Source organism: Miscanthus floridulus, chromosome 8 (genome assembly GCF_019320115.1).
Source record: "Miscanthus floridulus cultivar M001 chromosome 8, ASM1932011v1, whole genome shotgun sequence".
In the NCBI taxonomy this organism is placed as follows: Eukaryota; Viridiplantae; Streptophyta; class Magnoliopsida; order Poales; family Poaceae; genus Miscanthus; species Miscanthus floridulus.
The window spans coordinates 186,774,839-186,846,927 of NC_089587.1; the positions used below are offsets into that span (position 1 = coordinate 186,774,839).

The 72,089-nt window shown below is 44.0% G+C and overlaps 2 protein-coding genes across 2 annotated transcripts; one reads left to right on the top strand and one right to left on the bottom strand.

Annotated features, from left to right (window-relative positions):
* Positions 1-23,837: 23,837 nt before the first annotated feature.
* LOC136474293 (E3 ubiquitin-protein ligase RHF2A-like) lies at positions 23,838-26,200 on the bottom strand. Its single transcript, XM_066471884.1, has 4 exons — positions 26,041-26,200; positions 24,460-24,618; positions 24,329-24,375; positions 23,838-24,068 (listed from the first exon to the last, which is right to left on the bottom strand). Exons 2-4 carry the CDS (start codon positions 24,598-24,600, stop codon positions 23,918-23,920), a joined length of 339 nt encoding a protein of 112 aa, XP_066327981.1. The 5' UTR covers positions 24,601-24,618; positions 26,041-26,200; the 3' UTR covers positions 23,838-23,917.
* Positions 26,201-37,977: 11,777 nt separating this feature from the next.
* On the top strand, positions 37,978-41,903 carry LOC136474295 (phytosulfokine receptor 1-like). The gene is given in 4 exon segments (XM_066471885.1): positions 37,978-39,317; positions 39,320-39,978; positions 39,980-40,366; positions 40,368-41,903. Coding segments are annotated over 4 exon segments (3,165 nt in total). The 5' UTR covers positions 37,978-38,428; the 3' UTR covers positions 41,598-41,903.
* The last annotated feature ends 30,186 nt before the right edge of the window (positions 41,904-72,089 follow it).

The following is a 72,089-nucleotide window of genomic DNA, read 5'->3' on the forward strand; positions in this document are numbered from 1 at the left end:
TGAATAGGGGCACGACGTGAAGCCATCCCTGTCGCCATCTACAACATCGGCGGGACCCACATAAAGGAGATGAAGGACGCGGAAGCCCCGGAGGACTTTTTCTCCTTGATTTTCTCTCTCTATCCTCTTTCTCTAATGTAACATGTGCCTTCCCCTTCTTCTATAAAAGGGGAAGCAGGACACCCCACAAGGGAGAGAGCCACGAGCACACGGCTGAGCAGCTGAACAAACTCTCGGCACTTTTCAATCCTTCTACCAGAGACCTGGGATCCACTCCTTCTCTTGCCCAACTGTAACCCCTACTACAGACAATGTCGGTAACACGAGCAACAGTAGACTGGACGTAGGGATGTTCTGCCCGAACCATTCTAATCCTTGTGTCCTCCAAGCATACCATCCGGGCTAGATGCGTAAACTAGAAATTTACTAGCCGATGATTCGAAACACCGACACAAGCCTTGAAGGGTACATAGATCTCCTTTAGGTGATGGCTGTTTGATGGTCTTAGAACTGCATGGAATGTTATTTGGCAGGATGCTTTGAAATTTTAATTAACAACTAATGATGATTTTGTTATCTGGTTGATAGGAAAAGTGGCAAGTTCTCTGTAAAGTCAGTTTACAATGCTCTTACTAAATCTTCATCTAGGGCTTGTCATAAGAGAATTTGGAAAGGTAAAATTCCTTAAAAAAATCAAAATTTTCCTTTGGCTAATCACTAAAAATGCAATTTTAACCAGAGATAACTTAAAGAAAAGAAAGTGGCAAGGTGAGCCGAATTGTGTTTTTTGTGACTGTAAGGAAACCATTTCACATCTGTTTTTCCAGTGTCTTGTAGCCAAAGTGATCTAGGGTATTGTAGCTAAATGCTTGGGCACACATAACATTCCCATGAACTTGCAACAGTGTGGGTTATGGTGTGAGAAATGGTTGCCTTTTGGAAAGAAATACCACCCATGGGGGGTTGCAGCCATTTGTTGGGAAATTTGGAAATGTAGAAATAGAGCAGTTTTTTTATAGGAAACTAATCAAAAATCCTATTGAGATTATCTGCCATGCTTGTGCACTCATGTCATATTGTTCAGGTCTTTATGCAAAACTAGACCAAGAACAGCTGGTGGAGGGGGCAAACACAATGCTCCAGGTGGCTAAGGAGGTCCTAGCTGCTATGACTACAAGAGTGGTGAATCATTTGCTACTCCAAGATGGTGAATGCTTAGAGCATGGAGATTATCCTATGTGAGAAGTTGGTGCCTTATCTGGTGGTGTTCAAGATAGTCCAAGCAAGGATGCTTTTGCTGCATGTGCAAGTTCTAGCTGGGATCATGGATTAGCCTTTTTAGTTTCTCCCTTATCGTTTTGTTGGTCTTTTTCTTAGGGGTAATCACTATGAGGTTTGAGGTTCCCTTTTGCTGAATAGGTCATGGTTTCTGTGAGGTCCTTGATCATGCTTCAATGCTTAGATACCCTGCGTGGTTTTCTACATCGTCAAACCCTTGGATCTGGTACTATCTATAATCTCTCTAAACGCTTTTGTATTTTCGTTCATTGTAATGGAAATGGGTGATTCTCATGTGGAAAAAAAATTCTTGCTATTTCAGTCTCAATTCCACTCAGTCATCTAGGTTCATAACAAATTGAATCAGGAGCCTTCGGTTCTGATAGATCAAAAAAAAATTTTGCTCAATCCGGGTTCTGCTCATGCTGGTGCCTTCACAGAAGCTGACCAAACATGAGAAGGTGAGGACTACATTGGAGTAGTTGTCTAGGCAGTTCGAGGGCTTTCAGGACATGATGAAGCAATCCCTAGACAAGCTCTATGGGTTGGAGTTGTGGCGCGGGGGGAAGAACCAAAATATATGGAGTAAACTTTAGTTTAGTCCATCCAAACACCCCTTGATCATCATGATCCCTTGCTAGCTAGCACCAAAGCAAATTTGGAAGAACCAATGATAGTTGCATTACATCCAATTTGAAACCATGAGCTTACACATGACATGCAGCAGCATCGTCTTGACTATCCATGGATGTAGATTAACTCCAGTGAGAATTGAGATAGATGTCATTCCACACGCGCAGGCATCATCATATCTTGAGACATGCATGGCCTAGAGTTTTATTCATGTGAATAGAAAGGAAGCAACAAGAAGCGATGCGCTACAACGTAATAGCATAGCCAGCACCCAATAGAGAAATGGTAGTAAACACAAGAAGCAACGTAGGAGAGGACGAATAACTAACAACCTTGGTTGTCTAGCTTGAATTGCATGCTGATGACCTGCCTGTCCGCCACCATACCGCCAAGGCCCAAAGGCTAGCATATCTTGTTGTAGAAGCACTTGCGTGTGGCGCCCTCTGCCTTGCACTCACCGCTAGGGAAGTTCTTGGTCTGGCACACGTTAGCACAGTTGTTGCTACTCATGCACAAGCCTTTGAACCAGTGGTTCTGTGATAGGTAGTACCTCACCTCAGCCTCAAGTTCTCCCAGATCATTACTATTGATATAGATGGAAATACATGGACAAAAATACAGAAGCCACGTGGTGATGTGATATCCATCCATGAAGCCCAGGATCAGTTGTGTTTATGTACTGCTGATATTTACAATATGACTTAGCTTTCAATCTGGATCCTTGAAGACTATGGTAGTAATATATGGACATTGAAGCATACGGTGACCACGCTGGAGTTATTTGGATAGAATAATATTGAATTTGGTTACGAGGTTTGTGATGCGGAGTATAGAGTGATTGTAGTTCACCTCAAATGAAATTTGATTTTCCTTGTTGCGGAGGACATAACACTGCTTGCATATGACATGAACCATAGAAAAGTTCATGTTCTCCCTACACAGGTCATCCGCTGTCCTAGACCTACTTGGAGTCTATGTATCAATGGACCTCACTATATTCCTTATGTTTCCTTGTTCATGGAGTCGTTAGCAGAGCAGTAAAGGTGCATATGCAGTATTTTGTTGTTAGGACATGTCTTTGCTCAGGTAGGGAGTTCTTTTGAGTCTATATATAGTTGAATTTTGGCTTGGTAACTAAACCAATGGTATATTGAATATTATTAATTCTGCTATTTTGCATTGTGTAGGTTTTGGAGTCTCAGTGCCTTTAAATGATTTTCCTGCAATGGCTATGGACGGAAGAAGAGGGGTCCCATCATGCTTTGGCTGCCAAACTGATCAAAGAGTGCCAATCTGAAGGAGCAGAGTGTAACACCCTAGGTGTTAAGCATGCATTTAGCCTTGGCATTGCATGAGCACAAGCATCATTGATCATTCATGAGCATGAGCATCTCAAATATTATCTCTATGTTTGCTTATATTGCATGTGTTGTCACTAAAATGCCTTACATATGCTAGGTTTACATGTAACCAATGTATAAAATGTTTGTGGAACCCTAGGAGTACCTTAAACATGTTTAGAATATCACATGGAACAACTTTGGTATCCATGACTAAGGCTAGTTTAGAATATCACAATGGCCGGCGTCGGGCCCTGCCGTGGTAGGGTGGCGTGCATTACAGGAGAAGTCGCACTGCTCATTTCACTTCCTCAGTCGCGCTCTCTCCCTCTCTGCTTCTCTCTCACGCATGCACAACGGGAGCACCAAACTCACCATGCCACTGCGCTACTCCGCCGTTGCCTAGCTCCCTCACCACCGCACCATTGCTGCCTCTAGCTAACCTATAGCTACGCCATCTTCCTCCACGCACATGGACGAGTCCACCGAGCGCCGCTGTGCTCTCGCCGCCGCACCACCGCGCACGTGGATGGACCCCATCGGTGTTTCCCCCCTAGCCTAGGTAGCCTCGATAGGTTCATGTATTCACCATGGACCCCATGCGCTTCTCGTCGAGCCTTGCCATGGCCAGTAATAGCCGGCGCACCTCAGCGTAGCATCACCGTGCCACCATGGCTAGTGACAAGCAAGCTCTGGTGCGTCCACGCTTGAAAGGGTCAAGATGACGACTAGAGGGGGGTGAATAGTCTTTTCTAAAACTTAATTGCATCGACTAATCGAAACAAGTGCAGAATTATAACTATCGGTCCAGCCAAGACTACACCCCTCTATCTATATTCACTAGCACCTTTCAAAGATACTAATTAAGCAACAAAGGTGCCGGGCTAGCTAGAGCTCTCCTAACCAATTCTAGAAGCAAGGTCACACAAACCTATGCCACTAGTACTTTAAGCGACAAGGGAGCTCCTACACATGCTAGTAAGCAAAAGCACAAAGCCAACTAAGCTCACTAGCAATGCTCAATAACAAGGCAACCAATGCCAAATTAGAGAGCACAATTACTTAGCTACACAAACTAAGCAATGTGACTAACAAGGTTACGCAAACCAAATTAGCCACGCAAGGGAGCTACTTCTATGCCACACAAGCAAGATGGTAACTAGTAAGCTACACAAGCTAACTAATTACAAGAGCAACTACACAAGCTTAATATGTATAAAAGTAATTGCAAGCTTGTGTAATGGGGATGCAAACCAACGGGAAGAACAAGGTTGACACGATGATTTTTCTCCCGAGGTTCACATGTTTGCCAACACGCTAGTCCCCGTTGTGTCGACCGCTCACTTGGTGGTTCGGTGGCTAATTAGCATCACCCGCTAAGCCCGCACGTCGGGCGCCGCAAGAACCTACCCCGAAGATGAGGGTAGCTTAATGACATGCTTTACTAAAGTTGCTCTTCGCGGCTCCCACGGGGCGAGCACAATTCCCCTCACAAAGCACTTCTCTGGAGCGCCGCACAAGCTTCTTGTGGGCTTCCACGGAGACCACCACCAAGCCATCTAGGAGGTGGCAACCTCCAAGAGTAACAAGCACCACCGGCTTGCAACTCGATCACCTAGTGCCACTCGATGCAACCTCATGATGCAATCGCACTAGAATCGCTCTCTCACACAATCGAATGATCACTATCAAGTATATGTGAGATGGAGAGCTCCTAAGCACTCTCAAGCATGGACACTAAGTCCCCCAAGGTGCTTAGCTCTAGCCATGGCCAAAGGCCACTTCTATTTATAGCTCCAAGGGCTAAACTAGCCGTTACCCCTTCACTGGGCAACAGTCGGGTCGACTGGACGCTCCAGTCACCCGATGACAGCCACGTGTCACCTACGTTCAATGGCATTCTTCTGATCTCAACGGTCATCTTTAGACCGGACGCAGCAGCTTCAACTGACCGGACGCTGGACCCTCAGCGTCCGGTCGTTTACAGTAAGGTACTAACCCCGACCGGACGCATCCGGTCAGTCGTGATCGGACACAGCCCTAGCGTCCGATCACTCTCCAGCGACACTACTTCGTCCGATAATAGGACCGGACGCTGCCTCCAGCGTCTGGTCACTTTCAGAGCCAGCGTTCGGTCGACTGACCGATGCTACACGCTGACTGCTACCATTGACCGGACGCTGAGCCTCAGCGTCCTGTCACTATGTGACCAGAGTCCGGTCCACTCTGTGGGACCCTATCTTTTCTGTAGGGCGCCAGTGGCACCGTCGGACTATCTGCACTCTATGGGCGGACACTCCGCCAGTGGAGTTTCTAACCCTTCTCGCCTCCATTTCATCGCCGAGTTGATCCACATCAACTCCAACTTTATCTCCTTTGTAAATGTGCCAACACCACCAAGTGTACACCATCATGTGTATGTGTGTTAGCATTTTCACAATCATTTTCCAAAGATTAGCCACTTAACTTGCCACGCCACTCAATTCTAGCGATGATGCAAAGATAGATCACTCGAGTGGCACTAGATGACTGATATGCAAACAAGTTTGCCCCTCTTGATAGTACGGCCATCTATCCTAAACCCGGTCATCAACTTCTCTACACACCTATGACCGGTGAAATGAAATGCCCTAGGTTATACCTTTGCCTTGTGCATTCCATTCCATCTCCTCTAATGTCGATGCAACACATGCACCAACACGATCAACAATGATATGATCCACTTCATATCACCACGTGATCATATTGGTTCATCGATCTTGACTTCACTTGCTTTTCACCGTTGCCTTCGTCCATCGGCGCCAAGTCTTGCTCAAGCTTCACCGCCACGTGGTCCATCGCTCCAAAGCCTCCGACTTGCCCTTCACGCTTGCAACCAATCCATCAAGCCAAGTCTTGTCTTGATCTTCTCCACCTTGATCACATGACTCAATGTCATGTCTCATGTGCAATGAGCTCCTTCATCATCACATGTGTGAGCTTTGCAACATCTCCAAGCCATTTTCACCTTCATGGCATATGTTGCTCACACACATGTATCTGTGGACTAATCACCTGTGTATCTCACATAAACATAATTAGTCCACCTAGGTTGTCACTTAATTACCAAAACCACACAAGGACCTTTCAATCTTCCCCTTTTTGGTAATTGATGACAACTCTACAAAGATATGGAAATTAAGCTCTTTCAGATTCATGTTGCTTGCCCAAGCAATTTTACCATGTGTAAATGATTTTGGACAAGTACCACAAACCCGAAATGGTAGTATTAGCTCCCCCTACATATGTGCTAGAGTGTTTGATTTGAAGGTCGCACATATGCATAGATTTAAATTGTGGAAGAGTAATTACTACCAAATGATGCTAAGGTGTATAGAATAAACCTTTGAAGCATGTACCAATCGGAGTTGCACCTTTAAGTTCATCCTTAGCACCATGGTTAGCTAGATATCACTTAGAAATAAAAGCACTAGATACCTTTGTGAGATCAACATTAAAAGCAAGGTTCTAGCATTACTTGAAAAACATACCAAGTGTCTAGCTATCATCCTATGCATGCTAGTTATCAAACCATCGTTCAAGTTCTACAACTAGCATACACCACACAAGCATGCATATTGAATTTGAAAGCTTATGCAATGCAAGAAAGCACATGAATATGCACATATCAAATGCAATCAATCGAAGTTCATGAGCTTGCTCCCCCTACTTGTGTGCTTCTCTTGTCCAAGAATTTTGATCCATCTCTTTTCTTCAATGTTGCTCCCTCTTTGTCTATGTCCATGTCCAACCTCTACTTCTTTGAGCTTTTATATCTTATCTCTCCCCCTTGTACAATCTCAATCCCAAAGCTTTCATATCTTTGTACAATCTCTCCCCCTTTGTCATCAATTTCCATAAAAGGTGTGCTTCTCATTAATGCAAAGGTATGTATTTGGGGTAGATGGTTGAGGCTTGAATCTTGCATTTTTATGGACATCACTTGATTGTTGGAATGACACCATTTATAGATACCACTTGTAACTTGTACCACTTGTATCTTGTGTAGGGCTTCTTGAGATACCATACATAAGATTTTTGATCTTGATATCAATTTGTGGGACACCTCCCCCTATGTGACAGCATGGGTCATCCATCTGATACACTTGAGCTCTTGTAGGTGAAGGATGCATTCTTCATTTGATGATCACTTAAAGTTGAGGATCACTTGTGGAACCATCATCTTTCATGGTTGATATCATATATAGATGTAATACCACTTGTATGAAATAGATACCACTTGAAAGAATCTTCTAGTTTGGAACCACTTGTTGGATTTATCAATAAAGACCATTTCTTGAACATTTGCTATCTTTATGAGTACCACTTATAGGATATCACTTATGAGTTGATCTAGACATCACTTATGAAATCTTGATGGAATACTTGAGTCTAGATACCACTTGAAACAAACAAACTAGATATCCATTTGCATTGTTGTCGTGTGCTTGTACTCTTATCACTATCATGAGCTTCTATGATTGACTTGAACTAAATTGATTTGCCTAAGCTTCCAAGTCCAGTTTGAACCAATGACAAGCTTCTTCACACCTCTTGCAAGGGTTATCTTGCCAATGTTGTACTTGTCACTTGTTAGCAATCCATATTAAATCAAGTACTTGGGTTCACTAGCTCATGAACAAATTCATATACTAACCACTAGATCAAGTAATCATTCAAGCAATAGTGGTAGGCTATGAATTTAAACATTTCATTTGTTATGCATGATCCTATGAAGCATGTACTATATGCAGTAACTGCATACTAGTAAGGGATGAAATGATCATGCATATTACAATGATACCTTTGCTATGTTGGAGTAGAGGATAGTCACATAGATTCCAATTCATTACTACAATAGCAATGTGAAGTCCAATTATAAGCTTGGTGAAGACCAATAGATACTATTTTGAATTCCATTCTCCACCCATATGAAATAAATACCACTTATGATCAAGTGCACTTTCTTGTTGTGGTTGACTTGCTTTATCTTTTGATCTATGCTTGCATGAGAGCATCAACGTGAGAATACCACTTGAAATACCATGACTAGCTCTCTTTTGTTTGTTGCTTGCTTTTCTTGATCAACCCTTTTGATTGCTTCAACTAAGCATCTCAAATGTTTCTCGGATCACCACTTCCATGTTAGCCTTCCAAGTACCACACTTGATTTACCTACTCATAGGCAGCAAGCCCCTACACTAGGGAGAAGTGACCTTTCTCCAAGAACCATTCTTGATAATCACTTGAAATGATTTGATTGATTGATCCAAGTGATGGACTTAACTTGATGAGTAACCATGATTCCTTCTTTAAGTCCTTTTCTTTCTACTTGTTTAAGTCCTTTTCTTTCTACCAAAAGATTTCCAATCATATCTAGAACTTAAACTTCAATTTCAACTTGAGTTTGATCTTGATCTTCATCTTGAGTACCAAATGTGTGCAAAGTACACTCCTTAATCAAATAGCCTTGTACTCTTTTCTTGTCATGCTTCTAGATCATCTCAAAACCAAACTTAGGTACCTCAAACACTTGTAAACATGTTTCTAACTTGAGGACCTTTCAATCAAAGTGACTCTAGATTCTGTACCTTTCAAAGAAAAAAGCATATTTCCCAAAGTACAAATACAAATACCACTAAATTTGGTGGAGGTGTGCAATACTAAGTTACCTAACAGCTGTAAAAATTTTAGCTTCATTTGACTTCTAAATTGCTACTAGATTTCAATTCTTCCGCCACTGCTATATGCTGAAAACTGCTGCACTATAGCTGACAAGAACCACTCCAAAACCGAAGCATTTCTTATCCAATGCTCATAAAAATTGTACAGCATCTTATACCATAAGTCTAGAGCATGTACACTAATTTTTTATGCCAATCCAATAAGTGTTGATTACTCAAACATGGCTATGATCACAGCTAGCTCAAATTCTCAATTATAGGACAGATTTCAACAATTGAGCTATACTTCATCATGTATGAATCAAACTTAAAACTAACTTGTTTGAATACTTCCATAAGACATATATCCATTCAAATCACTTACTAAAAGTCATCTCATGAATTAATCCAACACAAATCAATTCAAACTTGACTACTAATCAATTATCCATTCAATCATCTCATAGCAAGCAACATTGCAAATTTATTCAATTCAATCAACTCATATGCACCCAAATGAAATGATCAACAAGAGATATACCTTGGTTAGCTCATGATCATTCAACTAGCAAGCTTCAACTCAATTATTTGCATGTCATCAAATATATCCAATGAATCACCAACAACTTGAATTATAGCACTTGTATGTTGATAGCGCTTGGACTTCACTCAATTTTCTCTTGGCATTGGGTTTGGATGTGCACTAAGCTTCATAACTTGATTCAACATATGATGAACAATGTGAGATCAATTGAATGAAGTCTCTAATGCCGATGGTACCTATAAACAATCATCCACTTTTTGATGGTACCCAAATAATTTTGGGTCCTCTCAAGTTAGGTGCAACATACTTAGGCATAGCCTTAGTATGAATAGCGGGATGTTTTGCAATAGCAACTATAGAGGTACCATTACCATCCTTTCTAAGCACATTATTATCAACAATTGAAATAGGCTTAGAAATGTCACCTAGGGGACATGAATGTGCCATGTGTCCCCTTTCCCGGCATGAGTAGCACTTTCTCTTTGCTTGAGCCTTCTCTTCTTTGCTCATGTGGTGCTTCTCATTGCCTTGCCTCTCATGGATTGCTTGAGCCTTCTTCTCAAGCATGGTAGGACACTTATAGCCAAAGTGTCCCACACTTCCATACTTGAAGCACTTGATGTGAGCATGATCTTTCTTCTCATCTTCATTCTTGCTCATCATCTTGGCATCTTGAGTTTGCATTGGATGCCTTGCCTTTCCACCCCTTCTAGTTTTCTTCTTCTTTATCATCAAATCACCACCATCTTCATGGTTGATCTTGATTTGAACTTGGGGTGTCTTCTCTTGCTCAACTTGTGACTTTGGTTGAGGCTTCACTTGTTGCTTCACCAATTGCTTGGTTGGGCACATTGAGGTAAGATGACCCCAAGTGTGGCACTTGAAGCACTTCACATGCCTTAGCCTCTCTTCTTCTTTCTTCAACTTGAGCTTTTCTTCATTGGGGCAACTATTTGTAAGATGTCCCACTTCATGGCACATGAAGCACATGAAATGAGATAGCTTCTCTTGTTCTTGCTTCTTCATCTCTCTTTCATATCTTCTCTTGCCCCATCTTTTGCCCTTGATCTTGCTCTTGTTGAAGCCAATGCCACTTATGTCATTGCGGCTTTCTTGATGATTGACTTTGCTAGTCTGGAAGCCAACGCCACTCTTGTCACCAAAGTTTCTTTGAGTCTTCAACATATGCTCAAAGGTGACTTGAGAGTTGTAGCACCTCTCTAACTTGTTGCTCAATTTCTTCACTTGTTCATTAAGCTCATTGTTCTCCTTCAAAAGGTTAGTCTCACAAGACATAGAAGTAGAACAAGCATCTATATGTGAAGAGCATGGCATATCTAATAAATCATCACAAGAGGTGGATACATGCTTCTTGCCTACATCACAAGGGTTAGCAATAATATGTGATTGATCAATTGACCCATGTGATGAACTCTCATTATTTTTATGTTTCTTGGTAAACATTTTAATGAGAGAAGCATGTTGTTCTAATAATTCATCATGAGATGCAAGTAGTGTCTCATGATTCAATTTAAGCTCATCATGTGAAGATTTATAAGCATAAAGTAATTTCTTATGTTCTTCACAAGAGTTCTTTAGAAATGAGTTTTCATTTTCTAATTTCAATGTTTTAGCTTTCTCATTTTCTAAAGACATGGTCATGCTAGCAAGTCTACTAACAAGCTCATCATATGAATCAACATGATCAACCACATTATCATTTGTTACCTTGGTGTCACCTTGTGACATGAAGCAATGTGGTGATGTAGTTGGAGAGCTTGTAGTAGCATCTTCATCAAGGCTTGAGCATGAACCATCATCACCATCAAGTGTGCATGGGATAGCATCATCACTTGCAACACTTGTGGCATCATCATCAACCTTGTCAAGTGAACTTGTGGTAGATCGATCATCATCATCATCACTTGACCATGAGGTGGAGCAATCTTCCATAATCACCAAATTGTGATCATTCTTGACACACTCATGCACCTCCTTCTTAGGCTCATCCTCCTTCTTGAATTTACCATCATCCCATGTGGAGGAATCACCGAAGGTTTCCTTGATGGACTCCCATATCTCATGAGCGGTTCCCTTGATGTTTACTTGTTTCATCAAATCAAAGCTCAAAGCATTCATTAGATAACAACAAGCATGTGCATCAAATTCATAGAGAACTCTTTGAGCTTTGGTGAGATTTCTATGATCCAAGACATGGGTGAGACCACTAGTGACAATCCACAAAAACTTAGGTCCCTTTGCACGAAAATGATCAAGCATGTGATTTTTCCAAAGTGCAAAGTTTGTGCCATCAAAAATATGTGTTTCACAAACATCTAGCCCACTAGACATCATCCTCTCAGGTCGGTGAAGACCACAAATGAGAGACCTAGCTCTGATACAACTTGAAAGGGTTGAGATGACGACTAGAGGGGGGTGAATAGTCTTTTCTAAAACTTAACCGTGTCGGCTAACCGAAACAAGTGCGGAATTATAACTATCGGTCTAGCCAAGACTACACCCTTCTATCTATATTTACTAGCACCTTTCAAAGATACTAATTAAGCAACAAAGGTGCCAGGCTAGCTAGAGCTCTCCTAACCAATTCTAGAAGCAAGGTCACATAAACCTATGCCACTAGTACTTTAAGCGACAAGGGAGCTCCTACACATGCTAGTAAGCAAAAGCACAAAGCCAACTAAGCTCACTAGCAATGCTCAATAACAAGGCAACCAATGCCAAATTAGAGAGCACAATTACTTAGCTACACAAACTAAGCAATATGACTAACAAGGTTACGCAAACCAAATTAGCCACGCAAGGGAGCTACTTCTATGCTACACAAGCAAGATGGTAACTAGTAAGCTACACAAGCTAACTAATTACAAGAGCAACTACACAAGCTTAATATGTATAAAAGTAATTGCAAGCTTGTGTAATGGGGATGCAAACCAACAGGAAGAACAAGGTTGACACGATGATTTTTCTCCCGAGGTTCACGTGTTTGCCAACATGCTAGTCCCCGTTGTGTCGACCGCTCACTTGGTGGTTCGGCGGCTAATTAGCATCACCCGCTAAGCCCGCACGTCAGGCGTCACAAGAACTTACCCCGAAGGTGAGGGTAGCTCAATGACACACTTTACTAAAGTTGCTCTTCGTGGCTCCCGCGGGACGAGCACAATTCCCCTCACAAAGCACTTCTCTGGAGCGCCGCACAAGCTTCTTGTGGACTTCCACGGAGACCACCACCAAACCATCTAGGAGGTGGCAACCTCCAAGAGTAACAAGCACCACTGGCTTGCAACTCGATCACCTAGTTCCACTCGATGCAACCTCATGATGCAATCGCACTAGAATCGCTCTCTCACACAATCGAATGATCACTATCATGTATAGGTGAGATGGAGGGCTCCTAAGCACTCTCAAGCATGGACACTAAGTCCCCCAAGGTGCTCAGCTCCAACCATGGCCGAAGGCCACTTCTATTTATAGCCCCAAGGGCTAAACTAGCCGTTACCCCTTTACTGGGCAACAGTCGGGTCGACCGGACGCTCCGGTCGTGTTGACCGGATGTTGGACCTTAGCGTCCGGTCGCCCGATGACAGCCACGTGTCACCTGTGTTCAACGGCATTCTTCTAATCTCAACGGTCATCTTCAAATCGGATGCAGCAGCTTCAACTGACCGGATGCTGGACCCTCAGCGTCCGGTCATTTACAGTAAGGTACCGACCCCGACTGGACGCGTCCGGTCAGTCGTGATCGAACGCAGCCCTAGCGTCCAGTCACTCTCTAGCAACACTACTTCATTCGACAATAGGACCAAACACTGCCTCTAGCGTCCGATCACTTTCAGAGCCAGCGTCCGGTCGACTGACCGACGCTACACGCTGACTGCTACCATTGACCGAACGCTGAGCCTCAGCGTCCGGTCACTGCGTGACCAGAGTCTGGTCCACTCCATGGGACCCTATCTTTTCTGTAGGGCACCGGTGGAGTTTCTAACCCTTCTCGCCTCTGTTTCATTGCTGAGTTGATCCACATCAACTCCAACTTCATCTCCTTTATAAATGTGCCAACACCACCAAGTGTACACCATCATGTGTATGTGTGTTAGCATTTTCACAATCATTTTCCAAAGGATTAGCCACTCAACTTGCCATGCCACTCAATCCTAGCGACGATGCAAAGTTAGATCACTTGAGTGGCACTAGATGACCGATATACAAACAAGTTTGCCCCTCTTGATAGTACGGTCATCTATCCTAAACCCGGTCATCAACTTCTCTACACACCTATGACCGGTGAAATGAAATACCCTAGGTTATACCTTTGCCTTGCGCATTCCATTCCATCTCCTCTAATGTCGATGCAACACATGCACCAACACGATCAACAATGATATGATCCACTTCATATCACCATGTGATCATATTGGTTCATCGATCTTGACTTCACTAGCTTTTCACCGTTGCCTTCGTCCATCGGTGCCAAGTCTTGCTCAAGCTTCACCGCCATGTGGTCCATCGCTCCAAAGCCTCCGACTTGCCCTTCACGCTTGCAACCGATCCATCAAGCCAAGTCTTGTCTTGATCTTCTCCACCTTGATCACATGACTCAATGTCATGTCTCATGTGCAATGAGCTCCTTCATCATCACATGTGTGAGCTTTGCAGCATCTCCAAGCCATTTTCACCTTCATGGCATATGTTGCTCACACATATGTACCTGTGGACTAATCACCTGTGTATCTCACATAAACACAATTAGTCCACCTAGGTTGTCACTCAATTACCAAAACCACACAAGGACCTTTCAATGCTGCCACCACCTATACCAGTTGACGTGGGTGATTGAGTTGAACACGATGGTGGGGTTGGTTTCACTGGAAAGCTCGCTATCGGCGAGCTAGCGCCGATCAAACTCACTCCCCTATTTCAGTTCACTGACAAGTGGGGTCCGCTAACCCATGGGTCCCATGTGTGAGTGACTGCAGTTAGGGTTTTAGTTTTATTCTTTTCTAGAATTTTGTGCTAATTTTGGAAAATCATATCTAGAGCTAGGAGTGTCCAATTTTGGTGAACCAAATTTTGTTGGATTCCACATGAAGTGTAGTATTTTATAAAAATTTGAAATGTACTATTTCTGGTATTTTTTCAAGGTGAATAAAATGTAGCTAGACAAGTGCTTTTTGAATGTTTACAATTTTGTAAAATATATAACTTGAGCTAGGAAAGTGATAAAATTGTGATTCCAATTTTGCTGGTCTTTTGTTGACATGCTCTAGCGAGAAAAAATACTAAATTTGTAGTAAACTTGATTAGAGTAGGGTCTTTCTATTTATCTATTAATAAATGGTGTTTTTTGAGGAAATTTGTAGGGATAAAAATAAGTAACATATTGAAATGCAAATTTTAGTACAGTATTATGGCACTAGGATGAAGCTAAGAAAAATTGTTACCGGATACAGCACCTATTTCCCAAAGACCATATAGAATGCCACCTAATAAGTTAGCAGAATTGAAGATCCAATTGCAAGAGCTCTTAGAGAAGGGTCTCATTCGTCCCAGTTCTTACCATGGGGTTGTCTGGCTATATTTGTGAAAAAGAAGGACAAGCCTTTGTGGATGTGTGTGGACTATCGACCACTCAATTATGTTACTATCATGAACAAATATCCTTTACCTCGCATTGATATCTTATTTGATCAATTGGCGAAAGCAAAAGTGTTCTCTAAGATTGATTTGAGGTCAGGTTATCACCAAATCAAGATTAGGCTGAAAGACATACCTAAGACAGCTTTTTCCACTAGGTATGGCCTTTATGAGTATTTAGTCATGTCCTTTGGATTGACTAATGCTCCTGCCTATTTCATGTATTTGATGAACTCGGTGTTCATGCCCAAACTTGACAAGTTTATGGTTGTGTTCATCGATGATATCTTGATTTATTCAGAGACAATAGAAGAGCATGAGGAGCACTTGAGAATGGTGTTGTTGAGACTAAGAGAGCATAAGTTGTATGCAAAATTTAGTAAATATGAGTTTTGGTTGAAGAAGGTACCTTTCCTAGGTCACATATTATCTAAAGATGGAATTTTTGTAGACCCATCCAAAGTGCAAGAAGTGATGAATTGGAAAGCCCCAACCTCTGTGCATGAAGTTTGAAGTTTTCTTGGTCTATCTAGATATTATTGTTGGTTTATCCCAGATTTCTCCAAGATATCCAAGCATATGATGAGGCTACTTCAGAAGGATGAAAAGTTTGTATGGACACTAGAGTGTGAAGTAGCTTTTCACACTTTGTGGACTTTGCTAACTACTGCTCCTGTATTAGCATAGCCTGGCATTGAGAAACCATTTGATGTATTTTGTGATGCCTCAGGTACTGGTTTAGGGTGTGTTTTAATGCAGGAAGGCTGAGTCATTGCTTATGCCTCGCGCCAATTGAGAAAGCATGAAGTCAACTATCCAACGCATGATTTAGAGCTAGTAGCAGTTGTCCATGCTCTAAAAATTTAGAGATATTACCTGCTTGGTAATGTTTGCCACATCTACACTGATCACAAAATCCTTAAGTACATTTTCACTCAACCTAAGTTGAACATGAGGCAGCGCAGATGATTAGAATTGATCAAGGATTACAACCTAGTAGTGCATTATCATCCAGGAAAGGCCAATGTGGCTGCCGATGCCATAAGTCGAAAGTATCATGGTAATTCTTTGTTGGAAGATGGTTTTAACTTATTGCATCTGGCAGTCCTACACAATATCACTGTTAGTTGCTCTCTAGAGTCAAAAATCATTGAGCTCCAAAAGACTGATGTTGCTATATTCCATATCAAAAGAAAGATGAAAGAAGAAGAAAGTAAGCATTTTTGATTGGATGAGAATGGTGTCCTATGGTTTAAAGATCGACTTGTAGTGTCGAAAGATAGGGAGTTGAGAGACCAAATCCTAGAGGAAGCTCATTCTTCCAAGCTATCCATTCACCCAGGTAGTAGCAAGATGTACCAAGACTTGAAGACTCGATTTTGGTGGACAAAAATGAAGAAAGAATTGTGGCATACGTTGCTAGATGTGATAACTATTGTCAAGTTAAGGCCATTCATATGAAACCAGCAGGGTTACTTCAGCCACTGTCTATTCCAAGTTGGAAATGGGAGGATATTAGTATGGATTTTGTTGTCGAACTTCCAAACACCCAAAAGGGTCATGATTCTATATGGGTAATTGTTGACCGTCTCACCAAGTCTGCACATTTTATTCCTGTCAATATCAAGTATCAACCTCATCAATATGCAAAGTTATACATTGAACAAATTGTAAGATTGCATGGAGTACCTAAGAGTATTGTATCAGATCGAGGGCCCTAGTTTGTTAATCATTTTTGGGAACACCTGCACAAGTACTTTGGTACCACATTGATTTGCAGCTCTGCTTATCACCCCCAGACAGCAGGTCAAACTAAACATGTGAATTAGATCTTGGAAGATATGTTGAGAGCATGTGTGATTTCTTCCAAGGGTTCATGGGAGGATTGGTTACCTTTGGCTGAATTCTCCTACAATAATAGCTATCAATAGAGCATTAAGATGGCTCTGTTTGAAGCTTTATATGGTTGCAAGTGTAGGACCCCTCTGAATTGGATTGAGCCTAGTGAAACAAGGTATTATGGAATTGACTTTGTCAAGGAAGCCGAAGAGCAAGTTCAAATCATTCAACAACATATAGAAGCTGCTCAATCAAGACAAAAGAATTATGAAGATAAAAGGAGAAGTCCTATTGTGTTCTAAATTGGAGATTATGTGTATCTGAAGGTATCCCCAATGAAGAAAGTACAAAGGTTTGGAGTGAGACAAAAACTTGATCCTAGGTATATCGGTCCATACCAGATCATTGCACAAAAAGGACCAGTAGCCTACACACTCTAGTTACCTCTAGAAACGAAAGCTATATTCAATGTTTTCCATGTCTCCCAACTCAAGAAATGTCTTCATGTGCCCAAAGAAGTTATTGAACCCGCTAGTGTCAAGATTCAGTCGGATTTGATCTATGAAGAAAGACCTATTCGAGTGCTTGAGGAAATGGAAAGAGTGACCCGTAGCAAAGTTATTAAGTTCTACAAGGTGATTTGGAATAATCTTCGTGAGGTTTATCCGGGTTTCTATGAGGAATGGTAGGTTGTACTAATCTCGGGACGAGATTTCTTTAAGGGGGAAGGGCTGGAACACCCTAGGTGTTAAGCATGCATTTAGCCTTGGCATTGCATGAGCACAAGCATCATTGATCATTCATGAGCATGAGCATCTCAAATAATATCTCTATGTTTGCTTATATTGCATGTATTGTCACTAAAATGCCTTACATATGCTAGGGTTTACATGCAACCAATGTATAAAATGTTTATGGAACCCTAGGAGTACCTTAAACATGTTTAGAATATCACATTGAACAACTTTGGTATTCATGACTAAGGCTAGTTTGGTCTCTAAATCATAGTTATAGTGTAAGTTACCATTTTCAAGTTGTATGTTTGACCTAAGTTGAACTATAGCCTAGAGTGTTTACATGGCAGTGCACCCTTAAGCAAAGTTGTAGTACTTGATTAGAGTAACAACTTTTATTTTTTGGTCATGAGCTAATTCAGTGCCTAACATGGTCAATTAGAGCTCACAAGAATCAACAATGTACTATTTTTGGAACTTAGAAATCAACAATGTACTATTTTTGGAACTTAGAAATTTGTCTAAGTCAAATTGGTTTTATAGTTTCATCATGTGATGTACTTTGACGCATTGCAATTTGAAAACCAGTGCGAATTAGACCTAGATCACTTAAGCAAAGTTGGAGCTGGTATGTAGATCTACAACTTTTATTAATAAAGTTTTTGTTAACTCACCGTGGTTTAGGAGTTTGGAAGGGTCGAATTGGCGCTGTTAGATGAACGAATGGTGCTCTGATGGCCAACTCGGTCTAGCCATCGTGGCCGATCGAGGCCAGAGCTTGGCCGTTGCATGGCCGCCGCTGGCCGGCATCGGGCCCCTATCGCGGCAGGGTGGCGTGCATTATAGGAGAAGCCGTGCTGCTCATTTCACTTCCTCAGTCATGCTCTCTCTCACGCGCACAGCAGGAGCACCGAGCTCACCACACCACCGCGCTGCTCCGTCGTCGCCTAGCTCCCTCACCACTGCACCATTACCGCCTCTAGCTAACCTACAGCTATGCCATCTTCCTCTCTACCTCCTCAACATAGCTGCAAGGCCAAACAAGCCATGGTGAGGGCGAATTCGCCGTTCTTGCCCTCGTCGGAATCACGGCTTCCATGGCCCCCTTCACGGCGAGCTCGCCGCTGCTTGGCTCCCTTGCTTCTTCTTCCATCTTCTTCATGTTAGCGCTAGTTAAGGGTGTGGCCTAGCTTCTGGTGCGACCCTACGATGAACCGTAGCCTCGCCGGCGTGGAACATGATGGTCAGCTTCGTTGCGCTCTCGCTGCCACACCACCACGCACGTGGATGGACCCCGTCGGCGTTTCTCACCTAGCCTAGGTAGCTTCAGTAGGTTCGCGTAGTCACCGCGGAGCCCATGCGTTTCTCACCGTGCCTTGCCGTGCATAGTAATGGCCGGCGCACCTCCATAGCACGCTCCGGTGCATCCGCGCTGCCACCACCTATACTAGTCGACGTGGGTGATTGAGTAGAACACGATGGTTAGGTTGGTTTTGCCGGAAAGCTCATTGTCGGTGACCTAGCACCGGTCAAACTCGCTCCCCTATTTTAGTTCACTGACAAGTGGGGTCTGCTGACCCGTGGGTCCCATGCATCAGCGACTGCAATTAGGGTTTTGGTTTTATTCTTTTCTAGAATTTTGTTCTAATTTTGGGAAATCGTATCTAGAGCTAGGAGTGTCCAATTTTGGTGAATCAAATTTTGTTGGATTCCCCATGAAGTGTAGTATTTTATAAAAATATGAAATGTATTGTTTCTTGTATATTTTCTAGGTGAATAAAATGTAGCTTGACAAGTGCTTTTTGAATGTTTACAATTTTGTAAAATATGTAACTTGAGCTAGGAAAGTGATAAAATTGTGATTCTAATTTTGCTGGCCTTTTGTTGACATGCTCTAGCGAGGAAAAATACTAAATTTGCAGTAAACTTGATTAGAGTAGGGTATTTCTATTTATCTATTAATAAATGGTGTTTTCTGAGGAAATTTGTAGGGATAAAAATAAGTAACATATTGAAATGCAAATTTTTGTACACTATTATGGCACTAGGATGAAGCTAAGAAAAATATGAAACATGTTGTTTGACACTTTTCTATAGGGTTAACTATTTTCACTAAAATAAACATTGCTAGCTTGTCATTTTTGTAGAGAATGTTATACATGTTCAAATGGTATGAAATTTTTACAGTAGTCTATTGGGAGTACTTGGACGCTACCGTAATTTTCTGAGAATTTATTGTGCATATTTCGCATATGTTTGTTATTTCACCTAGTTATCTAATTAAATTAACAAAGGCATTTAAATAAATAAATTGGGCTTGACCATTATTTTTTCTTGAGTGTATTTGATATTCCTAAATTGTTGGTATACTTGGTGATGTCCAATTTTGAATACTTATATGCAGTAAAAATATTATTGCTCTATAATTCAATTTAGAGTGTTTTTGGATAGATTTTGTTGTTGGGTATTTTCATAGTCAAAATGAAGTTTACTGTAAAAATGGTTAATAACAAAGTTGTAGAAAACTTCTTCATATATCTTGTGTTAAAATTTCAGGTCAATAGGCCAAATGGTTTAGGAGTTATAGCTGTTTAAATTTGGTTTCCTAAAATACTTGTTCTTTGGAATTTTTGGACAGACCTGGAAAGATTGCCAATTTTGGTTAGGATACAGTTTGAATTAGCTTTTGGTGATTAAATAAGAGTTGTAGAAAATTTTATAATATTTCCATAAAGTCCAAGATCACTTGATTTGGATAGGTAGAACTTTAGTTATGATTTAAACTTGTAACTGCTATGTGTGGCTCAGAAATTATCTTGTGAAGAATATTGGAAGTGGATAGAGAAGAGATATGCTCCTACGCAGTAAACAAGGAGTTAGCATTGTTATCATTGTGTGACTTAACCTCATTGTCGTAGCATGTACCTTCCCATGTCACAGCATCCATGATCCTCATTATGCATTCATGGAACTTGCTTATGCATATGCATGCAATAGGTGCAGCCGAGGGGATCACGTTGGTGGAACTCGATGCTAATCCACAAGAGGAGAGCCAAGAGGTGCAGCACCATGAGATTCTAGGAGAAGGAGAGCCTAAAGTTGATCATCTTCCCAAGTGCCCGGATCATCAACCTGCCATGTTCGTGAAAGGTAAGCCCCGGAGCATTATAAGTCTCCCTATTTTATTAATGTCACCTAAGTTACTCGTATTGCTGCATTGCGTGATAGGAGTTGCTTGGAAACACTTACTGCATATTACATTTTCTTGTCCATAAATATCTACCATGAATCCTATTTAAGTCCAAGAATGCTCCTTATGCTTAGCTATGCTTAGACCGGTAGAAGTCGGGTGATTTCTTGTCACCTGCGAGCTATAGGTGATAACTTGATCACGGTTGGCTATATTGTGCTATTGTGGAACATAACCTAGTGATGTTGAACAATTGGAGACCGGGCGGAGTCTTATATTGTGGTAATCATAGCGATTCTGTCTGTGTCATTTAAGGACCGGTCGTTGGAGGTCATCTTATCATGTTGAATGCATGCCTCTCACATAGTTGGCTAGATAAGTCGTTCTGACCGTGGAGCCGAGTAGCTCAACTCAGGCTAGGGACATGAGCAATTAAAGTGCGCACCCCAGAGGCAGTAAGGATATGCGGAGAGCTAACGGCATAAGTCCAAGGGCAGGTTAGAGTCCCGAGCTTCCTAGCAGATTGGTAGTATCTTTGAGGGTGCGGTGCTGGTCTTACCCACGATTGAACTTGAGTTGTACCAAAGGTGACCTAATGTGACCCTGACGGGGGAAGTATGGGTGTGTGTTAGGAATAATTCCCCAGCTGGGTAGGAATCGATTCGAATCGTCATATTTTCCAGATAGTGAGAACTTGACAGGAGTACACTTTATCGTAGTAATTGGTGGAAGTGTTGGTTATGAGATTATGAAAGAACTCAACCGGATATGGTTATTATTGTGTTGACTTAATAGTACCAACATGTTTGGCATAGGATAGTTGCTAATTTAGTATGAGATAGGATTAATAACTGGTGGTTCATAATTTAAGAGATATTGGACAACTAATGCTTTTTATGCAAATAATGTCTACCAGCTCTACTTATAAAGCCTTGCATACTCCTTGGTGTCTTAGTAATTTAGTTGATGATGGGTAAGTCTAGCTGAGTACCTTCTCGTACTTAGGGTTTTATTCCTATTGTTGCAGATAATGTTATGTACCACGGCTACTACAAGAACTACTTTGCTACTGCAGTGGATGAGGAATAGGACCATGGGCATGGTCATTCTGTATATCATCTCACCCTTATGCTTTTGGTTGGAGATGACTATGAAACTGGCTCTGTATCTGAACTACTATTGATGTCATTCTAAACTATATTGCTTCTGCTACTTTTAAACTTGGTTTGTAATAACTATGTGAACTCCGATGTATGAGAATTATTTATGAACTATGATGTAACATGTGACTGGTTATGTTGAATCATGTACGATCTTGGCTTGTATGTTGGTTGAATCAAGATCCTTTATGATACTCGACAGACTACCGGATTTATATGGGCTCAAGTGTGATGGTTTGACTACCTTGGTGGTTGCTATTGTACTTGTGCTCTTATAAATTGGACGGTTCTGTGACACGGAGCACATCTACCTCATTTTAGTTACATAAATCTGTAGGGAGCAGAACCTTTATTATGCTATCTATGTGCCGCTTGTGTTAATTTATCAGTTGACACAATTGTTATGTTAGTGTCGAGCATTGTTATTATAACAAGTACTCTTCATTGATGAATGATGTGTAATGATTGTATCTGTATGGTGTGTGTTAAGTAAGTTATTAAGGCCCAACTGAATTAGTAAATACATTATGAAAATCGAAAGCAATTCTGTCACCGTCGGATGTACGGGCCATTGGTTATTTTGTAATCACCACCGTACCACTCGCCATTGGTGAAGCAGACGGCCATCACTGCTACTATTCGTCTAAAGCGGCAGGGGGCAATAGTGTATCACCACCAAATCGTTCAGTAACCCGATACTGACTAAAGGATCATCACGGGCGGATCGTACTGCAACACGACGGTGGCGATTCCTTATGACCAGGCGGTTCATACACTGAAGCGACGATGATGTTCACCTCGACACAGGCGGGTCGTGCTCCAATGCGACGGAAACAAGGACCTGGTCACGGATGGATCATAAGCCCATATGACGGTGTTAGTGTATACCCACACAAGCGGGTCGGGCCTCAATGCGACGGAATAAGGATCTGATCACGGACGGATCATAAGCTATGCGGCGGTGTTAGTGCATACCCACACAGGCGAGCCATGCTCCAATGCGACGGAAGTAAGGACTTTATAACGGATAGATGATAAGCCAAAACGGTGGTGTAGTGAACATCCCAGTCGGTCTCAGATGCCGACGGTAATAGCTATGACTATCACTGTTGACAGCTTACTACTGAGGCCAAAATCGGACTGTGATAGGGGTTACGATGTGGTTGTGAAAGGTACGAGTGTAGTAGTGATCGCAATCAGGATCCTTCAGTTTCGAGAGATCCAAAAATTTTGTTTGCTCAATCGGGGTTCTACTCATGCTGGCGCCTTCACCGAAGCCGACCAAACACGAGAAGGTGATGGCGACGTTGGAGGAGTTGTCCAAGCAGTTCAAGGGCTTTCACACTACTACAGAATGTTACTGTAGGGGCGGCTCTAAAGCCTCTGTAGGGGCGGCTGCGCCAGCCGCCCTTCCTAGGGTGCTCCTACAGAGGGTGCCTCTGTAGGGGCGGTTTCCTGACCGCCCCTGCAGTGCCCTCTGTAGGGGCGGCTGGTGTTTTCAGCCGCCCCTACAGTGCCCTCTATAGGGGTGGCTGGTAACATCAGCCGCCCCTGTAGTAGACTTCTGTAAGGGCGGCTGTATCACCAGCCGCTCCTGCTGTGTGTATTTGTAAGGGCGGTTCAATCAAGAACCGCCCCTACAGTGGATTTTCCAGCAAAAAAAATAAATAACTCAAATTCAAATCTGACCACATATATATATATATATATATATAATTTAAATTCGAATCTGACCACCACAAATATACATATATACATCCACAAACACAAGACCATTATTTAGAACATCATCACAAGTCATAATTCATAAAAATCTATCATTACAACATTACCAACAAGTAGCTCTTACAGAAGAAATGTATCATGAAGTGGTTTTGTACCACATACATGCTGCAGCTCAAAATCCCCAAGAGCAGGATGATGAAATATAGTTGTGTTTCGAGTTTGATTGGTTCTTATATTCCTCTCACGCTCTACTGCCTTGAGCAGCTCCTGACTGAGATATCAGTAAAACTAGAATTAGCCAGGAAGTAGCTACTTACTAGTCTAAGAGGATAAAAATGGTAAGCATAGTATTTGCACAGCCAAGAACTTGCCTGGTAGGATCCTTCATACTAATAGGTGCCCTTAGTGATAACCACTAACTTATGCACCAAGATGAATTACTGATGGAACTAGGTACTGTTCACGTGCAAGGTGGGAATAATATAAAAAACTGTAACATGTAGGATGCATATATTAGAGCTAGTAACATACCATTCAAGAATGCATTGGAGATGGAACTCATGTTTGCAGCCAGTCAACTAGAAAACAAAGCAAGAGAAAGATTTGGTTACAGAAATAACCCCTATATGCAAAATAGCTCAACTAACAAACTGGCAACTTACCGCAGAAGGGTCACTCTCACAGAAAGCCTCAAGGCAAATGCTGCATGCATCATCACATGCGTCCTGAATGCCACCCACCACAGAGGCTACAGCAGATGTCAAACTCGCCATCTTAGCTTTCTCATCAGTTTCAGATGCCATTGCAATGGAATCACAGCCCTGAAACCAAACAGGAAAAAAAGGAGTTCAGAATCAAGAATTTGATTCTCCATAGCAAAAATATTGAGCTGCTGAATTGAGAGGAAAGACAAATATGTTCAGCTATGTATTAGTATTTATTACAAGATCACATTCCTAACAGTATTCAGAAAGTTTTGACATATGGAAGTTATCTTAGACATCTTTTATTGAACAGTCCAGCCGAGACACTAATCACACTAGACGAGGGAACACGATACTAAGAAAATTATCAATATAAAACAACACTCGGTAGGAAAACAACAAGATCCACTTTGCAGGATAGGAGCATCTTATATTTCATTTTACATTCTAATCCAACAAGTTCTACATAATAACATCAACAAAGCCTTGACATATTTATGCAAGCTCTAGAAAAGCATTAGCAACCTCTCAAAAATGCACAACTTTTTAGTAAATCACAATCTAATCATTGGAGCAGCACAAAAACAGAAGGAAAAGTTAATGGCACACAGAATTATCTGTCTCAGCCAAGACATGGGCTCAGCATAAGTACTCCATAAAACTAGCAGACACATGAAAACTAATTTCAGAAATCAAAACTTTAGGTGCAAAACAAAAGATCACTGATTGTCACTGGTACTAATATCTCCCTTGCTATCAAATCATTAGACCTTCCACAAATTGGAACAAATGCATCTCAAGTTTCAAGGTGTAACAGGCAATAGAAGAATAGCGACACCAACTTCAATTTCCCGGTATGCATATTTGTGAATTTTGCCGAACACATCAGGGCTCTATTCCATACATCACACTCTCCTTAAAACAGCCCCAAGCATAGAGTCACACTCCTAACCACACGTATCACTTAAAAGTGAGTCCATTTCTGATCATGTAGCAATACCCAGTTATAGCGGTACAGCCACGGCACACTCTAGTGCCAAGGCCCATTTCTGGATCAGCAACGGGCTAAGTGAGCCAGACTTGACACAGCGGAATACTCCACATTCTCTCACCTCGGTCAAACTGGACTCAAAACCCCAAGACATCAACTGTCAAATTTCTTCAGCACAAAACATCCTCAATCCCACAGAGGTCCTCACACAAATCCCCGTCTTAAGTATGGCCAAATGGCAAAACCAATGAATCCCCTATAAAAAAGGTTTTCCCCAAAGCAGAAGAGGAACACCAAAAAAAAAAGGCTACCGTATGGAGCTAATCTCTGAAATCACACTGAATTCCCACGTCTAGAACCCCAAATTCCCACCACACAACCCCCCAACCAGCTCACCGCGACGACGACGACCGCCCCCCAAATCGCCCAAGACGAGCAGGCACAGGCACCTACCACACGGATCCGAATTCTTCGCGAAGCAAACCCGACCAGCCACGCCGCGGTCAGAGAGGTGAGGAGGGAGGCACGCAGGGGGGATCTGGCCTTACCAGGCACCGTCGGGCCTCCGGCGACTCGGCGCACCCCCCGATCCGGCTCGGATTCAATGCGTGTGGCGTGGGGGAGCACGAAACCCTAGCCCTCTCTCTTCCCCCTCACTCTCTCTCTCCTCCTCTCGCTCTTCTATTGTGATGCGGTGTAGACGGGGGACGGCCGATGGGGAAAGGCAGATGGAGAGACGAAAAGGGGTGAGATGAGCCACTCGGCCCCCACCGCCCGCTCGTGGGCCCCGCCGCCCCCCACTCTCACTTTGTCCACCACCACCGCAAAGGTTATAAACTTTCTAGATATATTTTATAAATAATACAGTATAAAATTTTATAATTATTTTTTTATAGATATATTTACATATACAATAACTAAAACAACTACAACAGTTTAAAATGCAAAATTGAACCTTTAAAAATGGGAAAAAATTTAAATTTAAAAAAATAAAATCAAAACTACTAAAATAATTTTGAGACACCAAATGATCTCAAATAAAAATTTGATAAACATAAAAGTTGTAGAGGTCATGAAGATCTACAACTTTTATTTTGGTCATCTTGTCATTTGACAAATTTTAAACCTTTCAAATTTGAAATTTTAAAAAATGGCAAGTTCGAACCAAAATTTGAGACCCAAAATGTTTTCAACATAAAAAGTGATGAATACCAAAGTTGTTCAACTCATTAATATCTACAACTTTTATTTTAGTCATCTTGTCATTTGACAAAATTTGAACCTTTTAAATTTGAAATTTTGAAAAACGACAAGTTCGAACCAAAATTTGAGACCCAAATTGATTTCAACATAAAAAGCGATGAATACCAAAGTTGTTCAACTCATGAATATCTACAACTTTTATTTTGGTCATTTCTTCATTTGACAAATTCTTAGTACACATTGTTCACTAATCTTACACATATCTCATATAGTTTATAAAACCTTATGAGAGATGTGTCATATTTATGAACAATGTCGTTACCACTTTGTCATATGAAGAAATGATCAATACAAAAGTTGTAGATCTTGATGAGTTATTCAATTTTGGTATTTATCACTTTTTCAGCTGAAATCATTTGGGGAACCAAAATCTTGTCTGAAGTTGTATTTTTTTAAAATTCAAAATTTAAATTGCTCAAACTTTTCATATATATATATATATATATATATATATATATTGACAAAACCAACAAAATAAATTGATAGAGAATGATTTTAGAAAATTTTAGGAAAAAAATCATCAGATGTGGAGTTAGTATGAGGAAGAAAAACTAGTTACAAAGTTGACCCACAAATTAAAAAAAGAAATCACACTGTTCATTATGATCATGTAAGGATCCTCTAGAATAGTGTGATTTCTCTTTTTAATCTGTGGGTAAACTTTGTAACTAGTTGTTCTCCCTCATACTAACTCCAAATGTGATGGTTTTTTCCTAAAAAATTCTAAAATCATGCTTCAACATTTAAGTTTGATCAAACTTGGATGTGACAATGTTTTACACATTTTAAAATTTAAAATTTGACAAGTTCAAACCAAATTTTCAAACCCTAAATGATTTCATATGTAAAAGTGATGAATACAAAAGTTGTTCAACTCATCCAGATTTATAACTTTTATTTTGGTTATCTTATCATTTGACTAAATTTGAACCTTTCAAATTTTGAAATTTAAAAACAGACAAGTGGACACTGCAGGGGCGGCTGGTGATTAAGCCGCCCCTACAGATCAGCCCCAACTGTAGGGGCGACTCAGGTTACCAGCCGTCCCTACAGTGTTATCTGTAGGGGCGGCTGGGCTGCTGGGGCCCGAGGACGCCCACTGTAGGGGCGCCCCCAACCCCAGCCGTCCCTACAGTAAAAATGCCCTCGTTCCTGCTATAAGAATCTGGCGTAGTGTCAGGACATGATGAAGAAATCCCTGGACAAGCTTTGCGCGTTGGAGTGAGTCATGGTGCGGGGGAAGAACCAAAATATGGAGTAAACTTCAGTTTAGTCCATCCAAACACCCGTTGATCATCAAGATACCTAGCTAGCACTAGAGCAGATTTGGAAGAAAACCAACAGTTGCATACATCCATTTTGAAACCATGAGCTTACACGCGACATGCAGCAGCATCGTCTTGACTACCTACGGATGCAGATTAACTACAGTGAGAATTGATATAGATGTCATTCTGCACGCGCAGGCATCATATGCCGTGACATGCATGCATGGCCCGGAGTTTATTCGCGGGAACAGAAAGAAAACAACAGGAAACAGCGACGCGCTACAACGTAATAGCGCAGGCATCACATATGCCGGGAGACATGCATGCATGGCCCGGAGTTTATTCGCGGGAACAGAAAGAAAGCAACAGGAAACAGCGACGCGCTGCAACGTAATAGCGCAGGCATCCAGCAGAGAAACGGTAGTAAATAGAAACAGCAACGCAGGAGAACCAATAACTAACAACAGTGGTCGGCTTGAATTGAACGCCGACGACCTGCCGTCCCGCCACCCCCAGCAGACGGAGGCTAGACGCCGTCCGCCTTGCACTCGCCGCCGGGGAAGTTCTCGGTCTGGCACACGTTGGCGCAGTTGCTGCTGCTCATGCACAAGCCTTTGAACCGGTGGCTCTGCGACAGGCAGTACCTCGCCTCCGCCACCGTCGTCGTCCCCAGCTCTGCACCGCACAAACCACAAAGCATCCATCACACCGCGTCGCGTTACTGTTAATGTTAATTTGCACGGCCAAGGGCCAATGCAAGCAACCACTGGGCGACGAGGAGGAGAAGAAGGACGAGGACGGGAGCGGCGGCCATACCGCGAGACAGCGCCATCCCCTTGATCCGAAGCTGAACCACGCCCGCTCGCTTGCTCTGAGCTTCGCTACGGCTATTCTCAGTACTCAGTTACTCACTCTCACTGACTCCGGCTGGTGGACACAGGAGCCAAGGGATGGAATAGAGGCACGGTTTATATCGAGCGCTGGCAGTGAGCTGATGTTTAATGTGCGGGCTGATTAGCGGGAACCAAAGCTGCTTCCTCAACGCGTTCGAGAGGAGCACTGATCAAGGTTACGTTGTGCAGGAACAGGACACGGCCGGGTGCAATCGTCCCATGCGCTACACTAGAGTTCTGTAGCTTCTTCACGGGCCGCCGGATTCAGAATTCACCCACTGGATTCTAGCCATTGATAGCTAGCATGCAATGCACGCTGCTCTGCCTGCGTGGTGCCGCTCAGAAGTGGGGCCCCGGTTCAGGCAGGCTATGGCCGGATTTCAACACTGGTGGCCAATGGCCAATGCATTGGGCTATGGTTGCCCGTTGCAGCATGCGGCTCCCCTTACGGAAATGCGTACGCGACTACACGGCCGCATGGCTTGTGCCACGCTTTTCTTGGCTCCTTGTGGGTGGATGCATCATGCTTGCATGACTCATCAGTGGTAGGGTAGGGCTAGGGTCAGATCAGATCCATCGGCAAGCAGATATGTGCGCGCGCGCGTCCGAGTCTGAATTCTGTGCGCGCGGTGCCCATATATTTCCATGGGTCGTTGGGCTACTCGGACAGTACATCGCACTGCATGCCGAACGCATCCCGATCGAGGGGATCAATTCGTCTCATAAGCAGTAATTCAGTGTGTTCGTGATATCGTGTGTCCCATTCAGTCCGCACATTCCTGAGGGTGCTCACCGCGAGTCCAAGGCACTCACGTCACGTACGAGGGAAAACAAGAAATGGGCTATGCTATGCGTGCCCCTCCCTGCTGGCTAACAAGACGAGGGAATTGAAACGGCGAAGTACTAGTACTGGGCCATCGGAGAAACCAAGACTCTCATGGCCCGTCTTCTCGATTTGGTAGGTACCAGTACTGGTGGGCCGATCTAAATGGTACACAACCAAAGGGCCCAAATAATCTGCTGGCCATGGAGGGCTCCCTAAATAATCTGAAACCCTAATCTCCGCCGCCATCGCTTCTACTACCCCGGCCCGCGGCGACCTCGCCACTGGCCGTCCTGCCCGCCGCCCTCCCCTTCCCCATTCGGATTTTGCCGGTGTCCTCGCGCGTGCACGCGAGCCAAATAAGAATTTGGCCAAGAAGCTCCATAAGTGGTCGTAGCTATTAGCAAGTTAGTGGCGCCGGCTTCTTTAATTTACCAGTTACCGCCACCACTGAAGAAATAATGCATGCAGCATTAGTGTAGTGTAATTCAACTACGCAAATTAAAAGAGAGCTCATGAGAGGCCGGCCGGGCTTTGTTTCACTTTGGTCGTCAGTAGATTATTGTCCACAAGTTGCCATGTTGGACTGCACTTTAACTCTTTAAGTAGGTCGATCCCCGCTTCACCCGGCCGTCGTCCGGCCGGCCACCTCTTCTTGAGACAATGCAAGTGTCTAGAAGGGTAGTAGTAACTAAGCTAGGAGTACTTGACCAACAGTTTACTAATTAGTAATTACTACTCATGACTGCTAGCTATTCATCGTCTCTCGGCGTTCACGTACCGGCCGGATCCCTTTGGTTTTAGCGAGCTAGTTTTTCCATGTTCTTCATCGTTCAAGGTCATGGTATGTACTCGATCTGCGCGCACACGGAATTGTAACGGTAACTTGTCATATCCAAGCATGATGAGTCGAAGTCCACCGAATGAAACGAGGAGTCACGCAACGGCAAATCAGATCGTCCGTCCACAGCCCCGGGCCAAAGCGATGCATGCAAGCCTTTTTCTCCACGCGTAGCTTAGCTATAGCTTGGCTTGGCTACACCCGATCTAGTGCGTCCCTGACTGACGCTAGCTTGCACCGGCCGGGCAAAAGGCACGACGCACCCACCACTCTTTCTACGCTGCCTTGGATGTGCTCCTTTGACGGGCCTGGCCTCGTGGTGGTTACTGGTTAGGTAGTGACAGCGAAATAAAGCCATCAGCACGGCCTCCCCTAGGCCCTAGCTAGCCCCAACGGGCCACGGACAGTCGGGCACGAAAGGAAAAATCTCTCTGGACGACCGGAGGGGGCCCGCGTCGCGCTCTCGACGCCTGGCTCCTCTCCTAACGGCACGCCGGTGGTCAAGCGACGCCCGCCGAGTGACCGACCGTGCGCGCGCGCGGGTGCGGCGAACGGCCGGCCCTGGGCTTTCTGAGCTCTGATGAGATCCGGCGGTGCGGTGGTCGCGCCACGCAGACCCGCACGCACGAGTGGCCGAGTGGGTGGGTGTGGCTTTCTCGTCCCGCGCAGGCGCCGCAGATCACGGACGTGCTTGGGGTGATGTCAGGTGTTGCCCGGCCGCGCGCCGGATGGGATGCACGGTCGAGGGAATACCCCTCGGTGCGCACTGCTGGGGCAAAGGGGAAAAATAGCAATATCCTTGCTGCAGGGCGCAGGGGGGCTATTGGTTACCGATCAGATCATCGTGCTGGTGCTGCTTGTTAGTGCGTTGTGCTGCAGAGGGATAAGGCGCATCATTAGGCACGGGAATCCGGTGCTGCAGCTCGGTTTAGTGTGTCTGGCGGTGATCGTGTGTAATGATTGTTAGCTGATCGTGAGGATATGTTCTCCTTCCTTCGGCTCTCTTATGGAACGGAGCGGAGGCCCTTTTGTGTGTGGGAGAGAGAGATTCGCACTCGAGCGGAACTAGCAAAGTCAGATCGATCAGGGTCCTCCCAAGGGATGCTTACTTAATTAGCAATGAGTTCAAAAGGCAAAATGGTGGTCTATTGCATTAGTTAGGTTCTGTTTGCCATGGTATATCTTATTCGGTGGCTTCACGAGCTATTTAAAGTTGTTTTGTGTCAAATGATTATTTTCTGAAGAGCTTGACATGTCGCTTCTAATGATCGTGGGTCCAACATGAAGGTTTTAGTAACATTGATCTAGGGAAGGAATATTGTTCCGGTGGCTGACATTATTACAACAACATCAACAATATAATGGCTTGTGGTATCTTAAGCGCAATTATTTTATCTAGGGACGGATCCAACGTCGCGACAGGTAGGGCTATAAAACCCTCCTACCACAGCTCAGATCATAGAGCCTCTTCTACAAATCGATGATCATGGAAGCTTGAAAGAAGTGGCTAGAAACGAATGATTAAAGGAAGGAGACCCTCCTAGCAATGTTTATCACAAGCTAAAACAAATGTGATCATATATAGCATGGCCGATAGTGCGGTAGAGTGACATAGGTAGCAGATCTAAGATTAACATCTCACTAGCAACAGTGAGTGTTACACATTCTTTTAGAAGGCTTAAGGACCCAAGAATGTTGGCATAATGATAGCTGATAGGGCTGGGCAGTGGCTGCTTGAGGAGGCAGTATTCCAAGGGGCAAGAGACATAAGCAGCATTGTGATGAAGCTAGTGATATTTTGATCACAAAGGCAACAACAAATCCACAGGAGAAGATACAATATGCTTATATAAAAAGAATAAGGGTTTGTTTGGATCACAGCTAGATTATAGATAGGATTATAATAATTAGGATTATGGATAATAATAATAGAATGTTTGGATATTTGGATTATTGTTGGTTAAAATGAGAAATTCCTATCTTATCTTTTATAATTTGGTAAGTTGGACAAATGATTGGGTTAAATTGGACATTCAATATCCATAATCCTCTATAACCTGGTCTCACCTGGATTTATGGTAATCAAGAGTTTTGATTATAATAATCTATCATATAATTAGACCTGAGCAAATTAGGCCCCGCCTGGCATGTGGGCCGACGCGAGCCTGCCGGGTTTTGGCCCGCCCGCAGACCTTAGTGGACAGGGCCTGGGCACAGATCTCGCTGCCCATAATTTTTTTTCTCGGTCCGAGCCCAATCCAAAACGAAAAAATAGGCTCGACTCGCCTAGTGGGACGGTCATGTGAGGGATTATTTTAGCCCGAAATAACCGAGTTTTTCCGTCCCGGGCACAAAATGCTCAGGTCTAGATGAATTAATCATGTTTGGATTAAAATTTGATTATAAAATCTGATTAATATAATCACTAGCTATCCAAACAAGGCCTAATGCACTAAATATTTTATGAGAGATTTAGACTGTGATTTCACCAAGATATAGAGCTCATGTGAAAAACTCTAGGCTACCATCTCAGTAGAAATTGCAAGTCCACGATTGGAAAGGAAAAAGGAAGATAAAAAAGGTAATGATAGGGTGCGGGCGTCTGTCCCTCCGGACGCCCCGCACCTGCACACCGTTCGCTACTTCAGAGCGCCTCCGCCCTTCGTCTTCCGTATCTTAAAAAAAAGACAGCTTCGCTCATCTTCTCCAGCGCAGCTATGCAGGGTTGCTCGCCGCAGGCAATGCACCCGCCCATCACGGCCTTTTCCAGCACAGCGGCGCCGCACCCGCGCCCCATCGCAAGCTACTGCACGTTCTGCGCCACCATCCCGTGCCACGCCTCCATCCACCTCGCTCATCACGGAAGGGGAGGCATGCGCCTACGCCTGCGCCCCCATCAACCTCGCACGTCGGCAGGAAGGGGAGGCCTGTGCCTGCGTCTGAGTATATGCTGGGCCGTTGACGTCCCCCTAAGTAGCGCATGTTGCAAGAGTATGTTTCAAGTGTTTCAGATATTTCAGAGGTACGTTGTAAGTGTTGTATATCGATGTTGTAAAATTAGATTTGGATGCTGTACATATTGTAATGGCTAACACGTATATTTAAAGCTAAGTGTATGTTCCAAATGTTTTATCTGTTTTAGACGTATGTTGCAAGTGTTTTATTTGAATGTTGCAAAAGTAGATCTGGATATTGCATATACATGCATGTTGCAAGCATATATTTTTAAGTATTTTCATGTGTTTTATACGTATGTTTGTAAGTGTTTCATCTGGATGTTGCATATGTTTGCAATGGTTTTCATATGTTTTTCAGGCATTTTCGCAAGTATTTCAGACATTTTGTTTCAAGTGTTTTATCTGTCTTTTTTTATATGTTGCGACTATTGTATCTGAATATTATAAAAGTAGATCGGGTGTTGCACACTGGATACGCGTAGAAAGTGGCTAGCAGTGTGGCCGACATTCAGGGTGGCGTGAGCCCACTACTGGTGTGCTCGCTCACGAGGCCGGCGCGCTAAGCACTCGCTCGCTCTCTGTGCGGACACCATCCGGACGCTAGCGCCCGAATCAGACGTTCGGGCGCTAACAAGTCCAATAAAAAACAACAATAACTTTTAAGCCAAATAATTGACCGACGATAACTATAGGAATATGTGTATTTGTGCTAATGAACTATACCTGCTCAGCTGCTCTGTTTACGCAGGCCTGGCCAGCTCGGCACCTTGCTATTGATGTTTAGGAGTAAAATGCATGAATGGTTGCTGGACTTCGTATCAGGTGCAAACCAACTAACTTGTGTAAACTTGAAAAATAACAATCAGAACCATGTCATGTAGGTCCAAACGAGCCCTAACCAACCCACGTATTGATCCATACTAGCACTCCATCTACATGCTCTCTCTCTCTCTCTCTCTCTCTCTCTCTATTCTAGCTGCATCCCCATGCTCCCTCACTGTCTTGGCATTCCATTCTAGTTTGGCGTCTTATCGCCGTCGCCAACTAGCCATTCTCACCTTATGCCTTCATCATCCTCCATATCAATTAAGGGTCACGATGTCATCAGTAATGGTGGTGGCAAGGCCAAAGTGAGTGCTCCTTTGACAGAGGAATCAGGCGAACGATTGCTTTGCCATTAAGTTCATTCCTTGGTCAAGAATGAGGTGTGCATCAACCATTCGTGGTATGTGGCATTGTGATACGGAGTAGATTAGGTCTATTTGGACCTAAATGACACACTATGACAAGTTTAGAAAACTAGATGATACACAGATATAAATCATGGGACCTAAAAATAGCATTTTTTAAAGTTTGAGGCCTCGATTACACACAAAGACAAGTTCTAAGACCTAAAAAATGTATTTTGGAATTTGGGGATCTAGATGACACGATGAGACAAGTTCAAAAAAAAAAACCACCCGTGTATTATGCTCGATATAATTTTTATAGGTCAATTACTAGTACATACTCTGTTATGGGAAAATTTCAAATGCAGTGACTTAGTGATTTTTAGTCAACGAAGAGAAAGCCCGGATATCGATCGCGGATGGCAGATACGGCCGGCGATCGAATTCCAGTACAAATGATCATGGTGGGATCATTCCTCAACGCCGGTGGTCCAATCTAGCGGCCGGTTGACGGTGATCTTGCTCGTACTTACGCTGGCAACCATGTCCTCATAGTCATAGACCTCCGGGTTCAAACGCTCTACACGCCTGTACGTGCAAAAACAGTACCAATATATACTCCCAGCACAACTCCGGTCATTCGTGGGTACCAAAAAGGTGAAAAAAAAAGAGAGTTGAAAAGCTGCGCTTGTATGTGGCGTTGCACTTACGATAGGTAACTGGCAACAATGTCTGAGTGCCCATAAAGAGAAGCGCACTTCAGGGGTAAATCACGGAGTAACTCGTTAGTTATCGGCTCCTTTACTTGGTTTATGTCTCTATCATATCACAAGCACGTATACAAGCTCCAATTGAGTTACTGAGGCCGGTCAAATAAGCAATCGGCAAGAAAGCTATGTGGTAGACCGAGAAGTCCTTTGAATCTGAGCTTGCTTAACTTGGTGCATAATCGCGTATTTGCTCACGCAGTGTGCGAAAGAGGCGGTGCGTGTGCATCTGCCAGAACAATTTGTAAAGTTGCATAGTTTATTGGATGAACGCTTGCATAATTGTGCCTTCTAATTTTGTCCTTTTGGTTAAAATTTAGCACTCTAGTGTGCCTACAATTTCCATCAAAACAACACAAATAACAAGAGAAAGGTCAATTAACAATTTATAAAATCCCTCAACTATGGATCTAGTCCAGCTTTTATATAACCTTCAACCACGAAACGTTCAATTTTGACTAATCAATTAGCGAAACAATTCATTTTTCAGCATTGGCCCAAATTTTATTTGTTGCTCGCACTATGCGTATCTCCAACTTAAATACATTTATATATTTGAAAAGGAGGATAATTTGTGTACTGCTAGAAAAACTAAAAAAAAAATAGACCTAAATCCACTCTAAATTCGAGTAAAGATTAAAATCGGTTTATATACAAGTGTTGAAAGTTGAATGATTCTGTTGTTAAAGATTGAAAATTAGACTCGTCAAGGGTTGTAAAGTAGACCTTTTTCTCGTTTAACACGGTAGTAGACCTAATTTTTTCGATGAAGTGAGGTAATCCAAAAGGGCTAACTGAAACAACAACATAAAATAGCATTATCTCGAAATGAAAATAAGGGTCTCTTTCGTAGACCTTTAGCTTCTCAAAAAATGGTGAAGCCACGTATTGGTGGCTTTGGTTTCTTGCAAAAAATAAATTGGCTTCAGCTTCATCATTTTTACCTTGGTTTCAGCTTTAGAAGCCAATCTCGTATCGTATGTCCTCATTTGATAGGGCTGTTTGATTAGGACGGTGAAGAATATACACAACAAAAGTTCTGCAAAAGAGGGCCTAAGAAAACTATTACCGTCTTACCGACATCGGATGTGATTTAGTCCAATCTCCTTGCTGCCAAGACGTTCAACAGAGAATTCAATAGAATCACGTGTTGTATGACTGATGTGTATCTATCAAAATCCCGTCTCATTCATTTCCCTGTAATAATAGTGTATGGCGCCGTATTATTTCCCTGTAGCCGGGTAGGCATATATAGCACAACTGGAAGAAGACATCAAACCAAAGCCGATAAAAGGTGAGAGCCGGCTCTGCAGTTCCCGCCACCAACAGATCATCCAGCATACCCGCCAATTGGATCGTCACATCCGCGAGACCACGACGCAGCCGCCGCCGGGTACGTCGTCGGGGCTCTTTCTCCGGGCCTGGTGCAGTGCAGCAGACGCGGCAGTGTTTTCTCCACCGGTCCTTCGCGCCCGGCAAGGGACGCCCAGTTTTTGGGGGCCGCTGACTGACGCGCGGTGTGCAAATGTGCAATGCATGCATCGCACGCGCCCTGGGGCGCGGGGCGTTGGCCCGGCCGAAAGCGGCGGCGGCACACGTGCCACCTGCCGCTACCGGTTGACTTCGCCGCCAACCTTCCATCGCCGTCCCCCACCCAGCTCCCAGCGGAATGTGCAGTCCTGCACATAAAAACCCCGCGGGTCAGTCAGCATGCCCAGGACAAGTAGTAATAGCGTAGCAACCGCAAGCAACAAGCCAGGGGTGTTTAATCCCGTCACTAAAATGTAGAAGATATCACATAAGGGTGTCACAAGAGGTGTTCAAATATTAATAAAAAAAAACAAATTACAGAACCCATCAGTAATCCGCGAGACGAATTTATTAAGTCTAATTAATCCATCATTAGCACATGTTTACTGTAGCACCGCATCGTCAAATCATGAACTAATTAGGCTTAAAAGATTCGTCTCGTAAATTAGTCGCAAACTGTACAATTAGTTTCGTAATTAGTCTATATTTAATACTCCATATATGTGTCAAACATCCGATGGAACAGCGACTAAAGTTTAGGAGGAGGAACCAAACACCCCCATAGACTTTGCAGTCTTCGTACTACTTTTTGCTATAGACAAACTTAAATTTCTTTGAATATAAGGGATCCAATATTTGCTATATAAATCGACACATACAACTTGTACACGATTCCAAACTAAACAAAGTAATAGTTTTTTTTTTATGTTTGTATATAGTTTTAAGATCTGATCAAATACTGTCCTTGAGGATATGTTTTTATGACCGACGGCAGTAGTTCATAGCAAATCTTTTAGCATTTCCACCACTAAACACGCTTCATATAATGGCATAGCTCTTCATGTCTTTTCACTGTTCTGCAACGTTTCGCGAATATTATCATCCATAATCACGGTTATATTTTATTTCTGATAATACGGGCACAAAGGCAGCACTAATCGGCTGGGGCAATATTCATTAATATCTATCTGGTATGCAGGTTCTATCCTCAGAATGGTCTGCTTTCGTGATAGTTACAATAGTCATGTTCATCAGGGAAGCCAAATGGAGAGAAAGGGAGACTGAGACCGACGGTTAGGCCAATTTTGAACAGAGGTCAAAAGATGTCCGACCATGGATTCTCTCAGCAAGTTGAAGAAGACAATCAATTCGCCGAAGAAAACTCGGGCCACCCACGGCTGGAGTGCCTGCACAATCACAAGTCAAAACCGACGCACGCCACGCCGTCCCAGGCAACACTACCGTCCCATCGTCTCCCTCCCACACGTCACTTCCCTTCTTCCCTCCACCATTGTTGCTGCCGGTGCAAGCTCCCAGGCTAGTCCAGCTTCACGCGCCATATGGCCTAGGTCCTGAAAAGACGGAGCAAGAAGCCTTCTTCCCCGCCCAGCGTCGTCACTGTGCTGCTGCTGCTTCGTTGCTTCTATGGAGCATTCCTTGATGCAACGCACAGCCACATGGCCGTGCAGTTTCTTCCTGTGCTTGTCTGTCTTGTTACTGCTGCTCTTCCTGTCTCCAGTCGACTCCCTGAACCAGAGCTCCAGCTCCTGCGACCCGGGTGATCTTAAAGCCCTGGAGGACTTCTCCAAAGGTCTTGAAGGGGGTGGCGTCGCTGGCTGGACGTTCCCAAACGCAACCACCGGCGCGGCCAGCTGCTGTGCATGGACCGGTGTCATGTGCAATGGCAGCGGGAGGGTCATCGGGTTGGACCTCCATGGCCGGAAGCTGAGGGGCGAGCTGCCGCTCTCGCTCGCGCAGCTGGACCAGCTCCAGTGGCTCAACCTCTCCGACAACTACTTCCATGGTGCCGTCCCCACGCCTGTGTTCCAGCTCCAGAGGCTGCAGCAGCTCAACCTCAGCTACAACGAGCTCACGGGCACACTGCCAGACAACATTTCTCTCCCACTGATCGAGCTCTTCAACATATCCTACAACAACTTCAATGGTTCCCACCCCACGCTCCGTGGTTCAGAGCGTCTCACCGTGTTCGATGCAGGGTACAACTCCTTTGCCGGGCAGATTGATACAAGCATCTGTGAGTCGTCTGGTGAAATCAGTGTGCTGCGATTCACATCCAATCTCTTTACTGGGGACTTCCCAGCAGGCTTCGGGAACTGCACAAAGCTCGAGGAGCTGCATGTCGAACTCAACATCATCTCCGGGAGATTGCCAGATGACCTATTCAGGCTGCCATCTCTGAAGATCCTGTCTCTGCAAGAGAATCAACTCTCTGGGGGGATGAGCCCAAGGTTCGGTAACCTGTCCAGCCTTGATAGGCTGGACATATCTTTCAATTCATTCTCTGGGCACCTTCCAATGTTTTTGGTAGCCTCCGCAAGTTGGAGTTCTTCTCTGCACAGTCCAACCTCTTCAGGGGTCCATTGCCTCCCTCGCTGTGCTATTCTCTGTCACTGAAGATGCTGTACCTGAGGAACAATTCATTGAATGGAGAGATCAACCTCAATTGCTCAGCAATGACACAACTTAGCTCACTCGACCTTGGCACAAATAAGTTCATTGGCACAATTGACAGTTTGTCGGATTGCCATAATCTGAGGAGCCTGAACCTTGCCACAAACAACCTCAGTGGTGAAATCCCTGCTGGTTTCAGGAAGCTTCAGTCGCTAACCTACCTCTCACTTTCAAACAATAGCTTCACAGATGTGCCTTCAGCATTATCTGTCCTTCAGGACTGTCCAAGTCTAACAAGCCTCGTGCTCACAAAGAACTTCCATGATGAGAAGGCCTTGCCGATGACTGGGATACAAGGTTTTCACAACATCCAAGTGTTTGTCATTGCAAATAGCCATCTTTCAGGATCGGTACCACCATGGCTAGCTAATTTCACACAATTGAAGGTGCTAGATCTGTCATGGAATCAATTGATCGGGAATATTCCTGCATGGATTGGTGATCTTGAGTTTCTGTTCTATTTGGATCTATCCAATAATTCACTTAGTGGAGGAATTCCAGGAAAACTTGTCTAACATGAAGGCCCTTGTAACAAGAAAGATCTCACAGGAATCTACAGAGACTGATTATTTTCCTTTCTTCATCAAAAGAAACAAGACAGGCAAAGGGTTGCAGTACAATCAAGTTAGCAGCTTCCCACCCTCCCTAGTTCTCAGCCATAACAAGCTCACAGGCCCCATATTATCGGGCTTTGGGATCCTCAAGCACCTACATGTATTGGACCTCAGCAACAACAATATTTCTGGTACCATTCCTGATGATCTATCAGGGATGTCAAGCTTGGAATCCTTGGATTTGTCACATAATAATCTTACCGGAGGCATCCCATCTTCATTAACGAAGCTGAATTTTCTATCAAGCTTCAGTGTGGCATACAACAATCTGAATGGTATCCATTCCATCAGGAGGTCAATTCTGGACATTCAGTAGTTCTGCTTATGAGGGTAACCCCAAACTCTGTGGCATTCGCCTAGGCCTACCCCGGTGTCATTCAACTCCTGCTCCTACAATTGCTGCAACAAATAAGAGAAAGAACAAGGGCATCATATTTGGAATAGCTATGGGTATTGCAGTTGGGGCAGCATTTGTTTTGTCTATTGCTGTTGTATTTGTACTGAAGAGTAGCTTCAGAAGGCAGGATCATACAGTAAAAGCTGTCGCAGATACTAATCGAGCCCTTGAGTTGGCACCAGCCTCACTGGTACTACTGTTTCAGGACAAGGCTGATAAGGCATTGACCATCACTGACATTTTGAAATCGACAAACAACTTTGATCAGGCTAACATCATTGGTTGTGGTGGCTTTGGTCTAGTGTACAAGGCAACATTGCAAGATGGAGCAGCAATCGCTATCAAACGACTATCAGGTGATTTTGGTCAGATGGAACGGGAGTTCAAAGCAGAGGTGGAGACGTTATCAAAAGCTCAGCATCCCAATCTTGTGCTTCTGCAAGGTTACTGCAGGATTGGCAGTGACAGACTCCTGATCTACTCTTTCATGGAAAATGGCAGCCTAGACCATTGGCTTCATGAAAAGCCAGATGGTCCCTCCAGATTAATCTGGCCAAGAAGGCTTCAGATAGCAAAAGGAGCAGCAAGAGGTTTGGCATACCTGCATTTGTCATGCCAACCTCATATTCTCCATCGTGACATCAAGTCCAGCAACATCCTTCTAGATGAGAATTTTGAAGCCCATTTGGCTGATTTTGGGCTTGCTCGGCTTATTTGTCCCTACGCCACACATGTGACCACTGACCTAGTTGGCACGCTGGGTTACATTCCCCCTGAGTACGGCCAGTCTTCAGTAGCCACTTTCAAGGGTGATGTTTATAGTTTTGGCATTGTCCTTCTGGAGTTATTAACTGGAAAGAGGCCTGTAGACATGTGCAAGCCGAAGGGAGCTCGGGAGTTAGTCTCATGGGTTACACATATGAAAAAGGAAAACCGTGAAGCTGATGTCTTGGACCGTGCAATGTATGATAAGAAATTTGAGACGCAAATGATGCAGATGATTGATGTTGCTTGTCTGTGCATAAGTGATTCACCAAAACTGCGGCCATTAACACATCAGTTAGTGCTATGGCTTGACAACATTGGTGTGACCAGTGATGCACCAAAGTGAGGCAATTTCAAGGACAGCGTCCATTGGGGAAATCCTTGTGTTTAATTGATCTCTCTCAGATGAATTTTCTTCTCTAGTGAGAAATGTAAGATAATGCATGATGATTGTATATTCAATAATGCATGCTTCATGAGAGTCTAACTTGCTGATTCAATAGTAGAAAAAAAACTCTCTTATTTTGCACGCAGTAGATACAATTTTCGGGTGGTTTATGGAAGTTTTGCTTCTTTTTTGACTTTGGTATGAATATCTTGTATATAGTTAAAGGGGATTTTCTAAATAAAGGAATAATTAAGTATCTCTGAGTTTCTCTTATAAGTTTGTGCACATATTGCAGTACATTACTAAGTTGACACACTTTTCTTGCATCAGTTCATTGTCATGTTGCTTTATAACTTAAGAATGATGCTACTGATTTCACATTAGTAAGTAGTCCCTTGTTTCTAAATTATAGGTCATCTTGGCTGTTCTTGATATCAATTTATCAGGACGTCCGATTAATCGCGATTAGTCGTGACTAATCGTCCTGGACGGTCTTAGCTACTCGACCAGGGCCTCCGACTCGGCCAAACCGTCCAGAAACCTGGTCGTCTGATTAGTCATCGTCCAGTCGCGATTAATCGTCTATCCAGGCTGTGCGGTCGTCCAGCCAAAGAGTGGGCTGCCTCTCAGAGTTAGGCCTAGCTAGCTGTCCTATGTTTTGGCCCAAGCCCATTAGGGTTTCTCTTCTTTCCTACCCCTCAGCCTCTCACTCACTCAGAAGTCAGCAGAACACACGCACTCTTCTCACCTCTCCTGTCCAGCTGCAGCAGCAGCCTCAATTGCTACAGTTCTGCAGCTCCCTCTCCTCCTCTCCTCCCTTCCGGTTCCCAGTTGCTCCTCCCTCCCTTCCAGCTGTCTTCCCTCTCTTCCTTGCGGCTGCTGCTGCTGCAGGCGCACAGGCCTGCAGATCCAGCGGGTGGAAGTGTGCATGCCTGAGGCCGATGTTCAAGGAGAAGTTGGTTCTGCTCCAGCCTCCTCAGTTGCATCAGGCTCGGCTGCTGCTTGTTCAGCATCCTCAGCTGCTCCAGATGTTGCATCTGTTGTTGAGAAGGCCCTAGCAAAACTATAATTTATATATATGGTATATATCAGTCCACATATGTAGGGGATGACCGGGACGACCAGGGGACTCGTCCAGGGTCGATTAATCGTCCTGGACAATGACTAATCGTCCTGGACGGTCCCCAGGCGACCAGGCTCGACCAGCCGTCCTGATAAAATTGCTTGATATATAGATTTTACTACGTACTTAGACATACCGTATATCAAGATGTATAGCAAAAGTTATACACCAAGAAAAGCCAAAACGACCTTTGATTTGGGACTTAGGGAATACAATAAAACGAAAATAGCAGATCAACATGGAAGGAATAAGAGTCGACCAACTTATCTCATCCATGTCAGAAAGAAGTCGTCCAGCTATACACGTCTTGCCCACTGGCACTTCAGGTAATAATGAGGATATATACATTGTTGTGGGTGCCGATGGACCCAGAAAAAATGGAATGTCAGTTAATAGGATCAAATTTTCACCATGGTTGCGGTAAGTCTACACATCTACAAGGCAGGCCCTCTAGTTTGCTCTAGTTTCGCCACTGGCGCTGGTCCTTGTATCCTTGCCATGGTCAATGATTTGTCAGTCTATCTCAAAACAAAACACAAAAGGAAGAAACGTCACCAAAATCAGCTCACCCAGATAAAGGAACTTGTTGTTCATGGTTGTGTCTGCTGGCTTTAGAGTTGAAATTGCTGCTGAATAAGCAGAACACACAACCAATTCGAACTCTCAATCTAAAGCGCATGATACAGAACAGAGGGAGAAACCTTATGGAGCGTTACCTCACTGGCAGCCCATGGTTCATGGATTCAGGCACTCGCTCGAACAGGTGGCGTGCATGTGCGGTTGCCCTCGTGCTCTAGCACAGTTTCGCCTTCGTACACCCCGAGAGTGCACGTCCCGTTCCTCCAGCGCCGCCATCGAGGTGGCCGTCGCCTTCGCCCGCGCTGCTTGGACCGGCTCGCGCATGCGAGCGCAGCAAGCCGGGCGTGGGCCCTCCAAGGGAGAGCGACGCCGAGGGAAAGGGAATGCGAGGTCCATGGACCCTGCGCATACCTGTGCGCCGCATCGAATACTAGAGCATTCGGCACGGGCACATCTGTGATCTGCCGAGGAGTGTTATGGCGTGCGGACGGCGACCGGCGATCGCGAGCGATGGTCGTCACCGCCACCACATCTCCCACGACTGCCCGGCCCGGCGTCCTTTCCCTCGCTTCCCGGTCGCATGTTTGTGCTGGGCCTAACGGCTTCAGCTCGGCCGCTTCAATCCCAAGGAAGCCCAGCAGGCCAGCGCCGCAGTACAACAGAGGAGAAACGGCACCCCCAATGGGCTTGCTAACTTGGTCCGTAAGCCCAACACATACCAATGGTCAAGTCGTGGTTCTTTTCCTTTTCCTTCCAAAAAATTGCTGAAGTTGCAAGTAAGGTTCAGGACCTTTTAGATAAGAGTTCATTTGTATGGGTAGATGACCCTCCTAATTCTATCCTGCAATTGCTAGTAAACGATGTAACCATTTTATCCAAACAATAAAGTTTGCCAAATTATTCAAAAAAAAAAGAACTTATAGACATGAACAGATTTGATAAATAAAAACTCACATAATTGGGTTCCAAATGTTAGTTTGATCTCCACCAGCTAATTGGGCCCTTGGATCCACGCCTTGATGGGGACGGCCAACCGCTGCATGGTTGGTGGGCCCCCGTCGCACAGCACCATAAAAGAGAGGTGGGGGTCGGGGCACAAGGTACGAGGTTCCCCTGAGACGCCAGATGCCCCACCGATGTTCTAAGTATAGCGAATGAGTATAGCAGTTTCAAGGATTTTATGGACACCAGACCACCAATTTTCAAAGAAGCGGCAGAGCCATTGGATGCAGAAGAGTGGATAAACAACATGGAAGATTTCCTTACTTAATCTCGTATAATTGGTCGGTTCTGTTACAGGTTCATGATGTGGAGTTTGATGAAACAAATGGTTCCCAAGAGGAAGATGAGAATCTAGATGATGTAAGACGCACTCAATTGGTCAATGCAATGAAGAACATGCATATTGGTGATATAAGGCCTAGAGGTGATAGATGTTGAAGATGACAAGAATCAAGTACTCTCTAACTCAAATGTGCAAGCTAGTGGTTCTCATGATCAAATCCAAGCAAGCACTAGTAATGGCAATGTGCAAGATCAACAAATGGCTAATTCATCATCTCAACTAAATGATCAATCAAATGCTAGCAATCAAGTGTAAGTGCTTCAACCAATCAATGTTGCAAGAGATCATCCATTGGATACTATCATTGGTGATATTTCAAGAGGTGTGCAAACAAGATCAAGATTGGCTTCATTTTGTGAGCATTTCTTATTTGTGTCATCCATTGAACCTAAGAAGATAGATGAAGCTTTGAGGGATGTTGATTGGATTAATGCTATACATGAAGAGCTAAACAACTTCACAAGAAACCATGTATGGGATTTAGTTGAGAGGCCTAAGGATCATAATGTGATTGGAACTAAGTGGGTCTTTCAGAACAAGCAAGATCAAGATAAGATAGTAATAAGGAACAAAGCAAGATTAGTGGCTCAAGGTTATACTCAAGTTGAAGGTCTTGACTTTGGTGAAACATATGCCCCGGTTGCAAAATTGGAAGTAATTAGGATCTTGCTAGCTTATGCTTGTGCCAACAACATCAAGTTGTACCAAATGGATATAAAAAGTACATTTCTCAATGGGTACATCAATGAGCTTGTGTATGTTGAGCAACCTCCCGGTTTTGAAGATGAGAAAAAAACCCAATCATGTCTACAAGTTGAGAAAGGCTTTGTATGGATTGAAGCAAGCACCTAGAGCATGGTATGAGAGATTGAGGGATTTTCTACTCTCTAAGGGATTCAAGATGGAAAAGGTTGACACCACTCTTTTCATCAAGAAGCTTGGAAATAACTTGTTTGTAATGTAAATCTATGTTGATGATATCATCTTTGGATCAACAAATCAAGAATTTTGTAAGGAGTTTGGCAAGATGATGGCAAGTGAGTTTGAGATGTCTATGATTGGAAAGCTTAGTTACTTCCTTGGTCTTCAAATCAAGCAAATGAAGAATGGCACATTTATGAGTCAAGGCAAGTATATCAAGGACATACTCAAGAAGTTTGAAATGGATGAGAGTAAAGCTATTAGTACACCAATGGGGAACAGTGGAAGCTTGGATAGTGATGCTAGTGGCAACATGGTAGATTAAAAGATGTATCGGTCTATGATTGGAAGTCTACTCTATGTGACCGCATCAAGGCCGGATGTGATGTTTAGTGTATGCATATGTGCTAGATTTTAAGACTCACCAAGAGAAAATCACTTGAAGGCAACTAAGAGAATATTGAGGTACTTGAAGCATACACAACATGTTGGATTATGGTATCCTAAAGGAGCAAGATTTGAGTTGATTGGATATTCTGATTCTGATTATGCGGGATGCAAAGTAGAGAGAAAGAGCACATCGGACACATGTCAACTATTGGGAAGATCACTTGTGTCTTGGTCATCAAAGAAGCAAAATAGTATAGCACTTTCAACTACCGAAGCGGAGTATATTTTGGCTGATAGTTGTTGTGCTCAATTACTTTAGATGAAGGCTACCTTAAGTGACTTTGGAATCAAGTTCAAACAAGTGACATTGCTATGTGACAATGAAAGTGCCATGAAGCTCACCAACAACCCGGTTCAACACTCAAGAACAAAGCATATAGATGTTCGTTATCACTTCATAAGAGATCACCAACAAAAAGGGGACATTTGCATAAAGAGTGTGGGCACCGATGATCAACTTGCCGACATATTCACCAAGCCACTTGATGAGAAGAGGTTTTGCAAGCTAAGGAATGAATTGAACATACTTGACTTCTCCAATATGTGTTGATGCACCCCCACTATATGACATGCCTCTCCTTCGAGCCAAGCAAGGTAAGATTGATTGACATGTCATTCATCCATTGCTAAGGACTTGTTTAGTGCATCTAGTCATTCCTATTATGTCCTAGGCTCATTCATGAAAATCAAATGAATTTGATGCTTGTATGGTACCACTAATTGCTTGTATGTTTGAAATGATCTAGTGGTAGCATATGACATGTTTATGGGCTTATAAACCTAGTGTTTGATTTAGAAAATGAGCTATAAGTGTTTAACTCAATATGGTACAAGATAACCCTTATTTGGAGGTGTGAAGAAGCTTGTCCTTGGATCAAACCGAGTTAAATATCTTTTGTAAGTAAACTAGATTGAACCAAATTGAAAAATGATCCTCATTTCACATGGTTTCACCCCAATCTATCTATAATTTAAACCTATAGAGAAACAAAGATATGAGTGATAGGGGAGTATTTGACATAGGGGGAGAGATGGGAGAGATATGATAAAAGAAAGGGATCAATTAAAATTTTGCGCACACAAGTAGGGGGAGCAAGCTCATGAACTTGTATGGTGCATTTGAATGTGTATTTCATGTGTTTGCTTGCATGGCACAAGTTCTAAATTTCAATATCCATGCTTGTGTGGTGTATGCTAGTTATAGGTTTGAATGATGAAATGAAAAACTAGCATGCATAGGCTAAAGTAACTAGACCTATGTTTATTCTATGGAAACTAGACCTTTGCTTGTAATATTGATCTCATGGGGTATTCTAGTTTTTTTGTGTATGTCTAGTTATTAATGGTGCTAAGGGCAAACTTCAAGGTGCAACTCCGATTGGTATCACGCTTCAAAGGTCCATCTCTTATACCTTAGCATCATTTGGTAGAAATTGTCTCCTATATTTCCTATCTAATTATATGTGCAAAGCTTCAATCCAAACTCTTAGCACATATGTAGGGGAAGCAATTGCTATCATATGGAGTTCATGAAACTTGTCCATATCCTTTACACATGGTAAATATGCTTGGGCAAGCAACATAGATTCAAATGAACTTTAATTCATATCTTTGTATAAGGGTTGTCATCAATTACCAAAAATGGAGAGATTGAAAGCTATAGTTTGGTTTTGGTTAATTGATGAAACCCTAAGTGCTAACCTAGTTTATCAAGATGATTATGAGATAGGTAGCACTACTCCAAGTGATGAAGCAATGACGAAGATCATGACATTGGTGATGATCAAATGCTTGAACTTGGAAAAGAAAAAAGAGAAAAACAAAAGGCTTAAGGCAAAGGTATAAAATGTAGGAGCTATTTTATTTTAGTGATCAAGACACTTAGTGAGTGTGATCACATTTAGGATAGATAGACATACTATTAAGAGGAGTGAAACTCGTATCGAAATACGGTTATCAAAGTGCCACTAGATGCTCTAATTTATTGCATATGCATTTAGGATCTAGTGGAGTGCTAACACCCTTGAAAATATTTGTGAAAATATGCTAACACATGTGCACAAGGTGATACACTTGGTGGTTGGCACATTTGAGCAAGGGTGAAGAAGATAGAGTCGAAGAGGAGTTAGTCGCGCTGGTTACAGAGTGACCAAACACGTCCGGTATGTGACCGGACACGTCTGGTTTTTTGGTGGCAGACTCAGCGACCGGATGCATCCGGTCGCCACACCAGACGCGTCCGGTGTGAATTAGTAGGCACAGTGTTCGGTAGGGCAGTCGATCGGACACTGGCAGTGTCCAGTCCGGTATCACCGAACATGTCCGGTCGAGCAAGGAGGCTTACTAGACTCGACCGGATGCAGCGGCTAAGCGTCCGGTCATTTGTGTTTCAGCGTCCGGTGTGAGCGTCCGATCGTCGGCAAAATGAGCAGCAATGGCTAGGCTAGTTCAAACAGGACACATGGCAGTCTAGGAGCTACTGGATACGTCCGGTACGCCGACCGAACGCATTCGGTATTCATGACCGAAGCGTCCGGTGCTGCGTCTGGTGTAGTGTGACCGGAGCGTCCGGTCGACGTGCAGTCAGCCTATTTTTTGAGCCAACGGCTCTATTTGATGGGGGCTTCTATTTAAAGCCCCTTGGCTGGCTCAAGCTACAACCCTTGCACATTTTCATTGACATAGCAACCTTGTGAGCTTAGCCAAAGCCCTTCCACTCATCTCCATCATTGATTCATCATCTTTGTGAGATTGGGAGAGAATCCAAGTGCACTGCTTGAGTGATTGCATCTAGAGGCACTTGGTATTCGTGTTGTGCTATGGATTTCGCTTGTTACTCTTGGTGGTTGCCACCACCTAGACGGCTTAGTGCAGCGGTGGAGGATTGGCATGAGTTGGTGATTGTTCGTGGCCATCTCCGGTGATTGTGAGGGGATTTCTACCTTCCCCGGCGGAGCACCGAAAGGTAACTCTAGTGGATTGCTCGTGTCATTGAGTCACCTCACTTATGGGTCGGTTCTTGCGGTGTCCTATCGTGTGGATGAGGTTTGTGAAACACCTCTTAGCCGCCGAACCACCAAGTGTTGGTCGACACAACGGGGACGTAGCGTGTTGGCAAGCACGTGAACCTCGGGAGAAAATCGATTGTCTCTTGTCTTTGGCATTCTCTTGGTGATTGGCTATATATTCATCTTGTGATTGGTTCATCCCCTACATGGTGGTATAATCACCATACTCACTTATTTACATTCTTGCAAACTAGTTGATACAAGCTCTTTAGTGTAATTAGAATTGAGAGCTTGCTTTATTATTTACATTCATCTAGTTGAGCTCCTTAGAGTAGCAAGTTTGAGAGCTTTTAGTGAGTAGTTACATAGCAAGTTTGTGTGCCTAAGTAATCATTACAACTAGAATTGTTGGATAGGTGGCTTGCAACTCTTGTAGAGCTAGAGCAAGTTTGCATTACGCTATTTGTCATACTAATCAAATTGCTCTAGTGAATTTGTAGATTTTTAAATAAACTATTCACCCCCCTCTAGCCATATTAGGACCTTTCAGAAGGGGAAGGGGAAAGAGGCCTACCTCGTCTTGCACCACGCTGTCGGCTCACCGGCGCATGAGAAAAAGGCCAAGAGGGAGAGCTACTCGTCGGTCTTGCATGGGCTCTAGCCAAGGGCATCGCAGCTAGGCCCCTCGATGGTGGCGAGCTCACCCGTTGGGGAGCGCGCGCACTGGTGAGGAGGCCGGCGACGACGCCATGCTCCACTACGCTCTCACTCTCGGTTGCTGCGCACTGAAGTGAGAGAAGGGGAGGGAGGAGAGTGTGGCTAGGGTTAAGGGGGGCCAGCCACGCAGGGGGAGCGGGGTCTCACCACCGCGAACGACGGCGCCGCCATCTCTCTCAGGCTGTCATGGGTGGCCACCGCCGCATCTCACTCAGGTGTAGGGGAAAGCGAATAGAGAGGAGGGGACGGTGAAGAGTGAGATTAGGGTTTAGGGGAGCAGCGCCAGCCAGTGGTTTTTTCGCCGAAACGGCCAGACAGCCGTTTGATGCAGATGAACGGCCAAGATCATGATGGGCCGAATTTAGCCTAGGCGGGCAAGAGGAATCTCGGCCCAGGCCCAGGTTGCGACCTGGGCACGGGGAGGCACTGTGAGCATGTGTTGTGCGTTGCTGGGCCAAGCGCGTGTTGAGCGTTGCTGGGACGTGCGCTGCTATGCGTTGTTGGGACATGCACGAGTGCCTGAAGGGTTGGGCCAAATGCACAGTAATGTTTATATATTTGTTTATTTATTTTTAGAAGCGAATCTTGATGAATTTTGATTAGTTTTTAATCTCTATTCAATTTTGAACCAACGGGAAAAATTGTTCAGAGAGTAGATGTGTCGGTGTTTCGTACAAGCACCGGCAAGTAAATTTATAGTAATGCGCGTTAGGTTCGGATGGTGCGCTAAAGGACACAGGAATTATACTGGTTCGGGCGGAACGTCCCTACGTCCAGTTTGTTGCTGCTTGTGTTATTAGCACCGTAAACGATCTGTAGTAAGGGATACAAACTGCCGAGAGAGGGACTGGTCCCAAGTCTCTGATCGAAGGATTGAAAGGTGGTCAAGAGCTTCGTAGCTGCTTGAATGTGTGTGAGTGCGTTCTATTGTTCGGTCCTATTTTTCCCGTCTGTTTGATGGAGGACATGCCTCCCCTTTTATAGATGAAGGGGCTGGCTTTACAAGGGTGAGAGCTCCAGGATGCGTACTCTACTTAGCCTTGTGGCTCATGTCTACCTGGTCAGGTCCTCCATTCTAATGAGTGCGAAGGAAGATAAGTGCTTATGATGTCGTCAATATCTCTGTAGGATGTCAGATCAGTCACAGCATGCTGCCCCCAGGGTATGGGCTGTAGTACAGTGGTTTTGACTTAGGGGCCTCCCCCAGCCTTGCTCCACACGCCTTCTGGTTCCTATGATTCCTGTTGGGAGAATTCGGGGTCGGGGTCCGGTGTAGCGCCGTGGCCAAGGCTCTCTGACTTGGAGGACCTAAGGGGTCGGGAAGAGGGCCCCCCCCCCCGCTTCCTCGGGTCCACAGCGCGGTGACGGAGTATCCGTCGTTCGTGGAGATAGCAAATCCGTTCTTGGAGTGTAGCAGTTGTCGTATATCTTCGTTGGGTTCCGTGTCCTAGAGCTGAAGGCGGCGCCTACAACTCTACAGAGTGAGGTGCACGTACCTGTAATACCTTTTGGGCTCTGCGGCGCCCGGAAGGGTCTAAAGCGTCAGTCCTGTCGTTCCCTGGCAGATCTTTTCCTGTCAGGGTGCAGGGTATGGTCGTTGGAGCCATGGTTGACCCGAACATCTTGTCTCGTCCTGTACCCATCGTTATGAGGGATAGATATCGATCAGGGCGAGGCTCGTTCTAGGCCGTCGGATGAGACGGAGGCCAGTCCCTATCTCTTGGGCGAGACTAACCCTATCCCTCCGGGATCGGGCGAGGCGGAATCTATCCCTTAGCCTTCGGGCGAGACCGAGCCCGCCCTATAGGCGTCGGGCGAGACAGAGATTAGTCTTGAGCCTTTGGGGCAAGGCAGGGTTATCCCACAAAGGCGTCGGGTGAGGCTGACCCCACCCCTCCGGGATCGGGCGAGATGGAACTCATCCCTCAGCCCTCGGGTGAGACCGAGCCCGTCCTCAAGGCGTCGGGCGAGACGGAGTTTATCCCTCGGTCCTCGGGCGAGACCGAGCCCGTCCCAAGGGTGTCGGGCGAGGCAGAACCGAACTCCTGTCATTCGAACAAAGGATGACATGGCGCCCTTATGCGTCCAGAAGTTTTTTACGTTCGGTGGTTATCGGTTCCACCTTCTGGGGTACCCCGGTATTAGGTCCCCGACAAGATGAGTACAATGAGATGCTTCTGAAAAGTAGATAAACAATTTATCAAGTTTCCGCTGCAAAGTTTAATGTTTATTATCTTCTAATTAAATTCGAACTAATAGGAGAATTTAATTTGAAGAGTAGTAACATTTAGTAAATTATGATCATGTTGATCCTCTAATTAAATGGAACCAACAGAAAAATTTAATTAGAGGAGTAGTCCATTTTTGTTTATGTTAAATTATGGTATTGTTATTTTCTGACCAACGTTGATGATAACAATATTATAATGAGTTTAAGTTTGAGGTTTAAATCTTTGATAAATTTTACACCAACATAGTCAATTTTTCAGAGAGTAGATAAGGATCAAGAAATGCTCCTGAACTAATAGAATGTATTTTATTAATATGTTTCCGCTGCAATGAAGTTGATTATCTTCTAATTAAATTCAAACCAAGAGGAAAAATTAATTTTGAAGAGTAGTTATATGGATTTCAAGTTAATTTATGAGTTTTATGCATTAATTCTATTTTCTGCCCAACGGTGATGTAGAATTGATGTAGAAGCATATTGTATGTTTATTTTAACCGACGAGATCACTCGGCTACATGTCAACGGGCTACAATGCTAGGTTATGTGGTTGAAAAAGGCTCGAGTCAAGCCAGTTCAGGATAGTTTTTTTTTGTTAGTTTATCAATTTTCTGATTAAATTGGAACCAACAGAAAGATTTAATTGGAAGATGAAGTATAAGTGAATGTTTTAGCCGTTATGACTAAATTTCGAATAGATGTATCTCACATGGGGAGAAGTTTGGTATAGTACTAGTCAATCCTGCATGGCGGGAGAAGTTTTGTGATGATTCACATGTTTTGTATCCCGCATAGCAAGAGAAGTTTGGGTAGCTCTTATGATGTCCTAGTATTGACCGTGGCACAATAGAAATGTATCGTCATGATCAATACTAACCAAAAGATAAGAAAAGGATGCAAGCATGACTTGCAAAAGTACTGCTAATGAAAGACCTCGTTGAGTTTTTTAAAGTGAATAAAAGAAAGTGTACTCCTAAATGGATTAAGAAATAACTTTGTTTATATGACACAATCATGTGAATGAAGTAAGTTATATATGTCTCCTCGTTCACAGTTTTTCTTAATGGTTCTCGAAATTATGGCAGTAAAGTTCATGCCATATTTCGAGGAGGGGAATATTAAAATTAATTAAGAAAACTACTCTTCATTAAGAGTGAGATAAAGATTAAGTAAGAATGATACTCTTCATTAAGAGTGAGATAAAGATTAATTAAGATGTATGCAACCGTCAGAGGAGTACAACGGTCACAACAATGATACCCCTAAGCAAAGAAATAGCTAAATTCCTGGACCTTTTAAAGTTCCGACAGAAAGATAGCGTAGTCAGCCTCAAAGATGTTAAGATGGTGCTTAAAGTGTCATATGAGGTTTTAACAGATTAAACCCAAAATAAGATATTTGAAGATACACCATCTTTAGAAAAGATGGAATGATCTGGGGGAGCATAGTTTGTAGAGGTATGTAGAGACCTAAGACTTGAAGAGAAGCGGGACTACGTGCCCACTTCAGTGATTCAAACAATGAATTTCTTAATACCTGTTGATGTTGTATGACTTATACAACACCTATTGTTGGCTCTTCGTAGAAGATGAATAATGTAAACAAGGATCTTGTGATACAGGAGCATGTAGAACCAATTGCCTCTTGGTAATGAAGGGCTACAACAGTCCCATATGAAAGTGTCAGTAGCTGAGGTCCTAGAAGATCTCAAAGAATTAGTAAACTAGTTTTCTAATAACTATGAAGTTTATGTTAGTAAAGAAACTCAAATGGAGGATGATCCCACCTCATTTGAAGAAGCCATGAGAAGCGTTTACTCGTTTAAATGGCAAGAAGCTATGGAAGCTAAAATGAATTCGATGAATACCAACGATGTTTGGGACTTAAAAGTAATTCCTAATGAAGCCAAAACAGTAGGTTGTTAATAGGTCTACAAGACAAATTGTGACTCCAAAGGGAATGTAGAAAGATATAAATCACGACTTGTAGCAATATGCTTTATGCAAAGAGAATGAATATATTACAATGAGAGTTTTCTCTCTAGTCTTATGCAAGAAATCTTTTAGAATCATAATGGTATTTATGGCACATTACGATTTACAGTTACATTAGATGTATGTAAAGACAGCATTCCTCAATGGGGATTTATATGAAAAATGATTACATGGCATAACCCAAAAGGTTTTGTCGTGGAAGAAAAGAACATATGGGATGCCACCTGTAGAAATCCATTTATGGGTTAAATATAAGTCTCTAGATAGTAGTATTTGAAGTTGATAAGAAAGTTTGGGTTTTAAAGAAAATGAGAAGGACGATAGCGTTTATGCGAGGATCAAGAATGGAAAATTCATTTTTCACATCCTGTGAATAGATGACATTCTACTCCTTAGTAGTGATGTTAATCTGTCATTGGAGAAGTTTTGTTCTCAAGTTTCAATATGAATGATCATGGTGAAGTGCATTGGTTCTAGGAATCAAAATTCTCCAAGATAGAAAAAATGGGGTGTTAGGACTATCACAAATGCATATTTAGAAAAGATTCTAAAGAAGTAAAGTATGCAAGAGAGTAAACCTACGCCTGCTCCTATAGTCAAGGGTAATAGTTTTAGTAACTTTAAGTGTTCTAGGAACCGATATGAGATCGATCAAAAGAATATGGTTCCATATGCTTCAGCTGTTGGAGGCTTGATGTGTGTACAAGTACAAGTAAGAACTTACCCTGACGTAGTTTATGTATCCGAGATATTTTGGCAGAAGTCTAGTTCAGATATAGATCACTGGAATTGAGTTGAGAATGTCTTGCATTTTTGCAAAGTATTATAGGCCTCATGTTGAGTAAGAAAGAATAAAAACTCTCTGAAAGGTCCTAATGGCTAGAGGGGGGTGAATAGCCTATTAAAAATTTCTACAACAACACTTAGCAAACTGGTTAGATAATTATGAGGCAAAGCAAGTGTTGTCCTAGCCTACTAAAAATTGCAAGCTACCTACCACAATATTAGCTTATATAGTTTCTATCCACATAATAGCTATGTCACTACACTAAGTTATTGCATTCTCAAATGCTAACTAAAGAGTCACACTAACCAAATTAACAAGCTCTCACAACTAGCTAAACTAAAAAGCTTGACAACTAGTTTGCGGTAATGTAAAGAGAGTGAGCAAGATGGTTATACCGTTGTGTCGAGAAAGGAGCCAATCAATCACAAGAATGAATATCAATGAAGACCAATCACCTCGGAATCAAATGATGACACAATGATTTTTTACCGAGGTTCACTTGCTTGCCGGCAAGCTAGTCCTCGTTGTGGCAATTCACTCACTTGGAGGTTCACGCGCTAATTGGCATCACACGCCAAACCCTCAATAGGGTGCCGCACAACCAACATAAGATGAGGATCACACAAGCCATGAGCAATCCACTAGAGTACCTTTTGGCTCTCCGCCGGGGAAAGATCAAGAACCCCTCACAATCACCATGATCGGAGCCGGAGACAATCACCAACCTCCACTCGATGATCCTTGCTGCTCCAAGCCATCTAGGTGGCAGCAACCACCAAGAGTAATAAGTGAATCCCGCAGTGAAACACGAACACCAAGTGCCTCTAGATGCAAACACTCAAGCAATGCACTTGGATTCTCTCCCAATCTCAAAAAGATGATGAATCAATGATGGAGATGAGTGGGAGGACTTTGGCTAAGCTCACAAGGTTGCTATGTCAATGCAAATGGCCAAGAGAATGAGCTAGAGCTAGCCATGGGGTTTAAATAGGAAGCCCCCATGAATAGAGCTGTTGGGCTCCTCACTGCCCTGAACACGGGGCGACCGGACGCGCAGGTCAGATCGACTGGACGCTGTACCCCAGTGTCCGGTCGCACAATGTGTGCCACGTGTCCCCTACTTCAAACGTTGATCGCCCGATCTCAATGGTCACTAGTACATTTAAGTTGTGACTAGATGCGCTACTTCGAAGTGACTGGACGCTGGACCTCTGCATCTGGACATTTCCAGTAAACATCCAGAAGCGAGAAATCACGATCGGACACGTTCGGTCATGCTCGACCGTACTCACCCAATGTTTGGTCACCCGGCGTCTCCTTTGTGCGCTGCCATGTCAGCAGGACCGGACGTAACCCTCCAGCTAAGGGTGGGTGTTCGGTTCTCGATTCGGTTCTCTCGGTTATTAATGAAATTCAGTTCCTAGAAAATGGGAACCGATCGGTTCCAAAAAATTTTAGTAACCGAGCATTTCGGTTCTCGGTTATTTTGGTTCGGTTCTGGTTCTAACCGAACTAACTGAATTTTTTTAGAAGACCTCAGGACAACAATAAATATACCTGTTGTAAGGCAAATTTATGCAACACTATGTTCATTTTTCATAATAATAATGTATAAAAAACAATAGCAATACAGTAACACAAATATATAGCAGTTCAAATATAAAACACTACACATAAACCAAACATAATCTTATAAATACAAGTAAGTGAAGTATAATTCATGTAATTCGGTTCTTTCAGTTAATTCGGTTAACCGAGAATAGGAACCGAATTTTCTTCGGTTATTTCTGTTCCTCAATATCAGGAACCGAATAAGGAACCGAATTTTTTGGTTCCGGTTCTTTTGGTTTCGATTTTGGTTTCGGTTCTCGGTTAAATTTGCCTAGGGCAACCTCCAGCGTCTGGTCACTAAGTGACCCAGCATTTGGTCAGAGACCGATGCCAGCATCTTCGCTGCTTCTATAGACCGAACACGCTGGTCCTTCCGAGACTAGCGTCTGGTCACTCACAGTGACCTCCGTCTTTTCTGTATAGGGTGTCGGTGGCACCGTCGGACTATCCGCACTCTATGGGCGGACACTCCTCCAGTGAAGTTCCTAACCCTTGCTCAAATATGCCAACCACCAAGTGTATCACCATGTGCACATGTGTTAGCATATTTTCACAAACATTTTCAAGGGTGTTAGCACTCCACTAGATCCTAAATGTATATGCAATGAGTTAGAGCATCTAGTGGCACTTTAATAACCATATTTCGATACGAGTTTCACCCCTCTTAATAGTATGGCTATCAATCCTAAATGTGATCACACTCACTAAGTGTCTTGATCACCAAAAACAAATTGGCTCCTATGACTTATACCTTTGCCTTGAGCCTTTTGTTTTTCTCTTTCTTCTTTTCAAGTCCAAGCACTTGATCATCACCATGGCATCACCATCATCATGTCATGATCTTCATTTGCTTTATCACTTGGAATGTGCTACCTATCTCATGATCACTTGATAAACTAGGTTAGCACTTAGGGTTTCATCAATTCACCAAAACCAAACTAGAGCTTTCAATCTCCCTCTTTTTGTAATTGATGACAACCCTTACACAAAGATATGAATTGAAATTCAATTGAATCCATGTTGCTTGCCCAAGCATTTTACCATGTGTAAAAGGATATGGACAAGTTTCATGAACCCCAAATAGTAGCAATTGCTTCCCCTACATATGTGCTAAGAGTTTGGATTGTAGCTTGCACATATGCTTAGATAGGAAATATAGAAGACAATGTCTATAAAATAATGCTAAGGTATAAAAGATGGACCTTTAAAGCGTGATACCAATCGGAGTGCACCAATATACCATCCTTAGCATCATGGTTAGCTCTATATCACTTGAAAATGAAAACACTAGATAACCTATGCATGCTAGTTTTTAATTTTATCATTCAAACCTACAACTAGCATACACCACACAAGCATGGATATTGAAATTTAAAACTTGTGCCATACAAGCAAACATATGAAATGCACATTCAAATGCACCACACAAGTTCATGAGCATGCTCCCCCTACTTATGTGCTCAAAAATTTAATTAATCCCTTTTCTTTGTCATATCTCTTCCCCTATGTCAAATTCTTCCCCTATTACTTATATCTTCATTTCTCTCCCCCTTTGTTGTCTTTTCACTATCTTTGTACAGTATTTCTCCCCCTTTGTCATCAATGACCACAAAGGCTCAAAATGTAGATAGGTTGAGATTATTAATGTCAATCAATGGGGTGAGGATCATTTACCCAAAATTGGTCTAATCTAGAATACTTGCCAAAGATATTTAAGTTGGTTTGATCTAAGGACAAGCTTCTTCACACCTCTAAATAAGGGTTATCTTGTACCATGTTGAGTTAAACACTTAGAGCTCATTTTCTAGATCAAACACTAGGTTTACAAAGCCCACAAACATATCATATGCTACCACTAGATCAAAATAAGCATAGAAGTAATAGTGGTACTATATAATCATCAAATTCATTTGATTTTCATGAATGAGCCTATTAAATGTGAAAGATGTCTAGATGCACTAAATATGTCCTTAGCAAGGATGTATGCCATGCCAATCAACTTTTACCTTGGATTGCTCGAAGGAGATGCATGTCATATAAGTGGGGGGTGCATCAACACATATTTAAGAAATCCAATATGTTCAACTCATTCCTTAGCTTACAAAACCTTTTCTCATCCAATAGCTTGGTGAATATATCGGCAAGTTGATCTTCGGTGCCTACACTCTCAATGCAAATGTCCCCTTTTTGTTGGTGATCTCTTATGAAATGATGGCGGACATCAATGTGCTTTGTTCTTGCATGTTGAACCAGATTGTTGGTTAACTTGATTGCACTCTCATTGTCACATAGCAATAGCACTTGTTTGAACTTGATTTTAAAGTCACTCAAAGTGGCCTTCATTCAAAGTATTTATGCACAACAACTACCGGCGGATATGTATTCGGCTTCGGCGGTTGATAATGCAACACTGTTTTGCTTCTTTGATGACCATGAAATAAGTGATCTTCCCAACAATTAACATGTGCCTAAGGTGCTCTTCCTTTCAACCTTACATCCTGCATAATCCGAGTCAGAGTAACCAACTAGCTCAAATTTTGCTCTTTTGGGATACCATAAACCAACATTTTGTGTATGATTCAAGTACCTCAATATTCTTTTTGTAGCCTTCAAATGACTTTCTCTTGGTGAGGCTTGAAATCTTGCACACATGCATACACTAAATATGACATCCGGCCTTGATGCGGTCACATAGAGTAGGCTTTCAATCATAGACCGATACAATTTTTGATCCATCATATTACCACTTGCATTAGTATCCAAGTTGCCATTTATTTTCATTGGTGTGCTAATGGCTTTACTATCACTCATGCCAAACTTCTTGATCATATCCTTGATATACTTGCCTTGACTCACAAATATACCATTCTTTAATTGCTTGATTTGAAGACCAAGGAAGTAACTTAATTCTCCAATCATGGACATTTCAAACTCATTAGCCATCATCTTTCAAAATTCTTCACAAAAGTCTTGATTGGTTGATCCAAATATGATGTCATCAACATAGATTTGCAACACAAATAAATTTTTTCCAATCTTCTTGATGAAAAGAGTAGTGTCAACCTTGCCCATTATGAACCCTTTAGAGAGTAGGAAGTCCCTCAATCTCTTATACCATGCTCTAGGTGCTTGCTTCAAGCCATACAATGTCTTCTTCAACTTGTACACATGGTCGGGCTTCTCATCATCTTTAAAACTGAGAAATTGCTCAACATATACTTCTTCATTGATGTAACTATTGAGAAATACACTCTTAACATCCATTTGATAGAGTTTGATGTTATAGGCACAAGCATAGGCTAGCAAGATTCTAATTGCTTCCAATCTAGCAACTGGGGCATATGTTTCTCCAAAGTCAAGACCTTCAACTTGTGTATAGCCTTGTGCTATCAATCTTTCTTTGTTCCTTACTACTATCCCATCTTGATCTTGCTTATTTCTAAAGACCCATTTGGTTCCAATCACATTGTGTCCCTTTAGTCTCTCTACTAATTCCCATACTTGATTTCTTGTGAAGTTATTTAATTCTTCATGCACAGCATTCACCCAATCAACATCTTTTAAGGCTTTATCTATCTTTTTTGGTTCAATGGATGACATAAATGAGAAATGTTCACAAAATGAAGCCAATCTTGATCTTGTTTGTACACCTCTAGAAATATCACCAATGATAGTGTCCAATAGATGATCCCTTGCAACATTGGTTGGTTGGAGGATTGGAACTTGATTGCTTAAACTTGCTTGATCATTAGGTTGAGATGATGTACTAGCCACTTGATCTTTTTCATTATCATGAGAGCCACTTGTACTAGCTTGATTTGTATCATCTTGCACATTTGAGTTAGAGAGCACTTGCACTTGATCATCTTTATCATCATTCACTTGCCTAGGCCTCAATTCACCAGCATCCATGTTCTTCATGGCATTTGAAAGTTGAATACCTCTAACATCTTCTAAGTTTTGATTATCTTCTTGTGAACCCTTGGTTTCATTAAATTCAACATCATAAACTTCCTCAAGAGTACCACTATCCAAATTCCAAACTCTATATGCTTTGCTTGTAGTGGAATAACCAAGTAGGAATCCTTTATCACATTTCTTGTTAAACTTGCCTAATCTAGTGCCTTTCTTCAAGATATAGCATTTGCAACCAAAGACCCAAAAATATGCAATGTTGAGCTTTCTACTATTCAAGAGTTCATATGGTATCTTCTCTTTCAATGGGTGACAATAGAGGCCATTGCTACAATAGCAAGCCATGTTGATAACTTCAGCCCAAAAAGATTGACTCACATTATACTCACTAAGCATAGACCTTGCCATATCAATGAGTGTTCTATTTTTTCTCTCAACAAGTCTATTTGATTGTGGAGTGTACTTGGCCGAGAATTGATGTCTAATTCCAAATTCATCACACAACTCATCAATTCTAGTGTTCTTGAACTCACTATCATTATCACTTCTAACTCTTTTGATGGTTATTTCAAACTCATTGTGAATGCCCTTGACAAATGATTTGAATGTTGCAAACACATCACTTTTGTCCACTAGAAAGAATACCCATGTGTATCTAGTATAATCATTCACTATCACAAAGACATATTTGTTACCACCAATGCTAGTGTATTGTGTTGGCCCAAACAAGTTCATGTGCAATAACCCAAATGCTTTACTAGTGCTCATCATGCTTTTCTTAGGATGGGTGTTTCCAACTTATTTGCTGGCTTGACAAGAGCTACAAAGCTTATCCTTCTCAAACACATCTTTCAAGCCTCTAACCAAGTCATGCTTAACCAATCTATTCAATTGTTTCATTCTAACATGACCAAGCATTCTATGCCATAACCAACCCATGCTAGACTTAGTGAACAAGCATGTAGATAATTTGGCTTCACTAGCATTGAAATCAACCAAGTATAGATTCTCATATCTAAAGCCTTTGAAGATCAAGTTAGAGCCATCTACACTTATGATCTCTACATCATCTACCTCAAAAATGCATTTGAATCCAAGATCACATAATTGAGCCACAGATAGCAAATTGAAGTTCAAGCTCTCTACTAGCAATATATTGGATATGCTCATGTCATTAGATATTGTAATCTTACCAAGTCCTTTGACCTTGCCTTTGCCATTGTCATCAAATATGATACTATCATAACCATCATTGCCATTGGTATTGATTGAGTTGAACATTCTTGCATCACCGATCATGTATTGAGTGCACCCACTATCAAGAACCCAATGCCTTCCTCCGGCTTTGTAATTGACCTACAAAAGAAGATCAATTCTTTTTAGGTATCCAAACTTGCTTGGGTCCTTGAAGGTTAGTCACTAAGCTCTTTGGTACCCAAATGGCTTTCTTCTTTGAGCCCATTCATGGTTTACCAATGAACTTAGCCTTTACACCATTTGCACCCTTGGTAAGCATATAAAATGAATCAAGCTTAATGGAGGATACATTAGCATTTTTGCTCTTTTTTTGCATTCATACTCTTTATGACCAACTTGCTTGCAACTAGTGCAAAACCGACCATTATTCTTCACAAAACTAGTCTTGTGAGGAGCAAAGGCCGCCTTGCCTTTCTTAGGGGTATAGCCCAATCCCTGTTTGTAGAGAGAAGCTCTTTAACTACCCAAGCACATAAGCAAGCGGTCCTCACCACCATAGGCCTTAGCCAAGGTGTGAGTGAGCTTGTTGACCTCCTTCTTGAGGTTGTCATTCTCAACCATTAGTGAGGCACACAAGTGAAACCATCACTACTAGATGAGGTGGAAGTAGAAGTACTACAAGAAGGGTTAGCGAGAGGAACAATGATAGGCATAGATAATGATTCATTAATTATATCACAAGTTAATTCTACATTACAAGTCTCAACATGCTTCTTTTTATTTTGCTCATCAAACAAAGAGGAATGAGCCTTTTCAAGCTTTTTGTGAGCCTTGCCAAGCTTCTCATGGGCTTTCTCTAGCCTCTCATGAGATGCATTGAGCTCATCAAATGCTTGCTTAAGGGCTTTTAGTTCCTTACGCAAGCTTTTGCATTCTCTTCTCTTAATGTCAAAGTGTTCTTTAGCATCTTCTAGCATGTCAAATAGTTCATCCTTAGTAGGTTCATCATCATCACTGTCACTATCATTTTTATTTTCATTTTCATGTTCCTCATCACTTCCATCATCACAAATTTGTACCTTAGTGGCCTTAGCCATGAAGCATAATGGAGTGTCAAAGAGAGAAGGCTTCTCATTGATAGCAATGCTTGCAAGTGCCTTCTTCTTGGTGGTCTTGTCATCATCACTATCATCATCATCACTTGAGGAAGCATCACTATCCCAAGTGACTACATATGAACCACCATTCTTCTTCTTGAAGGTCATCTTATCCTTCTTCTCTTTCTTTTCCTTCTTGTCCTTCTTCTTGTTCTTCTTGTTATCATCTTTGTCGCTATTGTATGGGCATTGAGCAACAAGATGACCTTTGCTTCCACAATTAAAGCACCTTCTTGACTCTTCCTTGTTATTGGATGAAGATTTCTTTCTTCTAGCACGGTAGCCTTTCTTCATTATGAACTTGCCAAATCTCTTGACAAAGAGAGCCATCTTCTCACCATCATCATCCCATGAGCCATCATCTTCACTTGATGTATCTTGCCTTGCCTTGCCCTTAGATAGTGTGGCCTTGAATGCCACGCTCTTCTTCTTCTCATCCTTCTCATCTTTCTTCTTCTTCTTTTCTTTGTTCTCATCATCATCTCCATATGTATCATCGGTCATTATATCTTCCAACACTTAGTTTGGTGTCATGGTGTCCAAACTACTTCTCACTAGAATAGTGACCAATATGCCAAATCTTGAAGGCAAACATCTCAAGAACTTGTGGGAGAAGTCTTTGTCCTTCACCTCTTCTCCAAGTGCTTTGAGATCATTGACAAACACTTGAAGCCTATGGAACATCTCTAGTACACTCTCATCCTCCTTTATCTTGAAGCTTGTAAACTTCTCTTTGAGAATGTATGCCTTTGCACCCTTCATGGCTTGAGTGCCCTCAAATGATTCTTCCAACTATGTACAAGCCTCATGAGTCATCTCAATATTCTTGATTTGCTCAAATGTTCTCTCATCAATTGCATCATGAATGGCACTTAGAGCAATATCATTGTTTTGGAGAAGCACTTCTTTGGCTGTGGTGAGATTCTCCGGATCATCAATCTCAATTTTGGTTTCTACCACCTTCCACACTCTTCTATTGATTGACTTGATATGTGTGGTCATCTTTGATTTCCAATATGAATAATTTGTACCATTAAATTGGGGTGGCTTCTTAGTGTTGTTGATTTGAGCCATTTTTAAACCGAAGGTTGTTAAGCCTCAAATCATAGTGACCTTGGCTCTGATACCACTTAAAAGGTCCTAATGGCTAGAGGGGGATGAATAGCCTATTAAAAATTTCTACAACAACACTTAGCAAACCGGTTAGACAACTATGAGGCGAAGCAAGTGTTGTGCTAGCCTACTAAAAATTGCAAGCCACCTACCATAATTCTAGCTTATATAGTTTTCATCCACACAACAGCTATGTCACTACACTAAGTTAGTGCGCTCTCAAATGCTAACTAAAGAGCCACACTAACAAAACTAACAAGCTCTCATAACTAGCTACACTAAAGAGCTTGACAACTAGTTTGCGGTAATGTAAAGAGAGTGAGCAAGATGGTTATACCGCTGTGTCAAGGAAGGAGCCAATCAATCATAAGAATGAGTACCAATCACCTTGGAATCAAATGATGACACAATGATTTTTTACCGAGGTTCACTTGCTTGCTGGCAAGCTAGTCCTCTTTGTGGTGATTCACTCACTTGGAGGTTCACACGCTAATTGGCATCACATGCCAAACCCTCAATAGGGTGCCACACAACCAACACAAGATGAGGATCACATAAGCCACGAGCAATCCACTAGAGTATCTTTTGGCTCTCCGTCGGAGAAAGGTCAAGAACCCCCCACAATCACCACGATCAGAGCCGAAGACAATCACCAACCTCCGCACGACGATCCTTGATGCTTCCAAGCCGTTTACGTGGCGGCAACCACCAAGAGTAACAAGTGAATCCCATAGAGAAACACGAACACCAAGTGCCTCTAGATGTAAACACTCAAATAGTGTACTTGGATTCTCTCCCAATCTCACAAAGATGATGAATCAATGATGGATATGAGTGGGAGGGCTTTGGCAAAGCTCACAAGGTTACTATGTCAATGCAAATGGCCAAGAGATTGACGAATAGAGTCGTTGGGCTCCACACTGCCTTGAACATGGGGCGACCAGACACGTAGGTTAGATCGACCAGACGCTGAACCCCAGCGTCCGGTCGCACGATGTGTGCCACATGTCCCCTGCTTCAAACGCTGATCGCTCGACCTCAATGGTCACTAGTACATTTAAGTCGTGACTAGACGCGCTGCTTCGAAGTGATCGGACGCTGGACTTTAGCGTCTGGTCATTTCTAGTAAGCATCCAAAAGCGAGAAATCACGACCGGACGCGTTCGGTCATGCTCGACCAGACTCACCCAGCGTCCGGTCACTCGGCGTCTCCTCTGTGAGCTGCCACGTCAGTAGGACCGGACGTAACCCTCCAGCGTCCGGTCACTAAGTGACCCAGCATCCGGTCAGAGACCGACGCCAGCGTCTTCGCTGCTTCTACAGACCGGACGCATCGATCCTTTCGAGACCAGCGTCCGGTCACTCACAGTGACCTCCGTCTTTTCTGTATAGGGCGCCGGTGACACCGTCGGACTGTCCGTACTCTATGGGCGGACACTCCGCTAGTGAAGTTTCTAACCCTTGCTTAAATGTGCCAATAACTAAGTGTATCACCTTGTGCACATGTGTTAGCATATTTTCACAAACATTTTCAAGGGTGTTAGCACTTCGCTAGATCCTGAATGTATATACAATGAGTTAGAGCATCTAGTGGCACTTTGATAACCGCATTTCGATACGAGTTTCACCCCTCTTAATAGTACGGCTATCAATCCTAAATATGATCACACTCACTGAGTGTCTTGATCACCAAAAACAAATTGGCTCTTACGACTTATACATTTACCTTGAGCCTTTTATTTTTTCTTTCTTCTTTTCATATCCAAGCACTTGATCATCACCATGGCATCACCATCATCATGTCATGATCTTTATTTGCTTCATCACTTGTAATGCGCTACCTATCTCATGATCACTTGATAAACTAGGTTAGCACTTAGGGTTTTATCAATTCACCAAAACCAAACTAGAGCTTTCACTCTCAAATAGTTGAGGGTACAAAAGTTAAGTTTTGGCGAGATGTGTAGTGAAATCCACAGCAGTTGCTAACACTCGTAGTTGGAGTATTATTGTGGAAAAGCTCTAAAGAAACAGTTGTGGTGTCATCAGTGATGCATACCATAGTATAGCTTGTCATGAGGCTTAAGGAACATGCAAAAGAGGTTAAGGAAATATGTACCCGAATTTAACAATGGTAGTCAACAACAATAACCATTTAAAGTAAGTTAACTCCTAAGACAACATGTCAAGTGTGCTGCTAAACACATTGACACTAAGATATATGTTGTAAAGGAGAAAATCCAGAATTATTTTGAAAACATTGAGCACATAAATACCGAGTAAGTACTTGCGGATCCGCTTACCAAAGGCTAACCACCTAGTGCGTTCAGAGATCACACAGTCGATATGGGTTTATGGAAAAGTCTATGATTTCTAAATACTAAGGGCCTAATTGAGTATCTGTTTCAAAACAAAGAGATGCGTTGACGACGAGGCACGCTCTATATACTGATCTGTGGGGGAATGAAAACAAGATAAAGTAAGTAAGTTAAGTTTAAGTCATAAGGTGAGATCAAGGGAGAGAATGTTAGTTTGATTTCCACCAACGGCCAATTGGGCCCTTGGATCCGTGCTTTGATCGAGGGCGTCCAACCGCTGCATGGTTGGTGGGCTCCCGTCGCATAGCATCATAAAAGAGAGGTAGGGGCCGGGGCACAAGGTACGAGGTTTTCTTGAGCCGCCAGACGCCCCACCTATGTTCTAACCCTATCCAATCTAAAGAGAAGGGTGCTGCCAGCGACGGGAAGCTCCACCGACTTCATCGTTGCCTCTGCAGTGCCACCACCCGGACGCTGCACCTCGCCTCGTCGTCGGGCACTGTCACTGCACTTCATCACCGGTCGCCACGGGCGCACTAGCTATCAAGGTACATCAACGAGCTGTTTATACCCGCTAGATCTACACCTAGAAGTTTAGAAATTCCTATCATCAAATTCTCCTTACAGAATGCATTCATACATATACAGAAACCAAAGATATATCACACTTTTTTTAAAAAATTCTCCTTACAGAATGCATTCATACATATACAGAAAGCAAAGATATATCACACTTTTTTTTCCAAAGACGAAAACAGCAGCAACAACCAGCAAGCGGATTCCTGGCCACACGGAAACACGGCGTGGGGACCCGCGTGCATGACACAATTACTAACGTACGGAGACTGGCAGATGTGGAGGAACAGGGCGTCGGCTGTGCGGCGTATCTACACTTCGGTGCCCAGCTCCTGGCGCGTCCGGCGGCCGGACTTTAGGCGTTGCTCCGGTAGGACGACCCGAGCTTGGTGACGCTGGCCCTCAGCACGTACTGGTGGTAGGCGGCGGCGATGGCGGCGCCGATTAGTGGGCCCACCCAGAAGATCCACTGCAAAATATAATACACAAACGTTCGACAGTGAGCGGTGGAGGAGCTAACTAAACTACACCTTTCAGTTATGGACTTATGGTTAAACTACACCTTTCAGTTATGGTTTTTTTTATATATAATGAAGGTGTACGTACTAGCGATAGTGTATAATGTAAGATATCCTAAGCAATAGTTTTACTTGCTTGATTATTACTTATCTTGTAAAGATTAGTTTGATTATTGTTGTGGGAAAAATATATATAGTCAAATGCTTGAGCAAGCAACAGCTGTGCAACAACAGGGTTATACTAGTACTAGTTCCAAACAGATGTGGGCATCTTTTAGGTGTCTGTAAGGCTATCTCACAACACCCAAAATACAAGATATATTCGTCCTTTTGGTAGCGCTACAGGCAAAAGGTTCAATACATATTCGATATCTTCTCCAACAACAAGACTTAAAGGAGGATCATTTCTGCAAATGGGTTTCCAGAAGAGATGATGCCCATATTTGGGTTATGCCTCTCAGACAACCCAAAATAAGTCTCCCATATATGTACTCTGTTGGAGGCTGATTTTGGATCTTTTGCTACCTATTTTGGATTTGTTTGCCCATATAGATTCCTTGTTGAAGACGGTCTAAGGTAGGAGGAGGGTGTGGCAAGGGATATGAGGTAGTATATTGCGATAAAGGGGTGCTTATGTCATGCATAAGACTAAACAGTTGTACTAAATAATGGAATAATAGTAGTATATTGTCGGTGTTTCGTACAAGCACCGGCAAGTAAATTTATAGTAATGCGCGTTAGGTTCGGATGGTGCGCTAAAGGACACAGGAATTATACTGGTTCGGGCGGAACGTCCCTACGTCCAGTTTGTTGCTGCTTGTGTTATTAGCACCGTAAACGATCTGTAGTAAGGGATACAAACTGCCGAGAGAGGGACTGGTCCCAAGTCTCTGATCGAAGGACTGAAAGGTGGTCAAGAGCTTCGTAGCTGCTTGAATGTGTGTGAGTGCGTTCTATTGTTCGGTCCTATTTTTTCCCGTCCCTTTGATGGAGGACATGCCTCCCCTTTTATAGATGAAGGGGCGGGCTTTACAAGGGTGAGAGCTCCAGGATGCGTACTCTACTTAGCCTTGTGGCTCATGTCTACCTGGTCAGGTCCTCCATTCTGATGAGTGCGAAGGAAGATACGTGCTTATGATGTCGTCAATATCTCTGTAGGATGTCAGATCGGTCACAGCATGCTGCCCCCAGGGTATGGGCTGTAGTACAGTGGTTTTGACTTAGGGGCCTCCCCCCAGCCTTGCTCCACACGCCTTCTGGTTCCCATGATGAGAATTCGGGGTCGGGGTCCGGTGTAGCGCCGTGGCCAAGGCTCTCTGACTTGGAGGACTTGAGGGGTCGGGAAGAGGGCCCCCCGCTCCCTTGGGTCCATAGCGTGGTGACGGAGTATCCGTCGTTCGTGGAGATAGCAAATCCGTTCTTGGAGCGTAGCGGTTGTCGTATATCTTCATTGGGTTCCGTGTCCCAGAGCTGAAGGCGGCGCCTACAACTCTACAGAGTGAGGTGCACGCACCTGTAATACCTTTTGGGCTCTGCGGCGCCCGGAAGGGTCTAAGCATCAGTCCTATCGTTCCCTGACAGTTCTCTTCCTGTCAGGGCGCAGGGTATGGTCATTGGAGTCATGGTTGACCCGAACGTCTTGTCTCGTCCTGTACCCATCGTTACCAAGGATAGATATCGATCAGGGTGAGGCTCATTCTGGGCCGTCGGGTGAGGCGGAGGCCAATCCCTATCTCCTGGGCGAGACTAACCTTATCCCTCCGGGATCGGGCGAGGCGGAATCTATCCCTTAGCCTTCGGGCGAGACCGAGCCCACCCTATAGGCGTCGGGCGAGACGGAGATTAGCCTTGAGCCTTTGGGGCGAGGCAGGGTTATCCCATAAAGGCGTCGGGTGAGGCTGACCCCACCCCTCCGGGATCGGGCGAGACGGAACTCATCCCTCAGCCCTCGGGCGAGACCGAGCCCGTCCTCAAGGCGTCGGGCGAGACGGAGTTTATCCCTCGGCCCTCGGGCGAGACCGAGCCCGTCCCAAGGGTGTCGGGCGAGGCGGAACCGAACTCCTGTCATTCGAACAAAGGATGACATGGCGCCCTTATGCGTCCAGAAGTTTTTTACGTTCGGTGGTTATCGGTTCCACCTTCTGGGGTACCCCGGTATTAGGTCCCCGACAGTAGCCCCCGAGACTCTAGGTGATTCGGGCAGAACCGCCTGGAGGGTGTTTTTTCGATTTCGCCGAAGCTAAATTGCCGGAGGGTGCGCGCGAGCGCACCCGATGGGTGTAGCCCCCGAGCCCCCAGGTGACTCGAGTAGAGTCGCCCGGGGGGTTGTATCGGCCCCTTCGCGGGTAAGGCTGAAGGACTTAGTTTTTCATCAACTGGGTGTTTTTTCGAGTGGGTCGTGGCGTCCCGTTCGCTGGGGACTGACTCGGGGCTGTCCTAACTGGTGCTTCTGCCCCTGATGGCGGATCGTTCGTGGATTCCTTCTTAGTTGGGCTGGCCGGCGAGTTGCTGGACCCTAGGTGGGCCAAAGAGAAAAGAAACAGGCCTTTGTGGCTTGCGCTTCCCCGGTGGGCAGAGAGTCCGGATTCGCTTGGGGAAGGCGAACCGTCCGCCGAGATTTTTGGGATAAGAAGATAGGGACTGCGGGCGGGTGTCCCGCGACGCGACGCGGGGGCGCGCGTGGCAGGCCCGGAGATCGAGGCGGACGGTTGCCCTTCTCGTGTCCATCGCCCCCTATAAAACCGCGGGGTTCGCCCCCAGGGTCCCATATTTCGCTCCCCTTCCTTTGCGTTCTGAGACATCCACCGCCAATCTTCCCAGCCCCTCACGCCCGCATTGCCACCGTCGACCGGCCTGCGTTCGTGTTCCAGCCGCCGTTAAGCTCGCGCCTGCCCTTCCCCCCTACTGCCTCAATGGAGTTGTGGGGTAGATCAAGCATCTCTTCCCGGCGTCTGGAGGGCCTCGTTCACCGTGGCCTTCTCCGCCCACAATCCACCATCCAGGAGTGGTTGCTTCCTGGCGACGAGGGTGAGCCGGTGCCGCCTGAAGGGTATGTCGTCTCTTTTGCCCTCTTCCATGAGCGGGGATTCGGGGTACCCGCGCATAGATTCCTTCGGGGGCTATTAGATTACTATGAGGTAGAGCTACAGCATCTAACTCCCAATGGGATACAGCATATGGCAGCGTTTGTTGCCCTATGCGAGGGTTTCCTGGGGATCGATCCCCATTTTGATCTATGGCGGCATTTCTTTAGCGTTAGTTTGTCGAGGAGGAAGATTGGGGGGAAAGAAGTAGACGCACCGATGGGGTGTGCCAGCATTCACCTGCGCCATACCCGATCAAAGGGTTACCCGTACATGCGTCTGGCCACATCCAACAAGGGATGGCATTCGCAATGGTTTTATGTTAGGGATGATGCGAGTGCCCCCCTACCGAAGTACACCGGACGTCTTATTGTGGATGCTCCGGCATCATGGGGCTGGGGGCGTCCAGACTAAAGACAAGAAGCACATCTCCGACCTTCTCTCCGCCCTCCATGCCCTGAAGGGTCGGGGTGTAAAGGGGTCGGGGATTATCAGTGCTTACCACGCGAGGAGGGTGGCGCCACTGATGGCGCGCGTGCTTCCCCTGCATCGGATGATGCTAGGGATGTCGTTCGAGGGAACGGTGCTCGTTGACGAGGCGCTCCCTTATTCGGAAGTGGCGCAGCGTGTCAAGGAAGCGACGGAGCCGATGAGGGATTCTGCCGGCATGGTCATCGACATCGTGTATCCGGTGCCCGGGCATCCTCCAATGTGGCCGGAGCCTGGGTTCTTCGAATTCGTAAGCCCTCTTCCCCTGCACTCTTTTCTTTCTCCTGAATCTCCCTTTTTAATACTTGCTTTTGTGATGTTGGGGCTAGCCGAGGGGGCTAGTCTTCAAGGATAGTCCGGCTCCACTGCCGAAGGACAGGGCTGTGGCGGCGGCGAATCGACTCGCGGCCGAGCGGGACAAGAAGGCAAAGGAGGAGATGAAGAAGGCAAAACGACTGAAGCAGGAGGCACGGGATCGGGGAGAGGACATGAGCAGTGAGGATGACGACGATGATGATGATGACGACGGTGACGACGAGGTAGCCATCGACGTGGATTGGGGCGTCCTGGAGGATGAGGAAATGCTGACAAGTGGCCACCCACCCGTGCAGGGGCCCTTTGCTTTTCACGCAGAGGGAAGTGAATCAATGAGGTCGGTGGAGGCCGGCGAATCCGCCGCTTCGCACGGCGTGCCGGCCGAGGATCGGTGGATGGGGGACGCCGGGCTTGTTGCCACCGACCCTGAGGCGATCGTGGAGGAGGGTGGTACTGGAGCCGCGCCCAGCTTTGGTGCCGCGCCTTGTGAGGTGATGGAGGGGAGCAGCTCTGGTGCTGTGCCCCGTGAGACGAGGGAGGGGGACGGCTCCGGTGCCGCGCCCGGCGAGACGATGGAGGGGAGCGACTCCGGCGCTGCGCCCGACGAGATGAACCCCCCTGCCCCGGGGCAGGGGGCAGGTATGAAACGGTCCCGTCCGGACGAGTCAGGGCAGGGGTCTAGGGATCCGTCCCCAAAACGCTTCCGTCGGCCGAGGACGTCAACGTAAGCTCTTGACTCCTCTGTTTTCATCTTTTTTCCATTTTTATTTTGACTTAACGGTTATTACCTCTGTGTAGGTTCTTGCAGATGGGTCACCCCCTAGGGCTGGCGCCCAAGAAGAGTCTCGCCCTTCAAGCGGGACAGACGGTGTCGCCTGGAGTCACCCCTGTTTCGGGCAGGGGTGGTGCCGACGTTGGGGCCGCGTTGGCCGAACCGACGGCGTCCATGGTGGCTCCCACGCCCGCGGAGGCCACTGAGCGAGCGGCTTCTTCCACGGCGGGTGTGG

Bases quoted from the DNA above. Each gene is read 5' to 3' on its own strand.
- LOC136474293 (XM_066471884.1), bottom strand. From the start codon at position 24,600: ATGGCATCTGAAACTGATGAGAAAGCTAAGATGGCGAGTTTGACATCT. The intron at 24,376-24,459 runs GTAAGTTGCCAG...TTTGTTTTCTAG, and splicing joins GTGAGAGTGACCCTTCTGCG to TTGACTGGCTGCAAACATGA. The intron at 24,069-24,328 runs GTATGTTACTAG...CTGATATCTCAG, and splicing joins CTCCAATGCATTCTTGAATG to TCAGGAGCTGCTCAAGGCAG.